The sequence below is a fragment of the Somniosus microcephalus genome, chromosome 1 (assembly GCF_052327205.1).
Source record: "Somniosus microcephalus isolate GS21.2 chromosome 1, FLI_Smic_1.0, whole genome shotgun sequence".
NCBI lineage: Eukaryota > Metazoa > Chordata > Chondrichthyes > Squaliformes > Somniosidae > Somniosus > Somniosus microcephalus.
The window spans coordinates 102,815,813-102,887,901 of NC_140987.1; positions in this window are offsets into that span (position 1 = coordinate 102,815,813).

The following is a 72,089-nucleotide window of genomic DNA, read 5'->3' on the forward strand; positions in this document are numbered from 1 at the left end:
GGGAAGGAGAGAGACAGAGAGGGAAGGAGAGAGAGAGAGGGAAGGAGAGAGAGAGAGGGAAGGAGGGAGACAGAGAGAGGGAAGGAGGGAGAGAGAGAGAGGGAAGGAGAGAGAGAGAGAGGGAAGGAGAGAGAGAGGGAAGGAGAGAGAGAGAGGGAAGGAGAGAGAGACAGAGAGAGAGAGGGAAGGGGAGAGAGAGGGAAGGAGAGAGAGAGGGAAGGAGACAGAGAGAGAGAGGGAAGGAGAGAGAGACAGAGAGGGAAGGAGAGAGAGAGAGGGAAGGAGAGAGAGAGAGAGAGAGGGAAGGAGAGAGAGAGAGAGAGGGAAGGAGGGAGAGAGAGAGAGGGAAGGAGAGAGAGAGAGAGGGAAGGAGAGAGAGAGGGAAGGAGAGAGAGACAGAGACAGAGAGGGAAGGAGAGAGAGAGAGGGAAGGAGAGAGAGACAGAGAGAGAGAGGGAAGGAGAGAGAGAGAGAGGGAAGGAGAGAGAGATGTCTTGCTGCAATTGTACATGGCCTTGGTGAGACCACACCTTGAGTATTGTGTGCAGTTTTGGTCGCCTTATCCTTGCTCCTGTACTCGAATCCTCTCGCTATGAAGGCCAACATACCATTTGCCTTCTTAACCGCCTGCTGCACCTGTATGCTTACCTTCAGTGACAGACAGACAGACAGGCAGACAGACAGACAGACAGACACCACGATCCTTTTATATATATAGATACAGCACAGAAACAGGCCATTCGGTCCAACCAGTCCATGCCGGCATTTATGATCCACTCGAGCCTCCTTCTGTTTTTCCTCATCTATATCTATCAGCATAATCCTCTATTCCCTTCTCCTTCATTTGCTTGTCTAGCCTCCCCTTTAATGCATCTATACTAATCACTTCAACCACTCCCTGTGGTAGCGAGTTACACATTCCCACCACTCTCTGGGTAAATAATTTTCTTCTGAATTCCCAATCGGATTTCTTGGTGACTATCTTATATTGATGGCCTCTAGTTATGCTCTTCCTCACAAGTGGAAACATTAACTCTGTATCCACTTAATCAAAACCTTTCATAATTTTAAAGACATCTATTAGGTCACCCCTCAGCCTTCTTTTTTCAAGAGAAAAGAGACCCAGCCTGTTCATCCTTTCCTGATATGTATATCCTCGCATTTCTGGTATCATCCTTGTAAATCTTCTTTGCACCCTCTCCAGTGCTTCTATATCGTTTTTATAATATGATGACCAGAACTGTTCACAGTACTCTAAGTGTGGTCCAAACCATCGTCAACACCTTCACCGAAGCGTACGAGAGCATGGGCCTTACACTAAACATCCGTAAGACAAAGGTCCTCTACCAACCTGCCCCCGCCACACAGTACTGCCCCCCGATTATCAAAATCCACAACAAGGCCTTGGACAACGTGGACCATTTTCCATACCTCGGGAGCGTACTGTCAACAAGGGCAGACGTCGATGACGAAGTCCAACACCGCCTTCAGTGTGCCAGTGCAGTGAGGAAAAGTGTGTTTGAATACCAGGACCCCAAACCCGGCACTAAGCTCATGGTCTACAGAGCAGCAGTGATACCCGCCCTGCCGTATGTCTCAGAGACATGGACCATGTACAGCAGGCACCTCAAATCACTGGAGAGGTACCACCAACGCTGCATCCGCAAGATCCTACAAATCCATTGGCAAGATAGGCACACCAACGTCAGTGTTCTCGCTCAGGCGAACTTCCCCAGCATCGAAGCTTTGACCACGCTCGATTAACTCCGCTGGACGGGTCATATTGTCTGCATGCCCGATACGAGACTCCCGAAACAAGTGCTCTACTCGGAGCTCCGGCACGGCAAGAGAACCCAGGTGGGTAGAGGAAATGCTTTAAGGACACCCTCAAAGCCTCCTTGAAAAAGTGTAACATCCCCACCGACACCTGGGAATCCCTGGCACAAGACTGCACAAAGTGGAGGAGAAGCATCTGGGAAGGTGCTGAACACCTGGAGTCTCTTCGCCGGGAGCAAGCGGAAGCCAAGCGCAGGCAGCGCAAGGAGCACACGTCAACCCAAGCACCCCACCCACCTGCCCCTTCAACCACCGTCTGCCCCATCTGTGACAGAGACTGTAGGTCCCGCATTGGATTCATCAGTCACGTGCAAACTCATTTTTAAAGTGGATGCAAGTCATCCTTGGTTCCGAGGGACTGCCTAAGAAGAAAAAGAAGAAGAAGAAGAGTGGTCTAACCAAGGTTCGATACAGGTTTAGCACAACTTCCCTACTTTTCAATTCTATACCTCTAGAAATAAACCCTAGTGCTTGGTTTGCTTTTTTTATGGCCTTGCTAATCTGTGTCGCAACTTATAGTGATTTGTGTATTTGTACTCCTAGATCCCTTTGTTCCTCTACCCCACCCAGACTCGCACCCTCCAAGTAATAAGTGACCTCCCTATTCTTCCTACCAAAATGTAATACCTCACATTTATCTGTGTTGAACTTCATTTGCCAATTATATGTCCAATCTGCAAGTTTATTAATATCCTCCTGTAATTTGTTGCAGTCCTTCTCAGTATTGACTATCCCCCCCCCCCGACATTTGGTGTCACCTGCAAATTTAGAAATTGTGTTTTTGATTCCAAAGTCTAAATCGTTAATATAAATTGTGAACAACAGTGGTCCTAGCACTGATCCTTGTTGAACACCTCTACCGACCTTCTGCCACTGTGAATAGCTACCCTTTACCCCTACTCTCTGCTTTCTATCTTGAAGCCAGCTAGCTATCCATTCTGCTACTTGTCCCCTAACTTCGCATTCTCTGACCTTGTTCATCAGTCTATTATGGGGTACCTTATCGAAGGTCTTTTGAAAATCTAGATATATTACATCTACTGCATTACCATTGTCTACTCTCTCTGTTACCTCTTCAAAAACTCAATGAGGTTGGTCAAGCAAGACTTTCCCTTTTGAAATCCATGCTGACTATTCATTACTATGTTTTTGGTTTCTAGATGTTCTTCTATTTTCACCTTTAGTAGGGATTCCATTATTTTTCCTACCACCGATGTTAAGCTGACTGGTCTATAATTCCCTGGACATGTTCTATCCCCTTCTTAAATATAGGTATTACACCAGTCCTCTGGCACTACACCTTTTTCTAACAAATTATTAAATATGCATAGTAATGCCTCTGCTATCTCTTCCCTAGATTCTTTGAAAATGTGTGGATGCAATCCTTCTGGACCAGGGTTTTTTCCCTCTTTGAGTTTGATTAGTTTATTTAATATGTCCCCTCTTTTTATTTTAAATGCACTTATCTCATTACTAATCTCATCATCCAATGTCATGTCCACCTGTTCTATCTCCCTGGTAAATACTGAAGCAAAATAATTATTTAATATTTCTGCCATCTCTCTATCGTTACCTGTGGTATTATCCTGTCTATCTCTTAATGGCCCTATTCCCATCCCGACTTTCTTTTTTTTATTGATGTGCCTGTAAAATACGTTATTATTTTGTTTTATGTTCCTTGATAATTTAATTTCATAGTTCCTCTTTGCCTTCCTAATTGTATTTTTGACTTCTCTCCTAATCTCTTCATATTCTCCATCATCATGCACTCCCCTGCTGTCTATGTACTTAATGTATGCCTCTTTCCTTATCCTGGAGTCTCATTAGTGTTTAGTTTGCTGTTTCCTTTTAGCAGAATATATTGTTCCTGCACTCAGTTGAGCACCGTTTTAAATGTTTCCCATTGCTGTTCTACATTGTTGTTTGCCAATATTGTTGCCCATTTTATTTTCCCAAGCTCTATTCTCAGTCCCTCAAAATCAGCTTTACTCCAATCTATTACCCTGGTTTTCGTCATACTTATGTCCTTCTCAATTATCATCTTAAAGCGTATTATATTATGGTCACTATTACCTAGATGTTCTCCTACTTTTACTTCTCTTACCTGCTTTGGTTCATTCCCCATTACTAGATCCAAGAGCAAATCCTCCCTTGTTGGTCTTTTTACATATTGGGTTAGAAAGGAGTCTTGTACACATTGTAGGAACTCCATTCCCGTATCCCCTTTACCTACCTCTTCTGTCCAATTAATATTGGGGTAGTTGAAATCCCCCATGATTATTATTCTATGTTTTTTTACTAATTTCCCTAATTTGTCTGCATATTTCTTCCTCCACCTTCCTTCCACTATTAGGTGGTCTGTAGACTACACCTATTAGTGTGATTGATTCATTATTATCTTTTATCTCTAGCCATATGGATTCTATTTTTGTCTTGCTGATAGCTGTGTCACTTTTTTCTACTGCTACTACGTTATGCCTAATAAGTACAACTACTCCACCTTCCCTTTTTCCCTCTCTATCTCTTCTAAATATGTTATACCCTGCAATGTTTAATCCCCAGTCCTGATTTTTCTGTAGGCATGTCTCAGTAATCGCTAGTATGTCTGGTTCCTCACAACGCATGATTGCCTCCAGCTCCTGTTTTATTACAGACACTGTGTGCATTGCTGTACAGACAGTTTAACTCATTTTTAATAGGATTTCCTCTCACTTTATGTTTAACCATCTTTTTAGACTCCTGTTCTATAACCCTATTTATTCCCTTGCCATCAATGTCCTCCCTTACTTTATTCTTTCCTATGCTCTCTTTTCCTGTTTTGTTTATAATTAGGTTGGTTATGTTTCTTGTAGATCCCTCCCCCAATCTTACTAGCTTAAAGCCTTTGCCACTTCCCTATTTACCCTTTCCGCTTGGACACGGGTCCTATCCCGGTTCAGGTGGAGCCTGTCCCATCGGTACAGCTCCTTCCTGTCCCAGAACTGATGCCAGTGTCCCATGAAAAGGAACCCCTCTTTCCCACACCAGCCCTTTAGCCACGTGTTAATTCTCCTGATCTGTCTGCTTCTATGCCAATTTGCATGTGGCTTGGGCAATAATCCAGAGATTATTACCCTCGGGGTCCTGCTTTTCAATTTAGAGCCTAACTCCTGATATTCTTTCAGCAGGACCTCCTCCCTGTTTCTAGCTGTCGTTTGTTCCAACATGGACCATGACAACTGGATTTACCCCCTCCCTTTCCAAGTTCCTCTCCAGCCACCATGAGATATCCCTTACCCTGGCACCGGATAGGCAAACCACCCTTCGGGATTCTTGTTCTTGGCTGCAAAGGACGCGATCTATCCCCCTAATTATAGAGTTCCCTATCACTGCCACATTTCTATTCTGCTCTTCCCCCCCTTGGACAGCTTTCTGAGCCACGGTGCCTTGGTCTGCATTGTGGCTGTCCTCCCTGCAGTCTTTCTCCTTGTCCTCACAGGTAGCAAGTACTTTGTACCTGTTGGACAGGACCAGTGTCTGCGGGACCTCCTTCTCAACCTGTGTGGCTCAGTTGGTAGCACACTCGCCTCTGAGTCAGAAGGTTATGGGTTCATAGTCCCTCTCCTGAGACTTGAACACATAAAGCTAGGCTGAGGGAGTGCTGCACTGTCGGAGGTGCCTTCTTTCGGATTAGACGTTAAACCGAGGTGCTGTATGTTCTCTCAGGTGGACGTAAAAGATCCCATGGCACTAGAGTCATAGAGTTATACAGCACAGAAAGAGGCCCTTCAGCCCATCGCGTCCATGCCGGCCATCAAGCATCTAATCTAATCCCATTTTCCAGCATTTGTTCCGTAGCCTTGTATGCTATGGCATTTCAAGTGCTCATCCAAGTGCTTCTTGAATGTTGTGAGGGTTCCTGCCTCTACCACCCTTTCAGGCAGTGAGTTCCAGATTCCAACCACCCTCTGGGTGAAAAAGTTTTTCCTCAAATCCCCTCTAAACCTCCTGCCCCTTACCTTGAATCTATGCCCCCTTGTTATTGACCCCTCTACTAAGGGGAAAAGTTCCTTTCTATCCACCCTATCTATGCCCCTCATAATTATGTACACCTCAATCAGGTCCCCCCTCAGCCTTCTCTGCTCCAAGGAAAACAACCCCAGCCTGTCCAGTCTTTCTTCATAGCTGAAGCGCTCCAGCCCAGGTAACATCCTGGTAAGTCTCCTCTGCACCCTCTCCAAAGCAATCACATCCTTCCTATAGTTTGGCGACCAGAACTGCACACAGTACTCCAGCTGTGGCCTTACCATCGTTTTGTACAGCTCCATCATAACCTCCCTGCTCTTATATTCTATGCCTCGGCTAATGAAGGCAAGTATCCCATATGCCTTTTTAACCACCTTATCCACCTGTTCTGCTGCCTTCAGGGATCTATGTATATGCACACCAAGGTCCCTCTGATCCTCTGTCTTTCCTAGGGTCTTACCATTCATTGTGTATTCCCTTGCCTTGTTAGTCCCTCCAAAATGCATCACCTCACACTTTTCAGGGTTAAATTCCATTTGCCACTGTTCCGCCCATCTAACCAACCCATCTATATCGTCCTGTAGCCTGAGGCTTCCCGCCTCGCTATTTACCACCCCACCAATTTTCGTGTCATCTGCGAACTTACTGATCATACCTTTTACATTCACATCCAAATCATTAATGTAGACCACAAACAGCAAGGGACCCAGCACCGATCCCTGCGGTACCCCACTGGACACAGGCTTCCAGTCACAAAAACAACCTTCCACCATCACCCTCTGCCTTCTGCCACTAAGCCAGTTTTGGATTCAATGTGCCAAGGCACCCTGGATCCCATGGGCTCTTACCTTCCAGACCAGACTCCTCTGCGGGACTTTATCAAAAGCCTTACCGAAATCCATGTAAACCACATCCACTGCACTACCCTCATCCACACACCTAGCCACCCCCTCGAAAAATTCAATCAAATTGGTCAGACATGATCTTCCCTTGACAAAGCCATGCTGGCTATCCCTAATTAATCCCTGCCTCTCCAAGCTGGCCCTTAACATCAAGAAAACCATAGAAATCATTGTGGACTTCAGGAAGTCTAAAGGCGGAAGTCACACCCCCATCCACATCAATGGGGCTGTGGTGGAAAGGGTGGACAGCTTTAAGTTCCTCGGAGTCCACATCATGGAAGACCTCTCCTGGTCCCTCAATACCTCCTCTCTGGTGAAGAAGGCCCAGCAGCGCCTATATTTCCTAAGGAGGCTGAAGGGATGTAATCTGTCACCCCTGATCCTCTCTAACTTTTACCGCTGCACAATAGAGAGCATCCTGACGAACTGTATCACAGTATGGTATGGCAGCTGTAGCTACTATGACTGGAAAGCCCTGCAGCGGGTAGTCAAAACTGCCCAATGCATTACTGGCACCCGGCTACCGACCATAGAGCACATATACCAGAAACGCTGTTTACGGAGGTCACGGTCCATCATCAAAGACCCTACCCACCCCAGCCACAGTCTGTTCGCCCTCCTGCCATCTGGGAGACGCTACAGATGCATTCGCACCCGTACGACCAGATTTAGGAACAGTTTCTTTCCCAGGGCTGTCATCCTACTGAACTCCACAAATAAACTCTAAAGCCTGCACATCTGCCAATGCACTTTATTATGGTTATGTTTATGTTAATGTATTACAAGCCAAATGTATGTTGAATGTTTAAATGTCTTAATCTAAATGTACATTCTCGGGAGCCGCAAGCCGACATTTTGTTGTACTGCACTTGTGCACTAACAATGACAATAAAGTTGATTATGATTATGATTTTATGATCCATTGGAGACCAATTCTGTCCCTCAGAATTTTTTCCAATAATTTCCCTACCACTGATGTTAGGCTCACTGGCCTGTAATTCCCTGGTTTATCCCTACTACCCTTCTTGAATAATGGTACTACGTTAGCTGTTCTCCAGTCCTCTGGCACATCCCCTGTGGCCAGAGAGGTTCTGAAAATTTGTGTCAGAGCCCCTGCAATCTCCTCCTTTGCCTCACATAATAGCCTGGGATACATCTCATCTGGGCCTGGGGATTTATCCACTTATAAGCCTGCTAAAACCGCTAGTACCTCCTCCCTCTCGATGCTAATATGTTCAAGTATATCACAGTCCCCCTGCCCAATTTCTATGTCCACATCGTCCTTCTCCATAGTGAACACAGATGCAAAAAATTCATTTAAAACCCCACCTACATCCTCTGGCTCCACACACAGTTTGCCACTTTGGTCCCTAATGGGCCCTACTCTTTCCCTAGTTATCCTCTTGCCCTTATTATACTTATAAAACACCTTAGGATTTTCCTTTATTTTGCTCGCCAGTGTTATTTCATGGCCCCTCCTTGCTCTCCTAATTTCTTTTTTAAGTATCCCCCTGCACTTTTTATACTCCTCTAGGGCTTCCTCTGTCTTTAGTCCTTTGAATCTGCCAAAAGCCCCCCTTTTTTTCCTAATCCATTCTCGTATATCCCTTGACATCCAAGGTTACCTGGGCTTGTTGGTCCCACCCTTGACCTTTGCGGGAACATGTTGCCATTGTACTCTCTCAATTTCCTTTCTGAAAGACTCCCATTGTTCCGATGTGGATTTTCCTTCAAGTAGCTGATCCCAGTCCACATTGGCCAGATCCTGCCTTATCATATTAAAATCAGCCTTCCCCCAATTTAGAACCTTTATTTCCGGTCCATCCTTGTCCTTTTCCATGACTACCTTAAATCTCACCGAATTATGGTCACTGCCACCAAAGTGCTCACCTACTAACACTTCTACCACTTGCCCGGCCACATTGCCTCGAATTAGGTCCAGTACCGCCCGCTCTCTTGTAGGACTTTCTACATGCTGGCTCAAAAAGCTCTCCTGGGTGCACTTTAAGAATTCTGCACCCTCTAAGCCTTTCACACTCTGACTATCCCAGTTAATATTGGGGAAGTTGAAATCCCCCACTATAATTGCCCTATTATTTGCACACTTCTCTGAGATTTGCCTACATATCTGTTCCTCTATCTCCCCCTGGCTGTTTGGGGGCCTATAGTACACTCCCAGCAAAGTGCTAGCCCCCTTTTTGTTTTTAAGTTCAACCCATATGGCCTCATTAGAGGAACCTGTTAATATATCATCCCTCCTTACAGCAGTAATTGTCTCTTTAATTAATATTGCGACACCCCCTCCTCTTTTAACCCCCCCTCTGTCTCGCCTGAAGATTCTATACCCCGGAATATTGAGCTGCCATTCTTGCCCCTCCCTCAACCATGTCTCCGTGATAGCAACAATATCATACTCCCATGTGTTCATCAACACTTTCAGTTCATCCACCTTATTCGTAAGACTCCTTTCATTAAAATAAATGCCATTTAGCCTTGTCCTACTCCATTGTGCCATTACATATTTACTCTGCCTTCCAGTCTGACTTATTTTTTCCTCTATATTTGGCTGTACATCACCCCCTATTATAGCTCCACTCTGTATCCCATCCCCCTGCCAAGTTAGTTTAAACCCCCCCGAACAGTGCTAGCAAACCTCCCCGCAAGGATATTTGTCCCGTTCTGGTTCAGGTGCAACCCGTCCGACTTGTACAAGTCCCACCTTCCCCAGAAGCAGGCCCAGTGATCCAGGAAACTAAAGCCCTCCCTCCTGCACCAACTCTTTAGCCACGCATTCATCTGCTCTATCCTCCTATTCCTATACTCACCAGCACGTGGCACTGGGGAGTAATCCAGAGATTACAACCTTTGAGGTCCTGCTCTTTAGTCTGCTGCCTAGCTCCCTAAATTCTTGCTGCAGGACCTCTTCCCTCTTCCTACCCATGTCATTGGTCCCAATGTGAACCACGACCTCTGACTGTTCACCCTCCCCCTTCAGAATACCCTGCAGCCGTTCAGTGAGATCCTTGACCCTGGCACCAGGGAGGCAACAAACCATCCTGGAGTCAGGTCTACAGCCACAGAAACGCTTATCTGTTCCCCTTATGATAGAATCCCCTACCACTATTGCTCTCCCACTCTTTTTCCTCCCTTCCTGAGCAGCAGAAGCACCCCTGGAGCCAGGAAGTTGGCTGCTGCTGCCTTCCTCTGGTAAGTCATCCCCCTCAACAGTATCCAAATCGGTATACCTGTTTGAGAGGGGGATGTCCACAGGGGACCCCTGCACTACCTGCCTGCCTCTACTGCTCCGCCTGATGGTCACCCATTTCCCTTCTGCCTGTGCAGCCCTTACCTGCGGTGTGACCAACTCACTAAACGTGCTACTCACGACCCTCTCAACATCATGAATGCTCCAAAACTCATCCATCCGCAGCTCCAGCGCCACAATGCGGCCTACTAGTAGCTGCAGCTGGATACATTTCTGGCACACATGGTCGTCTGGCACACATGGTCATCAGGGACACAGGCAGCATCCCTGAATTCCCACATAGAGCAAGAGGAGCATAACACGGGGCTGGGCTGTCCTGACATGACTTACCCTTTAATTAATTTAAATTAATTCAATACTACCAATTAAAGATATACACTAGGGCGCTTGTATGGTTTACCAACAGTCCCCGCTACAGCAGAAAGACCTTAGCAACTATAAACCAGAGTTAAAGTTTAAAAAATAGAGAAATACTCACCAACCAATCACTTACCTGCTCCCTGGTGACGTAACACTCTGATTACTTTTTACCTCTCTCCCCGCTGCTGAGTTGGTATGCCTCGCTGCTGCCGCCGCTTTTATGCTCCGCCTCGGTCACTGCTCTCCCCCAGGTCCTGCCGCTGTGGTCAGGCCTCGCTGCTGCCGCCGCTTTTAAGCCTCACCTCCGGTCGCTGTTCTCCCCCAGGTCCAGCCGCTGTGGTCGGGCCTCGCTGCTGCCGCCGCTTTTAAGCCTCACCTCCGGTCGCTGTTCTCCCCCAGGTCCAGCCGCTGTGGTCGGGCCTCGCTGCTGCCGCCGCTTTTAAGTCTCACCTCCAGTCGCTGTTCTCCCCCAGGTCCAGCTGCTGTGGTCGGGCCTCGCTGCTGCCGCCGCTTTGAAACCTCACCTCCGGTCGCTGTTCTCCCCCAGGTCCAGCCGCTGTGGTCGGGCCTCGCTGCTGCCGCCGCTTTTAAGCCTCACCTCCGGTCACTGTTCTCCCCCAGGTCCAGCCGCTGTGGTCAGGCCTCGCTGCTGCCGCCGCTTTTAAGCCTCACCTCCGGTCGCTGCTCTCCCCCACTACTTCAAAAGAAGAGCAGGGGAGTTACCCTTGGTGTCCTGGCCAATACTTATCCCTCAACCAACATAACAAAAACAGATTATCTGGTCATTATCACATTGCTGTTTGGCTGCTGCATTTCCCACATTACAACAGTGACTCTACTTCATTGGCTGTAAAGCGCTTTGAGACGTCCAGTGGTCGTGAAAGGTGCTATATAAATGCAAGTCTTTCTTTCTTTCTCCTAAATCCCTGTTACCCAGCTCTCTAGCAGTCACACCCTCCCCTTCCTGAACCTGTGCTTTTCTCTGGGGTGTGACTGCATTCTGGATAAAACTGTCCAGAAATTCCCCCACATCCCTTATGTGTCGGAGTGTCTCCAGCTCAATGACTCTCATGGAGACATCTGCTGCAGACCTGTTCGCTCGGGACAGTCTCGCTGTCCACAAACTCCCACATACTGCAGTACAGACACACAACCTGCCCTGCTTAGTCTAGCCTTATTTTATTTATTTAATTAGTTAAAGTCTTTATTCAATGATTATTTATAGTTATATTAATTAGTTTAACTCGTTAAGCTATAAATTTAATATAGTACTTCGTAGTTTCCTGCACCTAGTTTAAACCACTGTCCTAGGTTAGAGAGAAAAAAAGAGAAAAAAAAACCTTAATACTAACCAACCAATCACCTACCTGCTGTCCTGTGACGCCACTCCTTGTTTTTTTGGAAATTGTCGAAGTTTCAGATGCCGCTGATACCGCCTCCAATTAAGTCTGCGCTGCCTGGTCTCCCGCTGTTTTAAGTACTGCTGCCACTGATACCGCCTCCAATTAGGTCCAATTAGATAAAGTGGTGATGAATCGTTTAAGAAACAACTTGTTGCAGTAATGACGGGCACTGTAGGGTCTTTCTAGATGGATGAATTGAGGTGAAGTAAATGGATTTTCTCATCCGAAAGTATTTTGTGAGCACACCACTCGGTGCGACAGAGTTCTGACAAACTGCACCACTCTGCCACCCCACTGCTTTTAGTTCTCCTGTTTTAGTGATACGTCCAGCAGCAGATTAAAGGAGCAGGGGAAAGAAATGCAATGGGTTTAACAAAGTGCTGGGGATATGAAGGAGATAATCTCTGCCTGGAATCCAAGGAAGCTCACGGTACATCTCCCCTGCCCCTCTTGCTCTCTGACCCTGCATATGCACAGTAATATTAATCTTTCTATGGGAAGAAAAATGAACTAAAAGAATGTGGAGCAGACATGCCAAACATTACACAATGGCTTATTAATGAAGTACCTTACCACTGGACCATTGACTTATATCTGCTTTGGTCCTATCAACTCTAGTAGCTACTTTAAAGAACCAATATGCATGTATTTTATTCCATTCAAACCCACAAAATGTGTTGTAAGACTATTTTAAATAAATTATGATCCCAAACTATTTTTTATGAACATATTTGCAGAGGCTAGGGGGACAGTACAGGGGAGTCGGACTAATTGGATAACTCTTCAAAGAGCCGGCACGGACACGATGGGCCAAATGACCTCCTTCGGTGCTGTATGATTCTATGATATCTTTCTGATTTTTAGGTGAGCTGATGGATTTTAGTTTTAAAACATAATTTTAAAAGCATAGCTATTTGGAATGACAACTTTATATCAATCAATAGCCTGTTAAATAAACAGAAACTTTGTAAAGTTATTCTACAACAAATGTTGCTTGAAGCACTTTAAAGGCAAATTCCAGCCTAGGGCTTATTCCTTAATTTCAAACTCTATGACTACAGCTGTCCATTAAGTTAATCTGAAATGACCTAAATGAACTGTCTGGTTCACTGAACATACCATCAGTTAGAAAGCATTTTCCTTAGCAATCCAGACATTTACTAATTTATCAAAGGAAAAGAAATGTCTCCATGTTGTCAACTGTATGCATTCATTGTTCGTATCTCTGCTTAAGTCATAAATCTGATCATTTTTCTCTTTTATGAAATTTTATGTGACTTTTCAACCATGTACATTCGTAAACCAGTCAGAGGATGTTATTGTTTTGCTGCTACTGGGACTGATCAGGATAGACTTTACTGCCTGATCAGTTAATGGTTGCTGAGTGACTGCCTCAATCAATTACATGCCTCTGATCAGGGTTTCCAGTATTTATTTTTTACAGGGTCATTTTTTATTTTAGCCACTTCTAAGATGATAGTTGTCTAAAAAACAAAAATTGGAACAAAATTGAGTGAAATCCAGGCACAGTTACTGAAGGTTAGTTTGACAGGCATTAAGCATCACCTGGGCGGGAAGGCGGTGAACACCTCAAGCCTCTTCACCGGGAGCAAGCGGAAGCCAAGTGCAAGCAGCGCAAGGAGCGCACATCAACCCAAGCACCCCACCCACCTGTCCCTTCAACCACCGTCTGCCCCACCTGTGACAGAGACTGTCGGTCCCGCATTGGACTCATCAGTCACTTGAGAACTCATTTTTAATGTGGAAGCAAGTCATCCTCAGTTCCGAGGGACTGCCTAAGAAGAAAGAAAGAAAGAATCACCTGGGTGAAGTACAGAGAAGAAAATGTGGCAGGAGGATTGCAGGCCCCTTACAGAAACCATTGGATTGTACTTCCATTCATTTAAATGGAAGGAAAATCCAGCGGGTTGTGTTACGAGTATGCAATCCTCTTGGCCACATTGTCCTTTCTGCGGTTCCCCCAAGTGATGCTTAACACCCAGTTAGTAAAGAAGAAAATGTACCCCACAATGGGGGTGAAATTGGGTATAGCCCCGCTTGGGGCACTAGAAATGGCGGTGCGCAAATTCTATCGCCAGGTGCAACTTATCGCCACCTCGAGCGATATTGGGTTGCATCGCCCCTAAAGGTGATTGCGGTGTAAAATCAGGCGCTGCACGGGACTCATAAGGCGCTAACCTGGCGGCGCTACTCAATATCTGGGCGGCCGGGCACAGCACAGGTGCTGTCAATAATCGATGACCACGAGACATGCTGGTGCCGGCCAGCTCTTAAAGGGGCGGGTCATTTAGGATCAGCAGCCACACTCATCATTGGCGCTGTGCTTTCTGTGGCGTTACAAACTTTGACTAGATGGAGAGGGTGAGGCAGAGAGCGGAGTGCTTTACCGATGGGGCATTGGATGCTTTGCTTGGCGCAGTGGAGCGCCGTCGAGCAGTGCAGTACCCTGACAATGACAGGAGGCCTCATCAGAACGAGTACCGCAGAGCTTGGAGGGAAGTTTTGCAAATAGTCAAATCCAGCAGCATGGCGCCCAGGACTCCTGTGCAATGCAGGAAGAAGTTCAATGATCTCACTCGGGTTGTTAGGGTGAGTGGCTTTTTGGCAATCTTCTTCATCCCTCCATCTGTACCTGACTTTATGGCCAGAGGGTGCGCGATGCCTCAATGGCCATCTGTCAGCCAGCACCCATGGCCCTTTCTGGGAACGCACACGCACATTCAACTCAGGGCATACTGTAAGGGCTGTTCCACCATGGGGGGCAAGAAAGAGTTGGATATATTTCTTAAGGCTAAAGGGATCAAGGGATATGGGGAGAAGGCAGGGACAGGGTACTGAATTTGGATGATCAGCCATGATCTCATTGAATGGCGGAGCAGGCTCGAAGGGCCGAATGGCCTACTCCTGCTCCTATCTTCTATGTTTCTATGTTTCTATGACAACTCAGGGCATACTGTAAGGGCTGTTCCACCATGGGGGGCATGAGATGAAAACTCAGGGCAGCATGTTTCACCACTTCCCGTCCTTTCTCCTGCAGGCCAAGCTGGCCAGGAACCGGAGGGAACAGATTCGTACTGGAGGAGGCCCTCCTCAGCTGCAGACACTGACGGACTTGGAGGAAAGAGTCCACCAGATTGTTGGAGGCCGGATGAGTGGTCCTGTCACCACTGGAGCTGCCGACCCCATTGTGCACAGCGACAGATTTAAACTGTCTCCTTCCACTTGTTCCCCCCACCAGCATGCTTTTTCACTCTGGACCCATGTCAGAGCATTGCAGCACTCTTGCATCCCTTGCTGCCACCCTGTCCTTTCGCTAAAGCCACTCTTCAACCTCCCTGCTTTCAGATGCTGCATCACCAGCTCGGGAGCCGGGCCATCAAGCTGCCCGGGACACTGACTCCGGAGGCAACGAGCAGAAGGAAGCTGGACCATCCGTACCACCCTCAGGCGAGCCAGCCCATCTGCAGACTGGGGATAGTACTTCCCTGGAGGGGAGCGGGGGGGATGGCTCTGAGGAGGAACCAGTTGCAGGAACCAGCGGGCTCCAGCAACGCAAGGGGGGTAGGGAAGCTCGGGAGCCGTCTCCCCGGAGGGCGAGTCAGGCCACGATGACTGCTGCACAGAGCGCAGAAGAGGTGCGTTCCCTCGCAGAAATGAGCGCCCAGGCTCGGCACAGGCACACTGAGCTGATGGCTGCGGTGGCAAGGATGCCTGAATCCATCGAGACACTGGCAAGGAGTGTGCAAGACTTTGGGGCAGCACAGGCGAGGAGCGCGCAGGACCTCGGGGTAGCACAGGAAAGGAGTGCCCAGGGCTTCGGTACATCACTGGAAAGGACTGTCCAGGGCTTCGGTACATCACTGGAAAAGACTGTCCAGGGCTTGACCGAACACTGGAAAGGACTGTCCAGGGCTTCACCGAAGCACTGGCACCTGTCACACAAGTGCTGAGTGCTGCCACGCAGTCACTCGCTGGCCTCATGCAGAGGCAGATTGAGGCCATGCAAGCGCTGACTGCTGCCACCCTCGATGGATCAGGCAGGATTACCCGGGGCCCTTGCAGCACCACAGTAGGCCAGCAATCTGTAGACCAGCCGATTGGTTCACATGCTGCGGTGCTGCCCCGTCAGAGTGCCAGTGTGTCGGCCGACCACGGAGCAGGTGTCCATTCTCAGGATGTCAGCATTCCTGATGCCACCACTGGCACATCTCCACTGCAGCTGCCATCACCTGCAGGACAGACTGCTTCCACCCATGCCCAGTTGGAGCAGTCAGCATCCAGGCCCTCCAAGCCCAGAGTCCGTCCAGGCCATCCCTCAGGGGCATCTGCACTTTCGGACAGTCAGCAGGCATCCCCAGCCTTCATGCAGTCACTGGGGTCCCATTACGGAGGAGCTGCAGGGAGGGAAGGGGCCGTTCTCGCAAGAGAAGTAGATCACCATCAAAGGGGAAAGAGTAGAAAGTGCTGCTGAGACGTCTTATTTCTAGAAATCAAGGCCGTGGATGCTGGTCTGAATGTTTTGGATAGTCTCCCGGGTGTGCGAGTCACTTATGTGTTAGTTTGTTAGTTAAGCTTTCTGGTGCCATTGCTTTGTCATGTTGGAAGGAAGCACACTTTTCAAAATAAACAAATTATTTTATTGACATTGGCCATGTCTGCTATTTACATTCATACTGGCCTTCATAGGCTTTGGGTTATCCGAATGGTTCCATTCCTGGTCTTCGATTGGCACCAAGCATTCCGTGAGAGGGGCCTAGAACCGACTCCTTATCAGCCTCTGACGGACGGCCCTTCCAGTTTCTGGGACCCTCCCATCTTGGTCCTCCTCCTCCTCCTCCTCCTGCTCCTCCTCCTGCTCCTCCTCCTGCTCCTCCTCCTCCTCCTCTGCTGGTCCTTCAATGTCTGCTGGCATTGACTGGGTGCGCAGAGTGGCGAGGTTATGGAGCATGCAGCAGACAATGACGAAGTGGGAGACTCGCTCTGGTGAGTACTGCAAGGCGCCTCCCGAATGGTCCAAACAGCAGAACCGCTGCTTCAGCACGCCGATTGTGTGCTCCACAATGCTCCTCGTCGCCTGATGGCTGACGTTGTAGTGCTCTTCTGCAGGGGTGCTGGGCGAACGGAGCGGGGTCATCAGCCATGGGCACAGAGGATAGCCCTTGTCACCGAGAAGCCAGCCTTCTGGGTGAGCCGGGGCCTCGAAAAGGTCTGCTACTGAAGTCTGGCGCAGGATGAATGCGTCGTGGCTGCTGCCTGGGAACTGAGCATTGACCGCGAGGATCAGCTGCCGGTGGTCACAGACCAGCTGCACATTCAAGGAGTGGACCCCTTGCGGTTGCGGAAGTCCTCAGGATTCAAAACAGGCATCCGCAAAGCCACGTTCATGCAGTCAATGGCGCCCTGCACCATGGGGAAGCCCGCTATTGCCGCGAAGACCTCTGCGCGCTCCCGCTGCTTCTCCGGTGTCGCAGTGAAGGAGATGTACTGCCGCCGCCTTTTAAACAGGGCACCTGTTACTTGCTGGATGCAGCTATGCACCGCAAACTGGGAGATGTTGGCAATGTCCCCAGTTGCTTCCTGAAAGGAGCCGGTCGCATAGAAATTCAGTGCTACTGTAATCTTGACAGCCACCAACAGAGAGGTCCTGCACCTTATCTGCGGCTGAAGATCTGCCTGAAGCAGGTGGCACAGCTCAGTCACCACCTCCTTTCTGAATCGCAGCCTCCTAAGACACTGCTCCTCCGACATGTTGAGGTAAGAGAACTGCTGCCTGAATACCTTGGCAGCGTAAGGTCTGGTGTGGCGACATCTGTTGGCCCTCCTCTGTCTGGCCATTCCTGGCCCTCTCTCCCTCCGTCTCTGTGCCCTTTCCAGATGGTCGAGCAGCAGGACGTTCCCCTCCAAAGCAGCCCCCATAATAATAGGTAACACGAAATTATACAGGGTGTAAAGGCTCACCAGCAGCAGGGTGATGGTCTGAAGGCTGAAGATCCTCTGGCATCGCTGGGTCACTAGTGATATGGCTCAGAGTGCAACTCTGCAACTCTGTGAAAATCTCAAAGAAGTTGTGCTCCCAAAATGGCTGCCGCTTTTATACCAGTGCAGTCCCCTTTAAAGAGCGCCCCCCCTAAGCCCGAGAGTGACTGGGGAACGTTCCAGTAAGCTGTCCTTATTAGCGCCAGGCGGAACGAAGGGGCGCACCACTGAATTTCCGGTCCGGGGTGCCAAAAAGGCATTGTACACTGAAATGACGTCATGATCTGCCTGCGCCCGCGAGCGGGTGCTAAGATTTAGCGCCGGCGCTAAAACCCACGCAATATGGCAAGAGGCGCTGGGTTCACTGCGCCCGGCCAAAAATTGGCTAACGCCCCACTTCTCGGCCTCTTTAGGCACTAATTGCTGGCGCTACCAACCGAATTTCTCCTCCAATGTCTCCACTTTATGATGCAGTTCACAGGTGGTCTGCACAAATTATTGACACAACGATGGAGCTGTTGAAGATATTCTATTAACACAATTGATGTACAGAACATGACAATTTAATTGATATTTGCCAGATGAGGCAGTGATTACAAGTAATGTTGAGCAAAATGTCAGTTTTACTTATTTTTAAGAAGGGAAAGGTAAAACCGAACTCTTGTATTAACAAGAAAGCAAAAGTATTAGAAGTAGTATACAATTCTGAACTAATAATAAGGTCGCTGAGCAGCAGGCACAAGTCATCATGTGGGACTATGGTATCATGGCAATAACAGAGATCTGGCTCAAAGAACATAAGAACACAAGAAATAGGAGCAGGAGTAGGCCATTTGGCCCTTTGAGCCTGCTCTGCCATTCAATAAGATCATGGCTGATCTTCTACCTCATCTCCACTTTCCTTCACTATCCCCATATCCCTTGATTCCCTTAATATTCAAAAATCTATTGATCTGTCTTGAATATACTCAACGACTGAGCCTCCACAGCCCTCTGGGGTAGAGAATTCCAAAGATTCACCACCCTCTGAGTGAAGACATTTCTCCTAAATGGCTGACCCCTTATTCTGAGACTGTGACCCCTGGTTCTAGACTCCCCAGCCAAGAGAAACATCCTCCCTGCATCTACCTTGTCAAGCCCTGTAAGAATTTTGTATGTTTCAATGAGATCACCTCTCATTCTTCTAAACTCTAGAGAATATAGGCCTAGACTACTCAATCTCTCCTCATAGGACGATTGGGGAGGATTGGAAACGTAATATTCCTGGCTACAAGGTTTTCAGGAAAGATAGGCAAGGGAAACAAGGAGGGGGTGGTGGCAGTATTGATCAATAAAACTATTATAGCACTGGGAGGGATGATGTAGTTGAGGGCTCAAAAGCAGATTCTATTTGGTTAAAATTAAGGAACAACAGAGGAATAAGGGGTAAGCCATTTAAGACAGAGATGAGGAGGAATTTCTTCACCCAGAGAGTGGTGAACCTGTGGAATTCTCTACCACAGAAGGCAGTGGAGGCCAATTCATTAAATATATTCAAGAAGGAGTTGGATATATTTCTTAAGGCTAAAGGGATCAAGGGGTATGGGGAGAAGGCAGAGACAGGGTACTGAATTTGGATGATCAGCCATGATCTCGTTGAATGGCGGAGCAGGCTCGAAGGGTGGAATGGCCTACTCCTGCTCCTATCTTCTACGTTTCAATGATTCCAATGCTCTCATAACTGGCTTCCCATATTCCACCCTCCACCTTGAGCTCACCCAAACCTCTGCTGCCCGTATCCTAACCCGCATCACACCTGTACTCGCTGACCTACATTGGCTCCTGGTCCACCACCGCTTGGATTTTAAAATTATCATCCTGATGTTTAATGTCTTAAATCAGTGCAGGTGCCTTCTTTATATATTGAAATGAAGTCTGTGCTCATGTCAGGTAGCCGCCAGGGCCACCTAAAAAAGAACCCCAACTAATTTAGCAATGGCCCAAACTCACGCAGGTTGAGCACAGGCCTCTGCCCTGCTAAATTGGTTATTGTTGTGTCCATTTTAGGCCCTTAAATTGGGCAGATGATAAATTTAAACCTCAATGTACTTTAAAATAATTAATTGTATGTGAAACATGTTGGGGTGTTTCTGTGATACGTGATATAGCATTATTTAAATGCAAAGTTATTTTCTTTTTGCACAAACCTGCTGAGCCATTGGAGAAGGTGGATCAATAAGGTGACCCTAGATTACCCGTGAGCAATGTTACAGGATATCCACTAGTAATGAATGAAGGATTAAGAACAGCATCTCCTTTAGGGATTCCAAAGAATGGAATTCTAATATATGCAATAGGTTGGGCTCGAGAAAGCAGTTGCGTATGATCAGATATGCATATAACAGGACAGCTATGTCATTACTTACTAAGTAAGAAACAAACTTGGTAGTAATTTGCATATATAAGGATATTGTATCAGGAATGTATACATATCCCCCATGTAGTGTACTGCAGCCTGGAGACATCCTGTGTAATGAAGACTCCAATTGAAGAGTGTTAAACAAACTTTTTTTTACTGACCCCTAAATGTACTCTGTAAAATAACAACTACTTTTTCAAATTATTTTCTTCACTGATCTATTTATAGAGCAGGTCACAAAGCTGTGGGAAGTAAGTCTTCCAGCTGAGGTTGTACTGGGGTTTGACGAGTAATACAGACCACTAGTGTTTCACAGGTCAGTGCAATGTTCAACTGCAGCAGGTCAAATCAATTCCAGCCATCAGAAGAAAAGGTTATGTGCATCTGGCTCTTGGCTCACAGACTTTCAGATGTCTCTACTTTTTCTAAGAGTTCTCAACTGTTTAAGAAAGACCAGTGAATGAAAAGGTATTTTTAAAATTCCAGTTAGTTATTCTCTTCTTCCTTTTTCCCGCCACAAAATGACCAAACGCGATATAAATTGCTATTAAAAGTAATAGAACTTTCTGGATTATTGAAAAAAGAAAGACTTGTATTTATATAGCACCTTTCACAACCTCAGGATGTCCCAACATGCTTTACAGCCAATTAAGTACTTATTTTTTGAAGTGCAGTCACTGTTGTAATGTAGGAAACATGGCAACCAATTTGTGCACAGCAAGCTCCTACAAACAGCAATGTGATAATAACCAGATAATCTGTTTTAGTGATGTTGATTGAGAGATAAATATTGGCCAGGATAACTCCCCTGCTCTTCTTCGAAGTAGTGTCATGGGATTTTTTTATGTCCACTTGAGAGAGCAGAGAGGGCCTCAGTTTAATGTCTCATCCGAAAGACGGCACCTCTGACAGTGCAGCATTCCCTCAGTGCTGCACTGGAGTGTCAGCCTAGATTTTTGTACTTAAGTTGCTGGAGTGTGACTCGAACCACAACCTTGTGATTCAGAGGCAAGAGTGCTATGAACTGACCCATGGCTGCTACTGTGGAATGAAAAGTAATGTTTCTCTGCCAGCCAAGTTATATTATATTATTATTATTTATTACTGTATTATCTTTTAATTTACAATTGCCAAATAATCATTCAACTGTAGTTTTTCTTCAAGAGTGAGTGATACAAATGTATGATTATGGTTGCTTCATTTTGATTTATAGTTCAGTCGGTGACAACATTTGAAAAGATAATAATGGCCTGAAATTCCCTGGACCGATGTATTTGGTCCCAAATGCCATAAATTAGGTCGCTGTGCTTCCTGATTCTCCAGTGACGAATGTATGTAATTTGAATAAGCCACAGCAAACATAGCAGCAAATTGAAGCGAAGCAGCCAATGGATATCTCTGCCCCAAAGGGAATCCTGTCTACATGCATGGCTCAAATTGTCAATAATTTATTTTAATGAGGCCCCTGCTGCTTACAGGCGTCACTCGGAATGACTAAAAGTTACCTGAACCAATATGGCGGCCGACGCACTTGCTGGGGAGATCTGGTGCGGGAGATCATGACCCGAAATTCATTCCCCAACGTTCATTTTACACCCAAACAACGGCGCAGCAATGTTGAATTTACCCACCGAAGTCTCTAACCCAGTAGCTTTTCTCCATATTATTATTGTCAGGTTTTGTCAAGGAAAAGCTGAGAAATTCATAAATTTTATCCACATTGCATTTTATAGTAATAAAGAGAATTGACCATATAATAAAACACAAAAAAGGCATATTTTCCTGAAGACCTGGCACACATATTTCCACACAATACATTTTGGCTAAAAGTAATTTGTTGTAAGGCAGATGTGTAAATTTGAAATCCTACTCCTTTGAGTGTGTGCCATGAAGCCTTCTAGGGAATGTTATTTGGCACTGGCCATTATCACTCGTCATAGCAGTTCTTTCAGTGTACATCTCCTTGAGCATAGCTGAGATATTTTACATCTTCACTCTTAGGTTTGCTCAATGCTACAAAAATACATAAAACTTTAGGTGAATGAAATATAACAATATACTATTCTTTACTGACTCCATATACTAAGCTAAGACATTCTTCCTTAGATTTTCCCATCAGGAAATTCTTGTTTATTTGGGCATAAAGTGGATGCACCTGATGGGAAAATTGGTTGGAGATCCACTATGCTGATATCTGCCCATTTTGCCTGTTTCAATTCTCCAATTGGGGTGTAAATTGGTACAGGAAACCCTTGCAGTTTGTGGGCGGTCAGATGTAAATCAATAGACGATAATGTCACACGCTCAATATTTTGTCATTCCGCCCAATTCACTGTTTCCGTTACCTGTTCAAATAAACTGGGTGTTCAGGACTACGAGAGGCTGTGCTCCAAATAGAAATCAGTTTAAAGAGATTCAAAATGAGAATGCAACATTGGCCTTTTTTGGGGTTTTGTTCTGTTGCCGCTGAGGTATTTTGAGAGACTTTTGGGGGGGGTTTCCTCGCCATTTTCAGTCAGTGGTGTATAAACGGCTCAGGATTTTCTTTAGGTGGGAAAATCAGGTGGCAGTTTCTTCTGCTCATTTTGCACCATTGAAATGCTTCCCCCGAGTTCCCGCGCGTTTTCTTGAGCCTCCCTGCGATCCACTCGCTGAGTCCGCACTGTCCTCACTGGCATATCTCGGAGTGAGGGCCAGTGGCGTATCAGCTGCGGGTTTCCTGGGTTTGCACTGCTATTGCACGCTGGGTAAGCTAGTCTGATATTTATGAGGTGCAGCAGCTGCCAGGATCAAAGATCAAGGTGGAAGTGAGAGGTTTTTGAGCCTGAGGAGTGTGGTGTATGTGCCTTTAAGAGCCCCCTGTGCACTGTAATGCCGGTAATGGCCACTCGGGCTATATAAGCCTGTATATTGTCTTGTATCTGTTAGTTCACCTCCAGACTTTGTTCAGTAAACACCTGTGAAACCTACTCCTGCCTTCCGTGTCTCTATTAACACACGGATACAACAAGGAGTGTGCAAAGTATAAACACTAATTTCTACAGCCGGGAAATGCTTTTTAAAGTGATTATTTTTTATTTCTGACAAAAATACCTGCACTTGCTTCTGACTCCTTGCTACAGGGTCAGCCCTCCCCCCATCACCCCTCCACCCCCCCACATCTACAGTCTCAACAGCATGGGCATACTGATGTGCCATCAATAACTCAAAGACAAGAAGTTAAAGGATTCAACTGAAGGCTTTTAATCGCTAAGAACATTGCACGCCATTCCACATCGGATTTGTCTGGCAGAATGACTCATACAGCTCTTGAGACCTTTATATGACAAAAGACAGGGGTGGAGCCAATACACACAATAGGGGAAAAGGGGGCGGTACACACAATACAATGCAGGTAAAACACAGGGGCTGATGAAGACATATATTTCATCACATTCACCCCTTCTACAGATTTAGTCTGTCCGGGGGTGTGATAGTCCTTCCTGAACGTCGCAACAGTACCTCGGGTTCCGACCGGGAGTCCGTGGTGCCCTCCTGGGCATACCCAGGTGCTGGGGGTGTTGCAGGTACTCCTGGGGGTGGTGAGGATACCTCTGGGGATGGTGGAGGTTCTTCTGGGGGTGGTGAGGATGGGTCGTCGTCGCTTCCTGCCGAGGCGAGGTCCTTTATGGACACGGTGTCCTCACGCCCGTCGGCGTGCTTGACGTACGTGTACTGCGGGTTTGCGTGGAGTAGGTGTACTGCCTCCACGAGGAGATCCGTTTTGTGGCCCCTCACATGCTTCTGTAATAGGACTGTCCCTGGGGTGGAGAGCCACGAAGGTAGGGGCACTCCCGAGGTAGATTTGCGGGGAAAAACAAACATCTTCTCGTGAGGAGTGGCGTTAGTAGCAGTACACAGTAGCGACCTTATCGAGTGGAGTACGTCTGGGAGGACCTCTTGCCAGCGGGAGGTAGGGAGGCCTTTAGACCTTAGTGCTAAGGTGACCGCCTTCCACACTGTCGCGTTCTCCCTCTCCACTTGCCCATTAGCCCGGGGGTTATAACTAGTGGTCCAACTCGTGGCTATCCCCTTCGACAGCAGGTATTGGCGCAGTTCGTTGCTCATGAACGACGCCCCCCTGTCAGTGTGGATGTAGTTCGGCATGCCGAACGTGCAAAACAGGCTGCCGAGGCACTTGATGACCGTGGCACTGGTCATGTCTGGGCAGGGGTAGGCGAATGGGAAGCGGGAGTACTCGTCCACAATGTTGAGAAAGTACACATTGCGGTCGGTGGAGGGGAGTGGTCCCTTGAAATCTAAGCTCAGGCGCTCAAATGGCCGTGTAGCTTTGATCAGGTGGGCTCGGTCGGGCCTGTAAAAACGGGGCTTGCATTCCGCACAGGTGCGGCAGTCCCTGGTCATAGACCGGACCTCCTCGATGGAATAGGGCAGGTTACGGGATTTTATAAAGTGAAATAGCCGGGTGACCCCCGGGTGGCAGAGGCCATTGTGGAGGCCCTGTAGCCTGTCCCCCTGGATGCTGGCACACATCCCTCGTGATAGGGCGGCGGGGGATTCGTTGAGGGCCCCCGGCCTATATATTATGTCGTACTCGAACGTGGAGAGTTCGATCCACCACCTGAGAATTTTGTCGTTCTTGATCTTCCCCCTCTGTTTGTTGTTAAACATGAAGGCTACCGACCGCTGGTCGGTAAGCAGGGTGAAGCGTTTGCCGGCTAGGTAGTGCCTCCAGTGCCACACTGCCTCCACTATGGCCTGGGCCTCCTTCTCTACCGAGGAGTGCCTGATCTCGGGCCCTTGGAGGGTTCTTGAGAAAAAGGCTACGGGCCGCCCATCCTGGTTGAGGGTGGCTGCTAAAGCGAAGTCGGACGCATCGCTTTCGACCTGGAAAGGGATGTTTTCGTCCACTGCCCGCAGCGCGGCCTTCTCAATGTCGTGTTTAATGCTGTTGAAGGCGGCGTGGGCCTCGGCCGTGAGTGGGAAGGATGTTGATTTCAGGAGGGGACGGGCCTTGTCGGAATAATTGGGGACTCATTGGGCGTAATAGGAGAAAAACCCCAGGCACCTTTTCAGGGCCTTGGGAGTGTTTGGTAGGGGTAGCTCCCGTAGGGAGTGCAATCGGTCGGGGTCCAGACCGATTTCCCCGTTTTCCACCACGCAGCCCAGGATACAGAGGCGCGTGGTGCTAAAGACACACTTATCCTCGTTGTAGGTGAGATTGAGTCTGAGGGTGGTTTTCAGAAATCTCGCAAGGTTCGAGTCGTGGTCTTGCTGGTCATGGCAGCAGATGGTGACGTTGTCTAGGTATGGATAGGTGGCTGTTAACTGGTTCTCATCGACCATGCGGTCCATCTCCCGCTGGAAGACCGAGACCCCATTCGTTACCCCAAAGGGAACTCTGAGGAAGTGGTAGAGGCGTCCGTTCGCCTCGAAGGCGGTGTATGGACGGTCCTCCGGCCTAATGGGGAGCTGGTGGTATGCCGATTTTAGGTCGATGGTGGAAAACACCCGGTATTGCGCAATTTGGTTAACCATATCCGCTATGCGGGGCAGAGGGTAGGCGTCTAGCTGGGTGTATAGATTAACCGTCTGGCTATAATCTATCACCATCCGCTTCTTTTCGCTACCCTTAACTACTACTACCTGGGCGCGCCACGGGCTGGTACTGCATTCGATGATACCCTCCCGCTTGAGTCTTTCTACTTCAGACGCAATGAACCGTCTGTCCTCCCAGCTGTACCGCCTACTCTTGGTCGCTATGGGTCGACAGTTGGGTGCGAGGTTGGCGAACAGAGAGGGCGGCTTGACCTTCAGGGTAGCCAGACCGCACACTGTGAGGGGCGGCTGGGACCCACCGTAGGTAAGCGTGATACTTTGGTGGTGGCACTGGAAGTCCAGACCCAAGATCACGCTCACACAGAGATCTGGCATTATCAACAGTTTAAAATCTCTGTAATCAGTGCCTTTTACCGACAACATAACCGCGCAGAAACCTGTAATTTTTGAGGTATGAGTCTTATCAGCCATGGTGATTTTGCCCTGTGTAGGGACTATCGTTAGTGAAAGTCGTTTTACCAGGCTAGGATGAATAAAGCTTTCGGTGCTCCCGCAGTCAATCAAGCATTTAACCTTGTTCCTGTTTACCTCTATGTCCATCATCGATCTAGACAATGGATGCGGCCTGGATTGATCCACTGTGATTGAGGCCACCAGTGGGTCCTGGGGGTCCGTGTAGTCGGGACAAGATGGTGGACTCCATGAGGGTGGACAAGATGGCATCCAAGATGGCCGCCCCCACGGCGCGCACGCGGCGGTGGCGGAGTTGGAGGCGGGGTTCCCTCTGCAGACTTTACTGAAATGTCCTTTCTTCCCACATTTAAAACAGGTGGTGCCCTTCGCTGGGCACAGATGCCTGGAGTGTTTGTCCTGGCCGCAGAAGTAGCATTTCAGGCCCCGCTGCATCGCGGCAGTAGTGGGGCTCCTGGGTGGAGGCTGGGGCTCCGACGGTGCTGGGCTGGCCTGAGACCTGGGAGGTGAATATGGCTTCCAAGATGGCGGCCCCCACGGCGCGCACGAGGCGGAGTGGGCCGCGTGGCCTGAGGAACAGGATTCAGAGTTCCTCTGGGCTATATCCAGCGATCGCGCTATGCCCATAGCCTGTTTTAAGTCCAGTCCCTCCTTTTCAAACAGTTTCTGCCGAATGTAGTTTGAACTGAGGCCCGCAATAAAGGAGTCTCGGATCAGCTCCTCCGTGTACACAGTGGCAGACACGGCCTTACAGTTACAGTCTCTGCCCAGTACTTTTAGGCTTAGCATGAAGTCCTCTAGTGACTCACCATGCCGCTGCGTGCGAGTAGTCAGAAGATGCCTGGCGTACACCTCGTTTATTGGCCGCACGTAGTGGGCCTTCAGAATGGTGCAGGCATCCTCGTAGCTGGTGGCATCTCGGATGAGAGGGGAGACCCGATGACTCACCCGGTTTCGCAGGATTCCCAGTTTCACGTCTCCGGTGGCGGTCGCGGCTGCTATGGCGGTGGCTGAGGTTTCGATGAAAAATTCGAAGCATTGGAACCAGTGTCCGAACTGTGTGGCTGCGTCTGTGGTATGGGGGTCCAGATCCAAGCGCTCTGGTTTCAGGAGTCGATCCATCTTGGTGTTTTAGCGATTAAAATTGATGTGCCATCAATAACTCAAAGACAAGAAGTTAAAGGATTCAACTGAAGGCTTTTAATCGCTAAGAACATTGCACGTCATTCCACATCAGATTCGTCTGGCAGAATGACTCATACAGCTCTTGAGACCTTTATATGACAAAAGACAGGGGCAGAGCCAATACACACAATAGGGGGAAAGGGGGCGGTACACACAATACAATGCAGGTAAAACACAGGGGCTGATGAAGACATATATTTCATCACACATACCACTCTATGCCATTATCATGGAGGGGGAAGAGGGGCAGCACAGGACAGAGCTAGGGAGAGTCAGGCACCATTTAATAAGGAAGTAATCCAGCAGGTATTACTCTGCTCATAGATGCAGTTCTGGTTTTATGAGGGCCATTTTGAGGAGCTGTGCATAATTAGGCCTCGATTTTCATTGGGCCGTGAGGCGGGCTTTTAGGCGTGCGGGGGGTTAAAATCGCAAAACCTGGAGGGTCGCGACCCCCCCCCGCCTGGTTTCCACCTCCACGCCATTTTAACCTAGGTGTGTCTGATTGACCTGAATCAGTCCCGCCTGCAACAGGTGGGACTGGTCTTTAGGGCCCTTAAACAGCACTGATTGGCCTTTATAATCCTATTTTAACAGGCCCTTGCCTGTTTAACCCTTTTCCCATGTAAAACGCGCCTGGTGGGGGTGACGCCTGTGAAACCTGGCGTGAACACTATTGGCTTGCTGACTATCAGCTGCAGGTCCAACATTAAAGAGGATATTTGATCAGTCGTCATTTGCAGGTAGCAGGGCTTTGTTGTCTCAGGTCTGGGGGAACTTTTAGAAGGCATAACCACAGCTGTGGAAGTTTGGAGCCTGACACCCATCTCCAGTGTGACCTCCTGCGAGACCCCTCTCGCCACCCTCACTCAGCGCTTCCTCAACTGAGGCACCTACCAGAAGCATGGGAGGCCTTTTTTTCCTTCCCCTCTTGGCATTAGAAGACCTCCAGCCCCATTCGTGAAATGACACATGCCACAACTGCAGAAGTTGCCATCAGAATTTTTATGAAAAACACACAACTGATGGCATTTCCACAAAATACACAGCATTTCACCCAAGTCACTACCCTTGTGACAATTTGTGGTTTATTTTCCTCTTACGCATGCTCCTACGTAGTGGTTCCCCTGTGGCTTCAGCAGATGTGGAGGCCCCTTGCTCACTTTCCTGCTGCTCCTGTCTCGACACCTTTGGCGGGCATCCTCTGGGATGGCGAGCCTGTGAGGGCTCGCCAGCAGTCTGCTGTTCCTGCGGCTGTGCAGGGGTTGAGACCTCTATCTCCATAGGTTGTGGACTCTGGTGGGGCTCTGACCAAGGGCTCTGCAGTGGCATGGAAGTGTTAGCACTTGGAGAGGAGCCCCCACTTCCTTGAGGTCTGCCACCAACCTCCCTCTCATGGGTCAGGTCCCCCTCGGTGCCTGCAAGTGGCTTGAGAGCAGCTTGCTGCACATCAGGGGGGCCATGGGGACCCGTATCTGCAATGGCAGTCCTACTCAGAAGGACTTCCATGAAGGACTGGTTTCTCTGTTCAATAGATGCCCATCACTCCTCAAGAGATGTCATTCTATTCTGAACACTCACCATGTTTTCCATACCCTGGCGACTAACCTCCTCCATGGCCATAGCCCTCCTCTCCTCTACTGTAGCCAGCCTTACCATGGAGGCAGCAATCATTTCCACGTAGGTAGCCATCCTTTCCGTGTTGATGCGTTCATGCGCCAATGACTCCACAAAGGCTCTGCTCATGTTTGCTATGGACTCCTCCATTTGCTCCACACTCGCAGCGACCCTAGAGACAAAACCTGCCAGAGACTCCTGCATCTGTGCCTGGAGTTCCATCTGATCTTACGGATGGACCCAGAGGCAGAGGGTTGACATACAGCTGAGCCAAGCTGGCAGAGTCCTGCGCCCTCCGACGAGGACTCTCCACTGCTGTCCCTGTCTCCACAATCTGCTGATGCTCACTTGTGAGCTGTGATACACCAGGTGACAACTCTACTCTATGTCCCAAAGGTCCCACCGAGGTGTGAGTGTCTGCGCTGGTGCTGGGTGCGCTTATTTCTGATGACGCTGCGCCCTCAGAGGTTGCAGATTCCTTTGAGAAGTCTGGCTGCTCAGGCTCTTCCTCCTGCATCGTGGGGACGGGGGCTCTCGATGGTCCTGTGGGGGAGTCAAGGAAAAAGTTAGAGATGTGATGCCAAGGTTACATGCACATTGCATTTTGCAGATGATCATAAGTCCATATGATGTAGCTTCAGAATCATTATCAGCAACTCATGCAATGCCAATGAGAGAGATGGAAAACTATTCTGTCACCAGCTTGCGGGGATGCTGCTGTCTGTCCTTCCCCAACGTCCACATCTCAGTCAGCCCCGGCAATCTCCAGGATGCCTTCCTCCCAGGGGGTGAGCTGGGCTAATGAGGGCGGCCCTCCTCCTGTCCTGGCTCGCTCTCTCCTGTTGTGAGCTCTCTTTTCCTGCAATGAGGGAGACAAGTGGAGGTTGAGTGAGAATGAAGGAGTGAGTGCAGAGATTGCATAGCATAGATACTTAGAAGGAGGCAAAGATGGAGTGAGGTTGCAATACCAAGGGCCCTCCCTGTGTGTTGTCAGTTGTGTTCAAAGCATCAGAGTGAGAGGGAGTGTGAGGGCTGCATGGTGGCATAGTTCTATGAATGTGAGCATAGAGAGAAAGGGAATGGGTAAGGGTGCATGGATGTGAGTGTCTAGTGGGATGTGCAGGAAGAGATTGCTAAAGCTGAGTGCTGGTGAGGAAAGGCAATGGGGATCAGATTGAGGGTGATGGAAACATCATACAGTACTTACTTTTCCAGTGCGAAGAAGGTCATGGAATCTTTTCCTGCACTGCAACCACGTTCTTCGTGTAAGCCCCAAGGAGTTGACTTGACCTGCCACCTCTAGCCACACAGCCTTGGTCTGGCTGGGAGGCCTCTTCCTCCCTGAAGAAGGGAAGAGGACCTCCCTGTGGGCCCTAGCACCATCCAGTAGTGCCTGGAGTGAAGCCTCATCAAATTTGGGCGCAGATCTGGCCCTCCCGCTGGCCGTTCCTCCTGCAGGCTCCTGTGCCATCTCAATGGTGAAGTTTGGAAGCCTGCAGAGGAATCAAGGCTTGCTGTGGACCTTAAAAGCAGCAGCGATGATGACATCATATTCTGCGACTTTCTGACTGGGAATACTCAATTGCCAAGGCTTCCCACACGCTGGAAATCAATTGGCCAATTGTGTTAAATTTGCATCAATCTCACAGACCCATTTACAATCGTGTCGGAATCACTAAATTCGGGGAAACCGACAATTCCCTGCACTTGAACTAAAATCGACCCCATAGAGTCTGCTTCAAGGTGACCTTAAGCCACACTCGTCTGCCCGCACTGCTCTCTCAATGGCTATGAAGGTGACCACCGACCCCAACTTCTATGGCACAGGATTATTTCAGATAGTCATAAGTGAAGCATGGACATGCATTCATCAGGTGACTGTCGCCCTTTACAGGAGAGTGAGCCAATTCATCACCTTTGCCATTACGGCAAGGCAGCAGATATGGGTAGACAGTTTTATGGGGTTGCTGGCTTCCCAAGATCCAGGTGCAATCGCTGGCACCTACTCGAGGGCGTCCATTCAGTTGTGTCACAGGGCTGGATTTTACCAACCTCAGTGGGTCTGTGGCGGGCGACGTCGGTGGCGGGTCCCAGCCTTGCTGCCGGCTCCAGCCCGCCCAGCGCATTTGCCGGCCAATTGAAGGAAGCGGGTCTGATGACATCATTATGATGATGCGTCATCAGTCGGTTTCCTTAAAGGGACCATGAGCAAATTGATTTTGACAGTTCTGCTCGGTGTTGAACATTGAGGTGCTGCAAACACTGACAAGCACTGCACAAAGGTGCACGGCTGCACCCAGGCTCTCCCATGCACGCAGGGACCATGTGCGGAAGAGACCTCCCCAGGAGACCAACGCAGCCTGGTTGCACATTGCAGAGGAGGACACAACCAGGGATATCGTCAGGAGGACCTGGGTGCAGTGGTGAAAACCTTTCAATTATCTCAGTAGATCACAAAATGCTACTACAATGACACACTCAACCTCATCCTCAAATCAAATCAAAATCAAATCAACTTTTATTGTCATTGTTAGTGCACAAGTGCAGTACAACGAAATGTAGGCTTGCGGCTCCCGAGAGTGTACATTTGGATTAAGACATTTAAACATTCAACATACATTTGGCTTGTAGTATATTAACATAAATATGACCATAATAAAGTGCATTGGCAGATGTGCAGGCTTTAGAGTTTATTTGTGGAGTTCAGTAGGATGACAGCCCTGGGAAAGAAGCTGTTCCTAAATCTGGTCGTACGGGTGCGAATGCATCTGTAGCGTCTCCCAGATGGTAGGAGGGCGAACAGACTGTGGCTGGGGTGGGTAGGGTTTTTGATGATGGACCGTGACCTCCGTAGACAGCGTTTCTGGTATATGTGCTCTATGGTTGGTAGCCGGGTGCCGGTAATGCGTTGGGCAGTTTTGACTACCCGCTGCAGGGCTTTCCGGTCATAGTAGCTACAGCTGCCATACCATACTGTGATACAGTTTGTCAGGATGCTCTCTATAGTGCAGCGGTAAAAGTTAGAGAGGATCAGGGGTGACAGATTACATCCCTTCAGCCTCCTTAAGAAATATAGGTGCTGCTGGGCCTTCTTCACCAGAGAGGAGGTGTTGAGGGACCAGGAGAGGTCTTCCGTGATGTGGACTCCGAGGAACTTAAAGCTGTCCACCCTTTCCACCACAGCCCCATTGATGTGGATGGGGGTGTGACTTCCGCCTTTCGACTTCCTGAAGTCCACAATGATTTCTTTGGTTTTCTTGGTGTTAAGGGCCAGGTTGTTATCGGCGCACCATTTCACGAGATGCTGGACCTCCTCCCTGTAGGCTGACTCATCGTTGTTGGTGATCTGGCCTACTACCGTGGTGTCATCCGCAAACTTGCTGATGGTGTTGGAACCATTAACAGCCACACAGTCGTGGGTGAAGAGGTAGTAGAGGAGGGGGCTCAGCACACATCCTTGTGGGGCCCCCGTGTTCAGGGTCGGGGGGGGAGGTGTGGTTACCTAATTTGACAGACTGGGGTCTGTTTGTTAGGAAGTCCAGGGTCCAGTTGTGGAGGGAAGTGTTCAGGCCAAGAGGTTGGAGTTTGGTGGCCAGCTTGTTGGGGACGATAGTGTTGAATGCTGAGCTGTAGTCTATAAACAGCATTCTGATGTAGGTCTCCTTACCATCTAGGTGATTCAGTGCCGAGTGTAGGGCAGTTGTGATTGCATCCTCCGTTGATCTGTTTGCACGATAGGCAAACTGGTGTTGGTCAAGGGAGGCAGGAACACTGGCTTTGATGTGGGCTAAGACCAGTCTCTCGAAACACTTCATTATGATGGGTGTGAGTGCGACAGGTCGATAGTCGTTCAGGCACGTCACAGCCATTTGTTTTGGCACAGGAATAATGGTAGCGGTCTTGAAGCATGTAGGGACTACTGCCTGGGCCAATGACAGATTGAAGATGGTGGTGAAGACATCAGCCAGCTGATCAGCACATTCCTTGAGTACCCGTCCAAGGATGCGATCCGGTCCAGCAGCCTTTCGTGTGTTCACTCCGCGTAGAACACCCCTTACGTTGGAGGTCGACAGAGTGAGCACCTGGTCTTCCGGGGGTGGCAAGGCTTTGGTAGCTGGCTCTGTTAAGTCTGTGTGTTATAGTAATAATTACTACACAGACTACAAGAGTAAATTCAACAGGTCTTTACTGGTTGGAGGTAGGGACTATACTGAATACAATATTACTACACAGTGCTTATATACCGGTGTGGTCACCACCGGTATTACGTATACAGCAGCCAGAGAAAGTAGTACATCTCTTAAGGTGGAACAGGCTTAAGTTCTCTTAAGGTGGAACAGGTTACATACATCACAATCCTCCCTTTTTAGCTTAACAGTCATATCCCCATTTAACATAACATAATAACATATATACATATATAACTTCAGGTATAACAGTTCAAAGGTTCAGTCTCTCAGGAGGCTTTCTGATGCGGCTTGGATAACGCCTCTCAGTAGTCTATGATTCTTGTTGTTGAGGTGCCTCCTCTATTTGATTTCCAATGTATTGGGTGTCATCATCATCAAGTACATTCCCTGCCGAGGTAGATGCTTCAGGTTCATTAACGTCTTCCACAGTTGTCTCTGTCACAACCATGGGTTCGACCCTTGCTCTCGACTCTACCAGTTGATCCGCATGACGCCTTATCACATTATGACCAATATCTACTGTGTACATCAGAGGTCCTTGTCTGGCCTGAATTGTTCCGGACTGCCATTTTTCGTTTCCATAGCCCCTTGCCAACACTGGTTGTCCTACGTCGAAAGTTCGAGTGGTCTTGTTGTTAATATGCCGAAACTGTTTGTTTTCCACTTCCCTCCGCACATTTGGTTTTAACAAGTCCAACTTGGACCGCAACCTCCTGTTATAAAACATCATGGCAGGACTTTGGTTAGTCACTGCATGATCGGCGTTTCGATAGGACATCAGGAACTTGTCGACCTTGTGTTGCAGCGGAATCTGATCATCGTTCATGGCTTTAATTGCCTTTTTGAATGTCTGGACAAATCTTTCAGCCAACCCGTTTGTCGCCGGATGATATGGGGCAGAGGTATAATGTTTTACTCCATTCTTCTTTAAGAATTGTCGGAATTCTTCCGATACAAACTGTGGTCCGTTGTCCGAACAGATCTGTTCTGGCAATCCGTTCCTTGCAAATATTGTTCTTAACATCGCAATTGTCTTTTCTGAAGTAGTGGTATTCATCTTGATGACTTCTGGCCATTTGGAATGTGCGTCCACCGCGATTAGGAACATGGAGTCCATGAATGGACCAGCAAAGTCAATGTGTACACGTTGCCATGGGGCTGAAGGCCATTCCCATGGGTGTAGCGGTGCTATCGGAGGTGCATTTTGCACTTTTTGGCACCCAGCGCAGCTTTTCGTTAACTCCTCAATCTGTTGGTCAATACCCGGCCACCATACATAAGCCCTAGCAAGACTTTTCATTTTAACTCCCCCCAGATGACCTTCATGCAATTCGTTTAAAACTCTTTCCCTTAACTTGGGAGGAATAATCACTCTTGTCCCGTACATCAAGGTACCATGGCAGACGGACAGCTGGTCTCGCCTTGCCGAAAATGCCGGTAACAGAGGATCACCCCGTGTTGGCCATCCTTTCACAGTCACCTCGTAGACTCTGGACAGTGTCGGGTCGTTCCTGGTTTCTCTTTCAATACTTGCATTGGTGACTGGTAAACACTCGATGATGGTCGAATGAAATAACTCAACAGGGTCAACTTTCGTCGTGTCTTCTTCTTCAGGTAGTGGCAGGCACGACAGCCCATCAGCATTGCCATGCTGTTTCGTACCTTTGAATTGTATTTGATATTGATGTGCCCCTAGGAAAAGAGACCATCTCTGGAGACGCTGCGCTGTCATCACCGAAACACCCTTCTTAGGGTTAAAAATGGATACCAACGGTTGATGGTCTGTCAGAAGTGTGAATTTTTGGCCCTGCAGGTAATGATTAAACTTCTTCACTCCCCATACAAGGCTAAGAGCCTCCCTATCGATCTGCGCATAGTTGCGCTCAGCGGAGGTCAATGATCTGGATGCAAACGCGACTGGCCTTTCCGTGCCATTTGGCAACTTGTGTGAGAGTACTGCCCCAATACCATATGGAGAAGCATCACAAGCCAACCGAATAGGCAGTGTCGGGTTGAAGTGAGCCAACACTTCCTCTGAGGTGATCAATTCTTTGCTTTTGCGAAATGCCTTCTTACAGTTTTCGCCCCATTCCCATGGTACCCCTTTCTGTAAAAGAGCGTTTAACGGGTGCAGTACCGTGGATAGATTTGGCAGAAATTTATGGTAATAGGTAATTAATCCTAGAAACGACCTCAACTGAGAGACATTCTCCGGAGCGGGAGCCTTTACAACTGCCTCAATCTTGTCAGGAGACTTATGAAGCCCCTCCCGGTCAATGACATGGCCACAGTACGAGATCCGCTTCTGGAAGAACTCACATTTCTGCCGATTTACTCTAAGTCCATACTCTTTCAGTCTATTGAGCACCAGTTCCAAGTTTGCGAGATGTTGTTCATCACCATCACCTGTGATCAGAATATCATCCAGGTAACATTGTGTGCCTGGAATTCCCTGTAATACCTGTTCCATGGCCCTCTGCCAAATTGCTGGAGCCGATGCCACTCCAAAAACCAGCCTATTGTACCGGTACAACCCTCGATGCGTGTTGATCGTGAGGTATTGGCGTGACTCTTCCTCAACCTCCATCTGCAAGTACGCCTGCGCCAGGTCTATCTTGGTGAAGTGTTTCCCGCCAGACAATGAAGCGAAAATATCCTCAATCCGTGGAAGCAGATACTGCACCGTGTGAAGCACCGGATTAATGGTGATTTTGAAATCTCCACAGATGCGAACCTTCCCTGGATCTCCTGGCTTGTTGCTCGCAGGACATTTCATAACGGGAACAATGGGCGTAGCCCACTCACTCCAATCTACCTTACACAGTACACCTGAACGTTCTAGTGCTTCCAGTTCCGCTTCAACAGCAGGTCGTATTGCATAGGGTACCGGTCTGGCTTTAAAAATTTTTGGTTGTGCATGTTCATCAATCTTGATGTTTGCCGTAATTCCTCTCAGTGTTCCCAGTCCCTGCTGGAACACCTCTTTAGCATCATCCAATATTCTGGACAATCGTTTAGGTTTGACATCTGTTTCCCCGGAATCTACCGTTAGTGCCTTCAAGGAGTGCCAGTCCATATTCATTTTCCTAATCCACTCCCGTCCTAGTAGTGGTGGACCTCCTTCAGGTAGCACATATAAGTCCATTACTTGGCTTTCTTCACCCTTGTGGACCACTTCTACCTCTATTTTTCCGATGGGGTACACTCTTTGCCCCGTGTATGTTTTCAATATAATCTCCGTATCCTGTAGGGGAATATGTTGGAATAACCTTCTGTAATCTTTCTTATTCATGACCGTCAATGCCGATCCAGTGTCCAATTCCATTTTTACTTGGACTCCTGCTATCTGAAGAGTGACCCAAATTGTCTGGAGATCTGCATCCTTACCAACGTTGTGTACTCTTAAGCTATCCAGTTCATTACTGCTAGCGTCTGAATCTGACTTCTGTTCGGTCAAACTGTTCTTTGTCACCTTGTGTACCTTTGCGTATTTTCCTTGCGGTGACTTTTTGTTGCTGGTCTTCTTTCCTGACCGGCATACTTTAGCTATGTGGCCAAGCCTGCCACACGTTCCGCATTCTTGGTTTTTAAACCAACACTGGTTCTGATCGTGCGTTGTCTTTCCACAACGATAACATTTGACAGAACTCAAACCCAATTTGTTTGTACCGAGTTCCGGTGACTGTAGCTGCATTACTGCCGTGCCTCTCGCTGCGGCTTCGTGTGCTGCTGCCATAGTGACCGCCTTCTCAAGCGTCAGCTCATTCTCCTCGAGCAGTCGCTTTTGTGTATCCTGTTTAAATAAACCACACACAAATTTATCTCGTAGTGCCTCTGTCAGTCCCATTCCAAACTGACAATATTTTGCTAGCTTACGTAATTCCATCAAATATTCAGCATTGCTTTCATTCTGCAGCTGCCTTCTGTCGTAAAATTTAAATTGTTCCACTAGCATCAGCGGCGTGGGGTTTAGATGATTTTTCAGGACAGTAACAATCTCATCGAACGTCTTATCCGCCGGTTCATCTGGTGATAACAGGTGTTTCAATTGCCCGTATGTCTTCGCACCCATTAAATTTAATAAAGTTAGTGCTTTATCTGCATCAGGAATTTTATTTGCCTTACAATAATTTTGTATGCGTTCTACATACATGGCCCAATCTTCGATGTCACTATCAAAGGTATTAATGTTCCCATGTTTCGGCATCGTTGCGATTTATTGTATTTTTATGTTATCCAAGATGGTGGCTTCCCGCTCTTGTCGTTGCCCTCCGCCCACAAAATGGCGGTTTTCCCGCGCTTGGCGGTCTTCAACCGTCTCCCGACGCTGTCTCCGCTTCACCGCGGCTCTCGCGCCTTCAGTTTCCCCAGACGCTGCGCCTTTTAGCCCGAATGCGGCCCTTATCTCCGGTCGCGATCGATGTCCCCGCGCTGCACCTCTCGCTCGAAAGCGGCCCGGCCCTTATCTCCGGTCGCGATCGATCTCACCGCCCTTATTCCTCCGTCTTCCCAGCCCCGTCTGTACAGCCAACGCGGTTGACTTTCTGTCGCGTCGCTGCCCGGCTTACCCACCACCAAGGTAGAAAGAAGAAAGCTGACAGTCGCTGATGGAGGCTTCGAGGTCAGGATGTCTTCTGCACTCCGGTTTCTCGATGCCTGCCGCTCGACGTGTCTTCCAGTAGGGTGATGAGGGTGGAAGCCTCTCTTCGACGCCCTGTCTGTGGACGAAGCCACCGTGGAAATAACTGCCGCAGGGTAAGAATCGGACTCGTCGCCACTGTTAAGTCTATGTGTTATAGTGTTAATTACTACACAGACTACAAGAGTAAATTCAACAGGTCTTTACTGGTTGGAGGTAGGGACTATACTGAATACAATATTACTACACAGTGCTTATATACCGGTGTGGTCACCACCGGTATTACGTATACAGCAGCCAGAGAAAGTAGTACATCTCTTAAGGTGGAACAGGCTTAAGTTCTCTTAAGGTGGAACAGGTTACATACACCACAGGCTCCATGTTGTCCCTGTTGAAGCGAGCGTAGAAGTTGTTAAGCTCCTCTGGAAGGGAGGCGTCGCTAACTGGGGGCCTGGTGTTTTTGCCCTTGTAGTCAGTGATGGACTGGATGCCTTGCCACATGCGCCGGGGGTCCGAGTTGTTGCGGAAGTGATCCTCTATCCGCAGTGTCTGTTTCCTTTTGGCAGTCCTGATACCCTTTTTTAGGTCGGTCCCAGCTGCACTGTAAGCCGCCGCGTCGCCAGATTAAATGCTGCGTCGCGTGCTTTCAACAGTGAGCGGACCTCTCCGTTCATCCAGGGTTTCTGGTTGGGGTATGTCCTGATATTTTTATGGGTCGTGACGACCTCGACGCATCTGTTGATGTAGAATAGCACTGTGGATGCGTATTCCTCGATGTCATTATGGGCAAACATGCCCCAGTCAGTGCATTCGAAGCAGTCCTGAAGCTCCGATACTGCCCCCTCTGGCCATACTTTCACTGCTCTCACTGATGTTCTCCCTCTTTTGATGAGCGGTTTGTATGCCGGGGCTAGAAACAGGGAGAGGTGGTCAGACTTCCCAAGGTGGGGGCAGGGAATGGCCTTATAAGCGTCTACAATGCTCGTGTAGACTTGATCCAGTGTGTTCTCCCCTCTTGTGGGGCAGGAGACATTCTGGTGGAATTTCGGTAGTACAGTTTTTAGGTTTATGTGATTGAAGTCCCCCACAACGATAAAAGCTCCGTCTGGGTGCGCAGTTTGTTGTTCGCTGATGGCCCTGTAGAGGTCCTTCAGTGCTAGTTTGGCATTAGCATGTGGTGGGATGTAGACCGCAGTGATGATAACAGCCGTGAATTCCCAAGGCAGGTAGAAGGGTCTGCACCTTACCATGAGGAATTCCAAATCAGCCGAGCAGGATCTATCAATGATATCAGTGTTAGTGCACCAGGCATTGTTAGTGTAAATGCACAAACCGCCTCCCTTGCTCTTACCGGAGTCTGCAGTTCTGTCAGCGCAGAAGACCATGCGTCCTTCTAGTTGGATGGTGGTGTCAGGGATGCCGTTGTTCAGCCAGGTCTCTGTGAAGATCATGGCGCAGCATTCCTTTGTCCTTTTCTGTGTGGAGAGATCCAGTTTGATCTCATCCATTTTGTTCTCCAATGACCTGACGTTGGCCAGGAAAATACTTGGGAGGGAGGGTTTGTGTGGGGCCCTCTTCAGCCTGTTTTGGATACCTGCTCTCTTACCCCGCTTCTGCTTGCGTTCCCTGCGCGGTCTGCGCTGACTTCCGGCTGGGGAAGGACGCCACGCTGGTCCCGGGGGTCGGGCGATGTCGAGAGGCAGATCGATGTCGCCGAGTGTAAGCCGCACGCAGTCGGCCCCGATGTCTAGGAGCGTCTGCCGGCTGTACGGTAGGTCAGCCTTTAATTCCCGAATCAGCAGAGTCCAGAAGAGACTCAGAAGGAGGGTGAAAACACTCAGTCTCGGGAGAGACAAAGCCGCTGCGTCCGTGCGCGCCGCCATCTTGTCAGCCTTTGTGCCATCCACAGCCATCCTGCTGTGCCACTCATCACATCCCCAGCACTCTGCCTTCTCTACCCTACTCCTGCACATCCTTACTCACACCAACTTACCTTGCACCTTGCACCTCCACCCATCTCTCTCTATCTACTAGCCACCCCTCACACTCGCCCTCATCCTAGTGCAATCATACCAACTAACAACACACAAGGGTAGGCACTTGGGTGTTTTATACAATGTTCATGTAAAGTTTCTGTTAATGTGGTGTCTAACATTGAAACCTTTATTTTCAACACTTTGCGTTCTTGGACAGATTTGTGTGCACCTTTGGAAGTGGCTTAGTGAGTTGCAGTGAATGGTGAGACATAACAGTACCCCCTGCAATGGCAATGAATGTGAAAGGAATGGCTTGGGCATTGTAGGGATGCTTCATGGTGTTGGTGTGGGGTGGTGCCAACCTGGTGCATCATGTGGCAGTCAGGATGTACAGCGTCAAGTGAAGTAAATCTGGACATGGTGAGGCCATCGCTGGCATCCCGGGCAGCAATGTGGTTGGGTGCTGATGCCCTGTGTCCTGTGCGGCATCAGTTGATTGTGGAGAAGGTGTGTGTTGTTGTTGGTGCTGCTGGTGTGCCTGGTGAAGTTGGTGTTGGGGCTGATCGTCGTGGGATTCTGAAGACCAAGGTAAGATAGTTTCAAGGGCACCAATGCTAATGTAATAGATGGCAGATGAACTTGAGATGGCACAAGCGATCTGTCAATGGTGACAGAGGTTGTTACAATGAAGTGACACTGGACAGAGAGTTTGCTCCCATACACTTGCAACCTGCATAAAGCTCAATCTGTTTTCCAAATGCAGTAAGCAACAGCTTCTGAGATTTTGAAAGTGATCAGCTGTGAGATGGGAGCTTTTATAGCACATTTGCAGCGGTCAAGTAGTGAGATGATTCCATGGTCATTCAACTCCCGCCCTGCTTACCTGATGTGATCCCCGAGCAGCGTGGACCCCGTGGGCGACCTGGTAAACTCTGAAGGTGAGCTGAAAATAGTTCTTAATGCCCTGTTAACAAGGTCATAATGACCTTAATTGCCTCCCCCACTGCAGTGTGTCGGATCTGTTCAGCGCCCGACATTTGGGAAAGGCGTGCAGCGGCGGGTTGACCCGCTGTCAAAAAAATAAAATTTTCCCACCCAACTCACCACCGATCATGCCCTCTGAACCCCCCCCGCAGAAAATTCCCCCGAACAAGTCCATCTTGCATGGGATAACAGCCGATATGCAGGAAGTTATCACAATACCTTTATGCTTCATAATTCGACCCTCCAGGATCTCTTCACGGAAGAGAATCAAATCAACAGATGGCTTCTGGGTGATGGAGCCGATCCTCTGCTCCCATAACTAATGATGCCAATAGGAGTGGCCTGAACAGCAGCAGACGAGCCCTACAATGAGACACATGCCTCTATTAGACTAGTCATCGAGAGGATATTGGGCTCTCTAAAACCCCATTTTCACTGCCTGGACAGGTCAGAAGTGGCACTGCAGTATGCTCCAGATTGGGTGTCAAGAATAGTTGTAGCCTGCTGTGCCCTTCGCAGCTTCATACCAGAAGGGCTGGATTTTGACATGACTGAATGTCCAGAACTAAATGGAGCAGGCCATCATGACAATCAGCAGTCAGAGGAGTCCTCAGTGACTGCTGTAAGGGGCATCAGAACACAGTGCAATTTTGACATCATAGTATGACATCCTTCTCCCCCACTTGCAATTAAAGGGCCATTGCCTCAAACCATTATACATCCCACCACATGGCAACGCATCAGCCCTCTTTTGCCCTTACATGACTGTGCCAGTAATCATCACTTGAGTGAATAAGTCAACACCAAATGAGTGCACCCTTTCCTGTATGACTGCAACCTCCATGAATAAAAAAACACCCTGTCAATACACAGTCTATTTTAATCCAATAATTGCAAAGTACAAACAATCACCGTACTCTTTTCTAACTCTGTGCTTTCTCTGAGTGTCTACTTAAGCCTTTATATCACCTATTCTAGTTCACTTTCTAAGTGTCACCTGAGGACCTAGATCACAGAGTCAGTTAGTTCACCATGCTGTACAGAAGGGCCATTGTGACACAGCAGCTTTCCCACTGGGAATTCCACTATTCCTCTGTTTATTGGAGAAAGAAGAGAAGGACCAACAGAGGGATGCCAACCTGGTCAATCTGCACCTGAAGCACTCAGCACCCACCCACTGGTGCCCCTGCATCAGAATAAACAGTTGGAGGCATCCATACCTCCACTTGCTTGCAGAGCCTGTCTGCAGAGGCTTTGAATCGCCAGGGAAGCTATCACAGAGTTAAACCACGTGATACATGCAGACCTGCAACCAAACTTAAGCTTTGTCTGGGGACGTCGCAAATATCAGCCTATCAGCAGGGTATAGATGTGTGAATCAAGTTACAGATGCATTGTTTTCTCAAACATTACAGTTCATCTCCTTCTTCATGGACTATCGACAGCTGTATAAGGGCTTGGTGGCAGGATTTCTGAAAGCATGGGGAGTTATCAACTGTATCCATGAGGTCCTACATGCTCCATTACACAATACCACTGCCTATCTGAATCACAAAAGATTATGCTGTATCATCACCAGCTACTCCTGTTTCCTTACACTGTGCATCACACTCAGTGCACCCCACTTTAGCTCACTTTCTATATCCCCCGGGATGGACTTATCTGAGTTAGTGCTTGGGAGGAAGAAGTGAGTGATGCTGTTAACTGTAAAGTGAATGTACTGGGGCTAGACTCTTTTTCTTCAAGGTAATCTAGAGAAAGAAAAGAGCAAGGTAGGTAATAATGATGTCCTGATGAACAGCCTTCACATCTATTTGCCAGCAGAAGGAGTGACACGGTGGAGAACTTCATGATATGCTTTGCTGACAGCCAGTGAAGGATACAGGATAAGAATGAAGATAAGGAGAAGTTCTTCATGAATCCAGAGCTGGCTCCTGTTCTCTGACTTCTCCATCTCCAGCACTCTTGATAAGCTCCCTCTCTAAGATTCCCAGAGCCTCTTCCTCACTAGGGGTAAGAGATTGCAGGTTAGCGGAGCTGCCCCCGGCCGCTGCTCATTCTTGTTAGTCTGTCTTCTCCTTCAAAAAAAGAAATAGCTACTGTTACAAAGACATGCTGTTTATAATGGGTGTGATGATAGGTGCATACAACTTTATACTTCTTGTGTGCTGAGTCCTGACTGCATTAAGGATATGAGTGAAGGAGCAGCTCCATGTAAAGGCTGGAGGTCTGAAGGGCACCCAGCTGCCTCACGGACATTCATGGTAAGCATTTAAAGTACTTTAAGAGAGTGTGAGTACTGGTAGACTTGTTTTATACAGTGAATTATTGGAAGGTCTGGGTGGTTTTTCTGACCTAGTAAGTTCATTAAACTTCTTCCTGCACTGTTTCCACATGCATGGAGTAGTGGAGTTGGCAGTGTTGGGTGTGACAACCTGCTCCCATTCTGTCTGGGTAACTCTCCTTATCACCTGTATCTGTGTGTACCAAAGATGGCTCCCCCTCCTGTATCTTACTTCTTCCTGCAGGTGTTTTTACAGCCCCATCAGAAAGCCTGACCTGCTCCCTGGCCTGCATTCCTTCCTAACAATGTTGTCATCCCTAAATGCCTTACGGTTAAATTGAAGCAACTCAATGCCTGTCCCTTTAAAGAGTTACAGGGCTTTAAATCTTGCCACTGCACAGGATTTCCTGTGCCCCCCCTCCTCCCCACCACCACCACCACAGTGAGTGAGTTCCTAATTAGAGGTGTTTCTGATGTCTGGCGCTCGCTCATAATATAACAATGCAGTTGAACCTGGACAGCATGTCAGGTCAGCACCCAGCATGTCAGACACGCTCGATCAGGAAAAGAGGTTTCTTTGTCCAAACTATTATTTTCAGCTCTAGCTCTGTATCATGATATTGCTCATTTTAAAGGCTGCTAAAATAAAATGCTTTAAAAATGTGAATAAATTAACTTTTGAACTCAATTAAACAAATTAAATGGTAATCAACAGGTTGTGTTTATATGTATGCTAAAATACAAACCACTAAATTAAAGCCCTTTTTACAGTATTGATGTTCAGTCATCTATAGTTCAGAAAAGCTTGTTAAACAAGCTTGTTCACCTTTAATGAAACACCAAATATCTGACCTTGAATAGAAGGCTGTTTCCACTAACATTCAAATAAGAAATCTCTTACACACATAAAGATCTCTTCCTGAGTATTTACTTCATCTGTGAAAGATCAACTGAAAACTGACTTTCACTGTGACAGAGTTTGGAAAACACTGAGGGTCAATAAATCCTGCAGCTCCCTTCAATTACCCAGGCTGTGCGGAGTGTGTGAATAGTTTGTTGAGTGCCACCCACAAGAATACTCTTTTCCCTTTTTGCAACCCAGATGGTAGATCATTGAGAATTCAAACTGCAGGAAATGTCCACACATCAAATGAACGTGTTTGTGAAGTGGGTGGGCAACAGAGTCCTGGGGAAAGCTTTCCATCTTGTGTAAATCTCACACTAATTCAGAAATATTCTTCCAGAACCTTAACGTAACCCAACCCACAGTTAACTACAATGATATTACTGTACCTGCACAATTAGAATTTTGTCCCAGGTGTAAATATATTTCAAGAAGTTGTAATCTGTTGTTTTGTGTGAGTGAACATTTGTATCAGTTTGTTTTCTGTTTTAAGAAACCTATTAGATCAGTGAGTTTTTCCATGGTTCTTTTTTTGGGTGGAAGTGAATAGGGGAACAAAAAGGATCAGAATGAAGCCATCCTGCAAGCCCCTCTAAATGTTGAGCCACCTACTACTTTGCAAAGACTATTTTAACTGTTTGTAACATCTGGCACCTCCCACAACTCAAATTGTACTCACTAGCACAGCTACTAATTTAAATTAACAATATTAATACAGTGCTACATCTGAAAGAAAAACATTGTGGGCACAGAATATCTTGACTTAGTATGCTGACTCCTTTCATTTTAAATTTCTGCACATGAGCAGTGATGTTATACATTGTTTACCTAATACATTATTCTTTAGTAGAAAAAAAACTTAAAGTATTGAGTGTAAAATGTCTCAGTTGAAGTCAGAGAGATGTATATTGAAACAACTTTAATTAGGAGTGGCATTACCTGCACTAAATAGCATCCCCTGGAAGATGTCATGACACAGACTGAAAAGAATATGGTTCCAAAGTTACACATCCATTTTACAACACAGGTCTCCTCCAGATTAAACTTTTATTGGTGGACATGAATTAGCAGTACCAATTGAGGAATTCTATAAACCTATTAGTGGTCACAAGCAACAACAATAGCTTGCATTTATATGGTGCCTATAATGTAGTAAAACGTCCCAGGACAGTGATCAAACAAAATTTGACACTGAGCCACATAAGGAGATATTAAGACAGGTGACCAAAAGCTTGGTCAAAGAGTTTGGTTTTAAGGAGCGTCTTAAAGGGGGAGAGAGAGGTACAGTGGTGGAGAGGTTTAGGGAGGGAATTCCAGAACTTAGGGCCTAGGCAGCTGAATGCACGGCCGCCAATGGTGGAGCGCTGAAAATCGGGAATGTGCAAGAGGCCAGAGTTGGAGGAGTGCGGAGATCTCAGAAGGTTATAGGGCTGGAGGAGATTACAGAGATAGGGAGGGTCAAGGCCATGGGGGGATTTGAAAACAAGGATGAAAAGTTTTAAATCGAGGTGTTGCTGGACCAGGAGCCATTGCAGGTTAGCGAACACGGGGGTGATGGTTGAACGGGACTTGGTGCGAATTAGGATACAGGCAGCAGAGCTTTGGATGATCTCAAGTTTATGGAGGGTGTAAGGTGGGAGGTTGGCCAGGAGAGCATTGGACAATAGTGGCAAAAGCAAGATAATCTGGATCTGGTTATTGGTATGTGTGCAACTGCACCCATAAAAGGTTGAGGAAATTATCGAGATAACTAAGTATTTAAAACTTGATCAGGACCATTGAAAAGGGCACAATCATTTAACAGAAAGCAGAGAGTAGTGGCAAACAGCTGTTTTTCAGGCTGGTGGGAAGTATACAGTGGTGTTCCACAGGGGTCGGTATTAGGACCACTGCTCTTTTTGATATATGTTAATGGCCTGGACTTAGGTATACAGGGCATAATTTCAAAGTTTGCAGATGACACAAAACTCAAAAATGTAGTAAACAATGAGGAGGATTGTTGTGTATGTACCTTTAAGAGAATAACTGGTCTCAGACTGCAGTACCGGCAGTGACCACCCCTGTATAAAAGGCGCTAGTAAGCCTCTGTAGTTTCAGTTTCCCGATTGACCCCTTTCAGTAAAGACTTGTTTTGTTCAACTCCTGCTGTCCGTGTCTCAATCATACACGGACATAATACTGGTGACGAGCAGATACGAACTTACCTACAGTCTGCACCACCTCCTGGGATCCATTCCTGCAGCAAAGTGAGCAGAGGTCGAGGCCAGAAGGAAGAAAGAAGCAGTAGAAACGGGCGTTGACCGTGGGCATCCGCCCCTGTGTTAGCGGAGTTGAAGATTGCTGGAGAAGCTGTCGAAAGCGGGGCCTGGTTCCTGTCGACGGTGCTTCAGCTAATCGGGCTGGTGGCAGGTAGTACACTGATCCTTCCTGGGCTGCGGCGGTCGCGAACTCGAGCGGGTTGCTTGCAACGGGGCCGAGCAGCGTTGTCGGGAAGAGGAGAGAGAGAGGGTGGAGCACACAGGGCGCGGCCGGTGCTACGAAGCCGGGCTGCGTATAGACCCGAGAAGAGGGAGGCAAGAGTCCCACAGGGTTGTTCCACGACGGGAAAATAATAAAAAAATAAATATTAAACGCGCAGGAAACCGCGAGGAGCTGCAGGTTGCAACGGAAACTGCGGAAAGCAGCGCTAGCAACAGCGGGGAAGAAGGCAAAAGTGCGGGAGGCGCCATCTTAATCAGCGGGGAAGAGGGCAAAGTATGGGAGGCGCCATTTTGTTAAATCGGGGGAGAAGGCAAAGCGTGGGAGGCGCCATTTTAGATTTTCAAGATGCCGAAGACTGGCTGTATCACTGCCTTTGATAATACAATAGAGGACTGGACCACGTATGTGGAAAGAGTCAAGGTATATTGCGAGGCAAACGAAATAGCCGATGAGAAAAAGGCATCGGTATTGCTAAACTTAATGGGCGCTAGAACGTACGGCCTATTGCGGGACCTGATTACTCCAGCCAAACTGAAGGCGAAGAGTTTTAATGAAATTGTTGCTGTCCTACAGGAATACCTAAACCCTGCACCGCTGTTGATAGCCGAAAGATTTAAATTGCACAGGAGAACTCAGCATAAAGATGAGCGCAATGCTGAGTACCTTACGGAACTACGCAAGCTATCAAAGCACTGCCAGTTCGGAGCAGGACTGGCAGATACACTACGGGACAAATTTGTCTGTGGACTCCTGAGTGAAGGAACACAGAAGAAGTTACTCTCAGAGAATGAGCTGACGCTAGATAAGGCTTTCAGCGTGGCAGTATCGTACGAAGCAGCAGCCAGGGGAGCTGCGGAAATTCAACAAAAGCCACAGGAATACGGCACCCATGAAATGACACGGGGATTTGCAAAATGTTATCGCTGCGGCAGAACTAACCATGACCAGAAGGACTGCTGGTCCAAGGACAAAATATGCAGGCAATGCGGAAAGATGGGACACATTGCACGAGTTTGCAGGTCTGGGAAGAAGACCAGTGACAACAAAAAGGCTACTAAGGAACTGTACAAGAAAGTACAAAAGATGACAGACCGTAGTTCTGAAGACCAGATGAGCAATAGTGAATCCAGGAGCAGGAGACCAAGCTGTCTCAAACTTCACAATGTAATCGCAAAAGAGGATCACCGAACCATTTGGGTCACCCTCACGATAGCAGGGTCCCAAGTTAAAATGGAATTGGAAAAAAGGATCAGCGCTAACCGTCATGAATCGACGAGACTACGAGCGGCTATTCTCACACATACCCTTGAGAGAGACATCCATCGCCTTGACGACGTATACGGGGCAAAAAGTATACCCCAGAGGAAAAATAAGGGTGCCTGTCGAATACAACGGCAAGAAAATACGGAAATTGTATCTCTACATACTGCAAAATGGTGGACCACCGTTATTGGGACGTGAATGGATCAGGAAGATAAGCTTAGATTGGCACTCCATTCATGCAATGACGGTGGACGGTAAAAAATATGAAGATGTCACTCCTGGACGATTGTCAACAATCTTAGCTAACGCCAAAGAGGTATTTCAACAAGAACTGGGCACTCTTAAAGGCGTAACCGCCTCGATAAAAATAGAAGAGAATGCAATTCCCAAGTTTTTCACAGCAAGACCGGTACCATATGCAATTCGCCCAGCCGTCGAGGCAGAGCTGGAGAATCTGGAGAATGCAGGTGTGTTATCTAAGGTAGACTGGAGCGAGTGGGCAACACCCATCATTCCTGTCATGAAGAAAACGTTAAACAATAAGTCTGAGGAGTCGAGGAAGGTTCGCATCTGTGGGGATTTCAAGGCGACGGTGAACCCAGTCCTTCACATAGTACAATATCCTCTTCCAAGGATAGAAGACATCTTCGCCTCACTGTCTGGAGGGAAGCGTTTTACAAAAATTGACCTAGCACAAGCATATTTGCGGATGGAGGTTGAAGAATCCTCTAGGAAGTATCTCACGATAAACACTCACAAAGGTCTTTACCAGTATCATCGATTGGTATTCGGAGTAGCATCAGCTCCGGCAATATGGCAAAGAGCGATGGAACAAGTCCTGCAAGGGATTCCGGGGACTCAGTGTTACTTGGACGACATCCTTGTGACAGGTGAAGATGACAGTGAACACCTTAACAACCTAGAACAGGTGCTCACTAGACTGCGGGAACATGGGCTACGAGCCAACCGCCCCAAGTGCGAGTTTTTTAAGAAACAGATATCGTATTGTGGCCACGTGATTGATGAAGAGGGGTTACATAAGTCCCCTGACAAAATTGAAGCGGTTGTTAAGGCCCCAGCGCCTGAAAATGTGTCGCAACTGAGGTCATTCCTCGGATTGGTGAATTACTACCATAAGTTTTTGCCGCATTTGTCGACAATCCTGCACCCACTGAACGCCCTGCTATGAACGGGAGTAGCATGGAAATGGAGCAATGACTGTTAGCGGGCCTTTCAGAAGAGTAAGGACTTAATCACTTCAAGAGAAGTATTGGCTCACTACAACCCAGCACTGCCGATCAGACTGGCATGTGAAGCGTCTCCCTACGGCATTGGGGCGGTACTGTCACATAAATTCCTTGATGGTTTAGAGAGGCCGATAGCTTTTGCGTCACGCTCGTTAACTTCTGTCAAGCGTAACTACGCCCAGATTGACAGAGAGGCCCTCAGCCTAGTGTGGGGGGTGAAGAAGTTCAATCACTACCTGCATGGTCAAAAATTTACTCTACTAACCGATCATCAACCTGTCTCCATTTTCAACCCTCAGAAGGGCGTACCGATAATGACAGCGCAACGGCTGCAGAGGTGGTCCCTTTTCCTAGGGGCACACCAATATGACATCGAGTACAAAGGAACTAAACAGCATGGGAATGCTGATGGATTGTCACGCCTACCGTTGCCGACGGTGGAAGAAGAAGATCTTGCAGTGGATCCAATGGAGTTATTCCACTCGACCATAGTCGAATGTCTCCCTGTGACGAATGCAAACATAGAAAAGGAAACACGGAATGACCCGACACTATCACGGGTCTATGATTTAACGGTGAAGGGATGGCCAGCACATGGCGAACCACTGCTGCCAGCATTCTTGCCGAGAAGAGAACAGCTGTCAGTGTGCAGAGGAACCTTGATGTGTGGATCCAGAGTAGTAATTCCACCTAAGTTGATGGATAGAGTGCTCCATGAGCTTCATGAGGGTCATCTGGGTGGGGTAAAAATGAAGAACTTAGCCAGAGCGTTTGTGTGGTGGCCGGGAATCGATAGAGAAATCGAAGAGATGACCAAGAGCTGTGCAGGATGCCAGAAGGTCCAAAACGCCCCACCACAAGCTCCTCTACATCCATGGGCGTGGCCCTCATCTCCATGGCAAAGGGTGCACATTGATTTTGCTGGTCCCTTCATGGACTCGATGTTTTTAATTGCGGTGGATGCACATTCAAAGTGGCCAGAGGTAATAAAAATGTCCTCAACCACCACGGAAAAAACTATCACAGTTTTACGAACCATATTCGCCAGGAATGGGCTGCCTGAACAGATTTGCTCTGACAATGGACCACAGTTTGTGTCTGAAGAGTTCCGGAAGTTCTTAAAGAACAATGGTGTTAAGCATTACACATCTGCCCCATATCATCCAGCCACTAATGGATTGGCCGAGAGGTTTGTTCAAACATTCAAGAAGGCTATCAAGGCAATGTGTAATGAAGATATACCCCTACAACACAAGGTGGACAACTTCTTGTTTGCCTATCGGAATGCGACACATGCGGTTACCAACCAAACTCCAGCCATGATGTTCTTCAATCGAAGATTACGATGCCGCTTGGATTTGGTTAAGCCAAACGTCAGAAGAGATGTGGAGAACAGGTAGTTTCAGAATATGAATGAAAGGCCGACCAGGAGTTTTAAGATAGGTCAACCAGTTTTGGCCCGGGACTACCGCACTGAGAAATGGCAGCCAGGAACGATTTGTACATGGCAAGGACCTCTCATGTATACCGTGGACGTTGGAGAGAGCATTGTAAGATGCCATGCTGACCAGATTCTAGAGTCACTGGAAAACGTCAACTCCACACCACGATCTGATACACCTTGTAATGAAATCGACGTACCAATTGCAGCTACCGGAGAATCGGTGATATTGGAAGCAGATGAACCAAACAACGACATTGATCCCGACTCAACCTTGCCAGAGGAACCTGATACCCCAAAGAGGCATTATCCAGACAGAATCAGGAAGCCTCCTCAAAGACTGAACTTATAATTGCTTAAACTTAACCAATGTATCTAGCAACCGTAATTGTGATTGTAATTTATTATCATTTAGTTGTTAAGTGAATGTTATGTACTGTTTATCTAAAAGGGGAGGAATTGTTGTGTATGTACCTTTAAGAGAATGACTGGTCTCAGACTGCAGTACCGGCAGTGACCACCCCTGTATAAAAGGTGCTTGTAAGTCTCTGTAGTTTCAGTTTCCCGATTGACTCCTTTCAGTAAAGACTTGTTTTGTTCAACTCCTGCTGTCCGTGTCTCAATCATACACGGACAAATAAGGATAGTAACAGACTTCAGGAGGACGTAGATAGACTGATGAAATGGGAAGACACATGACAGACGAAGTTTAATGCAGAGAAATGTGAAGTGATAGTTTTTTGGTAAGAAGAATGAGGAGCGATATTCCCTTTAGGCTACGCAGGACCTCCAGCGCAGCCAGCTCGTCAGCTTTCCAATGTGAAAAACCGCGCATGCGCGGTATTGTGAATGGGCCATGCAGCCCCTTAAAGGAGCAGTGCACCCCCAAAAAAAGAAGACATTGATGAGGAGAAGCAATGTAAGTTAAATGGTACAATTTTAAAGGGGTGCAGGAACAGAGAGACCTGGGGATGTATGTACACAAATCTATGAAGGTGGCAGGACAAGTTGATAAGGCTGTTAAAAAAGCATATGGGATCCTTGGCTTTATAAACAGAAGCATAAGGGGAAAAATTCAGTTGGTAGCGCCTCCCATTAGCGCCTTAACAGGGCGCTAAGTGGGGCGCAAACCAACTCACGCCCGGGTGCGGCACTCCCCACACCTCCCACAAAATTCAGTGGGAGGTTAGTGGTGGCACTAACCGGTAGTGCCCTGCGGCGCTGCGCCACTGGTGATGACGTCATTGGTGTGCGCAGCACCCCGCTCATGCCCCGGCCACAATCTTTGGGAGCACCCCCTGATTTACCGCCGGACGCTATGTCCGACGGGGTCAGGGGGGGCCTGCCTGCAGCCGGGGCGACGCGATTTAAAGGCGAGGTGCGGGGTGGCCATTTTTGTTGCTGGCCGCCTGCCAGCACCTGCCTGCACTCCCGTCCCCGGCCTCCTGAACCCCCCCCCCACCCCTTGGAGTGCCGGCTGTGCTCCAAGAGCCCGGCACTTCTCTTGAGTGCCGGGCTCTTTTGCCTGCACTCCCGATCCCCGGGGGCCCAGCTGGGTCCCAGGTCGTGCTGCACAAGGCCCCTCCCCTTTAAGAAGGGGAGGAAGGCCTGCAATACCACGGCGCGACCTGCCGCAGTGTGTGGCGCTGCGGCACATAACGCCGCAATTTTGACTCACAGCGCCCCAAGAGGGATGCAGGGCACTTCCAGTAGCGCCCCGCTTCCCTCTTGGGGCGCAACCATTCAATTTCTGGCGCGGGGTGCTAATTTTTCCGGGGCACTACTTTTAGCGCCCCGGAGAAGTTAGCGCCTCAATTGGGGCGCTACTCAATTTTTAGCCCATAGAGTACAAAAGCAAGGAAATTATGCTAAACCTTTATAAAACACTGGTTAGGCCTCTGCTGGAGTATTGTGTTCAATTCTGGGCCCCACACTTTAGGAAGGATGTCAAGGATGTAGACAGGGCACAGAGGAGATTTATGAGATTGGCACCAGGGATGAGGGACTTAAGTTATGTGAAGAGACTGGAGAAGCTGGGGTTGTTCTCTTTAGAGCAGAGAAAGTTAAGAGGATATTTAATAGAGATGTTCAAAATCATGAAGGGTTTTGATAGAGTAAGTAAGGAGAAACTGTTTCCAGTGGTAGAAGGGTTGGTAACCAGAGGTCACAGATTTAAGGTGATTTGGCAAAAGAACCAGAGGCGACATGAGTTTAAAAAAGTTTACGTAGCAAATTGTTGTGATCTGGAATGCACTGCCTGACAGGGTGGCAGAAGAAGATTCAATAGTACCTTTCAAAAGGGAATTGGATAAATACTTGAAGGGAAAACAATAGGGAAAGAGGGAAAGAGAAAACACAGGGCTATGGGGAAAGAGCAGGGGAGTGGGACTAAGTGGATAGCTCTACCAAAGAGCCAGCACAGGCACATGGGGCAAATGGCCACCTTCTCTGCTGCATAATTCTGAGATTCTATAATTCTATTATCAGAGGAGGTATATAATTGACTTTCAGAACTTTTGTTTGGTTACATGTCTTTTGTCATTGGATAGATTGTTATGTTGCTGACTCCTTTGAAATATATAGGAACATAGGAAGAGGAGTAGGCCATTCAGCCCCTTGAGCTTGTTCCGCCTTTCAATGAGATCATGGTTGATCTGCATCCTAACTCCATCCTCACACCTTGGCTCCGTATCCCTTAGTACCCTTGCCTAGTAAAAACCTATCGATCTCAGATTTAAAATTATTAATTGAGCTAGCATCTACTGAAAGAAAGATTTTGATTTTAAACATCTCTATCAAATCTATTGGTTTTTATGGGAGAGAGTGCCACACCTCTACCACCTTATGTGTGAAGAAGTGTTTCCTAGCTTCTCTCCTGAAGGGCCTGGCTCTGATTTTAAGGTTATGTCCCTTGTCTCTATCTACCCTATCAATTCCTTTTAAAATCCTAAAAACCTTAATCAAATCACCCCTTAACCGTCTATATTCCAGGAAATACAAGCCTAGTTTATGTAATCTCTCTTCATATTCTAACCTTTGGAGCCCTGGTAACATTCTGGTGAATCTGCACTGCTGTCCTTCCAAGGCCAATCTATCCTTTCTAAGCTGTGGTGCCCAGAACTGTATTTAGTACTCCAGATGTGGTCTAACCAGGGGTTTGTATAGCTGTAGAAAAACTTCTTCCCTTTATATTCAAGCCCTCGTGTTACAAAGGCTAACAATCCATTAGTCTTTTTGATTACTGCTTGCACTTGACTACTACATTTTAGTGATCTGTATACATGTATACATATATGGCTCTCTATTGTGTTATCTAAGTCATTAACAAATATAGTGAATAGTTGAGGCCTCAGCACAGATCTTTATGGGACACCACTAATCACTTCCTTCTAATTCAATTACATACCCATTATCCCTATTCTCTGTCTTCTACCGCCTAACCAATCTCCTAACCAGGCCAATGATTTGCCTTGAATTCCATGAGTTTTAATTTTAGCTAACAGTCTCTTATGTGCAACCTTATCGAATTCATCAGCCCATATGCCTGGGGATATATAAGTGCCAATTGTCCTGACACTTGTCCCTGGGGAGCACCCAGTTGTTTGGGAGCCAGCAGAGAGTGCTGTGAGTTTGGGTAAGTGTGAGAGTTCTTTAATTGTTATTTCTCTTTAAATCATTCTTGATAAGATTACTTAAGCAGTTTAAGTAAAGGGAAAAAGTTAAATATTTGGGATTCTGTTGGTTTAAGAAGAGTAAAACAAGGTAACACTGCAGTAGGAGTAAATTGGCACAGCAGGCAGTGGAAACCAGTTCTCTAACCAATCAGCAGGGGTGATTCATTTGGCTGTAAACAAACAAACAGTATAAAAAGACCAGTGCTAGTGCGAGCAAGCACCAAGTGCGCGTCAGCAGAGAGTGCTGTGAGTTTGGGTAAGTGTGAGTTAGGGTAAGTGGGGTGTTTGGTGCTCTTTTCAAACTTTAACTCTGTGGGTTGTAGTTAATAAGGACTTTCTGGTGCAGAGTGACTGTTGGTAAACCATTTAACTGGTGTAATTAGAGGGATTGATTTAATTTAAATCCAATTAATTAAAGGGGATACTAGCATCTATAATCGGGCAGAGGGTGTCCATAACTAACAATAACAAATTTAATTAATTACATAGAATGGAGCAGGTGATGTGTTACTGTTGCGAGATGTGGGAGCCGGTGGACCCCATTGAGGCTCACGGTGATTACACCTGTGACAAGTGTCTGCTGCTACAGGAACTCCAGCTCCGTGTTGATGAGCTGGAGTCTGAGCTTCAGACACAGCGACACATCAGGGAGGGGGAGAAGTAACTGGACTCTGTGTTTCAGGAGGTGGTCACACCTATGAAGTTAATTAATTCAGATGTAGCCCATGGTCAGGGACAGGATGGTGTGACTACGAGTGAGGCAGGTACGGGGATCCAGGAGGTAGTGTTGGAGGAGCCGCAGCCCTTGCTCTTGTCCAACAGGTTCAAGGTTCTTAATCCCTGTGGGGACGGGAGCAGGGACTGCAGGGAGGATGAGCAACCTGGCCACAGCACCGTGGAATGGGGGACCATTCAAGAGGGGGGAGTAAATAGAAATGTTGTAGTGGTAGGGGATAATATTATTAGGGGGATAGATAGAGTTCTCTGCAGCCGAGAGCGAGAGTCCCGAAGGCTGTGTTGCCTACCCGGTGCCAGGGTTAAGGACATCTCCTCTGGGCTGGAAAAAAACTTGCAGTGGGAGGGGGTGGATCCAGTTGTCATGGTCCATGTTGGTACAAACGACGTAGATAGGAATAGGAAGCCGGTTCTGCGAAAGGAGTATGAGCAGCTAGGGGTCAAATTAAAAAACAGAACCTCAAGGGTAATAATCTCTGGATTATTACCTGAGCCACGAGCGAATTTGGCTAGGACAAATAAAATTAGAGAGTTAAATGCATGGCTCAAAGACTGGTGTGGGAGAAATGGGTTTTGCTTCCTGGGACACTGGCACCAGTACTGGGGCAGGAGGGAGCTGTTCCTTTGGGACGGGCTTTACTTGGCCAGTGCTGGGACTAGAGTCCTGGCGAATCATATAACTAGGGCTGTAGAGAGGGCTTTAAACTAACTAGTGGGGGGGAGGTTCCTGGACAGCAAATAATAAAAATGACAACAGAGAAGGTCATAGACTTAGGTAGCAGTGGGGAAATTAAAAACCAGAGCGTGTCAGGAAGGGGCAGAAGGTATGGAGTAAAAGGTAAAGTAATAAAAAGGGCAAAAGCAGGAACTAAGTGTCACAAAACATATTTGAAAGTTCTCTATCTGAATGCACGTAGCATTCATAACAAAATAGACGAGTTAATGGCACAAATAACTACATATGGGTATGATCTTGTGGCCATTTCAGAAACATAGCTGCAGGGTGACAATGCCTGGGAATTAAACATACCAGGTTATTTAATGATCAGGAAGGACAGGAAGGAAGGAAGGGGAGGTGGGGTGGCTATGTTAATAAAGGAAGGAATCACTGTAATACAGAGAAATGATATTGGGTCAAAAGATCAGGATAATGAAACAGTTTGGGTGGAGAAAAGGAATAATAAGGGGAAAAAAGTACTAGTGGGCGTAGTCTATAGGCCTCCGAACAGTTGCAACTCTGTTGGACGGAGTATCAATCAGGAAATAGTTGAGGCTTGTAATAAGGGAACATCTATAATTATGGGGGATTTTAACTATCATATTAATTGGACAAATCAAATTGGGCAGGGCTGCCTTGAGGATGAGTTCATTGAGTGTATTAGGGATGGGTTTCTTGAGCAGTATGTAACTGAACCGACCAGGGGGCAAGCAACCTTAGATCTGGTCCTGTGTAACGAGACAGGATTAATTAAAAATGTCCTAGTAAAGGATCCCCTTGGAATGAGTGACCATAACATGGTTGAATTCCATATTCAATTAGAGGGTGAGAAGGTTGGATCTCAAACAAGCGTGCTAAGCTTGAATAAAGGAGACTATGAAGGTATGAGAGCGGAATTGAGTAGAGTGGATTGGGAAAATAGATTAAAGGGTAAGATGATACATGATCAGTGGTGTACATTTAAGGAGTTATTTTACAACTTCCAAAAAAATATATTCCACTGAGAAGAAAAGGGTGTAAAAGAAAAGACAGCCATCCGTGGCTAAGTAAAGAAATTAAGGATAGTATTCGACTAAAAACAAGGGCATATAAGGTAGCCAAATCTAGTGGGAGGATAGAGGATTGGGAAAACTTTAAAAGACAGCAAAAAATAACAAAAAGATTGATTAAGAAAGGGAAGATAGATTATGAAAGTAAATTAGCAAAAATATAAAAACAGATAGTAAGAGTTTTTATAGTTATATAAAAAGAAAAAGGGTGGCTAAAGTAAATGTTGGTCCCTTAGAGGATGAGACCGGGAAATTAATGATGGGAAATATGGAGATGGCAAAAACACTGAATGAATATTTTGTATCAGTCTTTACAGTAGAGGACAATAAGAATATCCCAACACTGGACAAACAGGGGGCTATAGGGGGGGGGAGAAGCTAAACACGATCAAAATCACTAAGGAAGTGGTACTCGGTAGAATAATGGGACTCAAGGCGGATAAATCACCTGGACCTGATGGCTTACATCCTAGGGTCTTGAGGGATGTGGCGGTAGGGATTGTGGATGCATTGGTAATAATTTTCCAAAACTCCCTGGACTCAGCAAAGGTCCCAGCAGACTGGAAAACTGCTAATGTAACACCCTTATTTAAAAAGGGCAGTAGACAGAAGGCTGGAAACTATAGGCCGGTTAGCCTAACATCTGTGGTAGGTAAAATTTTGGAGTCCATTATTAAGGAGACAGTAACAGGACATTTGGATAAACATAATTTAATAGGACAAAGTCAGCATGGTTTTATGAAGGGGAAGTCATGTTTGACAAATTTGCTGGAGTTCTTTGAGGAAGTAACATACAGGGTGGATAAAGGGGAACCAGTGGACGTAGTGTATTTAGACTTCCAAAAGGCATTTGACAAGGTGCCACACAAAAGATTATTGCTTAAGATAAAAAATCACGGGATTGGGGGTAATATTCTGGCATGGATAGAGGATTGGCTATCTAACAGAAGGCAGAGAGTTGGGATAAATGGTTCATTCTCAGACTGGCAATCAGTAACTGGTGGTGTTCCGCAGGGGTCAGTGCTGGGTCCCCAACTCTTTACAATCTATATTAACGATTTGGAGGAGGGGACCGAGTGTAACATATCAAAGTTTGCAGGTGTGGTAAACCACTTTTGTCGTTCACTATCGTTACACTATAGTTATCACTGTTATATCGTTACTCTATGGTTATCACTGTTCACACTGTTGTATCACTATACGAGGTCGCCTCTTGTCACGCTGTTATATCTGGGCTGACCACTGCTGACTCCGCCCATGGCTCCACCTACCTGCCCAGGTATAAAGGTGGTCGACTGGCTGGTATTCCTCCTTGTTGGATCCGATCACCCACGAGGGTGGGCTCTGTTATTTAGCCAATAAAAACCTATAGTTACTTTCTTAACTCGTCGCTTTTCATTGGATGAATTGATAGGTATATCAATTTTATTGGCTAAATTTTAAAATGTCGACACTTGAGCAGTCAAACGACCAGTCAAACGACCAGCCAAGCGACCAGCCAGACGCCCAGCTACAACAGCCACAGCAGCCAGCCTGGCTGCGAGCCCTCCGACCACCGTACCTGGATCTAAACCCACAGGCAGCAAACTCAGCCCTCGACTTCGAACACTGGCTGAGCTGTTTCGAATCCTACCTGGGAGAATCCGGCGTGCCTCAGAAATCCATGCTAAGAGTTCTGACCGCCCAAGTGAGCCCTAAAGTATTCGCACTCATCCGGGACCTTAAAACATATGAAGCCGCCATCAACCTGCTGAAACAACAGTACCGGAGCCCGGTAAACTCCATGTATGCCAGACACCTCCTAAGATCCCGCCCGCAACAGCCAGGAGAGTCGGTAGATGAATTTTTACGGGCGCTACAAGCACTCGGCAGGGACTGTGACTTTAAAGCGGTATCAGCGGCAGAAAATACTGAAGATAATGTCCGCGATGCCTTCGTGAAAGGCCTGCGGTCCGACTACGCACGGCAAAGGCTTCTTGAAGCAAAGGACCTTGACCTGAACACAGCTGCAGCCCTCGCTCGCTCCCTAGAAGTGGCCCATCGGGACCTCGAGGCGTACTCCAGGTACAGTAATTTGCGACCCTGGGACTCGGGACCGACCCCGACCGCGATACCCCTCGCAGCGCCGCCCCTGGGACCTACCTCTGCGTCGGCGTCCCGGACCCGATCGGGACCGCCACCCCCGGTACCGGCTGCGACTTCGGACCCCCGCGATCGGGCCGCCGGCTGATTCTTCTGCGGCCAGGCGAAACATCCTAGGGCGCGCTGCCCAGCGAGAAACGCGACGTGCTCAAGCTGCCTGAAGAAAGGCCACTTTGCTAAGGCCTGCAGAGGCCAACAGAGATCAACAGAGGCCAGCAGTGCCTCATGCGAGTTGTGGGGGCGGCCATCTTCCATCAAGGCCACAGATGCCAGCATCCCCACGTGTGAGTCATGGGGGTGGCCATCTTTGATCCAGGCAACCGACACCAGCAGTGCCTCATGTGAGTTGTGGGGGCAGCCATCTTCTCCGCCATTTTGTCCAACCTCGTGGGCACCGCCATTTTACCCTCCGGACTCGACCACCGCCTCACCCGCAGACTACGGCAGCTCGCTGAGCCATACACTAGCCTCCGTCACACTGGACCAAGCCCGCCCGCACCACCTGTCCAAGTCCATGATGGACATCAAAGTAAACGGCCGCGCCACGACCTGCCTGTTCGACAGCGGAAGCACGGAGAGTTTCATCCACCCAGACACGGTGAGCCACTACTCCCTCACTGTCCGGCCAACGCGCAACCGGATCTCGATGGCATCGAGGTCCCACGCCACAGACATCAGCGGCTATTGTGTCGTGACCCTGTCGGTTAAGGGCACGGAGTATAAAAATTTTAAACTCCTCGTCCTCCCCCAGCTCTGCGCTGCCGTCCTTCTAGGGCTGGACTTCCAATCCCACCTCCAAAGCGTCACTCTAGCATACGGCGGACCCCTCCCCCCACTCACAGTCAACAACCAGCAGCCTTTAAACCGCCCACCGCGTAACGCCTGCAGCCTATCCACCCTCAAGGTCCTGCCACCTTCCCTGTTCGCTAACCTCACCCCCGACTGCAAACCCGTCGCTACCAAGAGCAGGCGGTACAGCGCCGGGGACAGAGCCTTCATTAGCTCAGGTGCAGCGTCTCCTGAAGGAGGGCATCATCGAGGGGAGCAGCAGCACCTGGCGTGCCCAGGTCGTGGCCGTTAAGACCGGCAATAAAAACCGCCTGGTCATCGACTACAGCCAGACCATAAACCGGTACACCCAGCTGGACGCATACCCCCTTCCCCGCATATCTGATATGGTCAATCAGATTGCACAATACCGAGTATTCTCTACCATCGACCTTAAGTCGGCCTACCACCAACTCCCTATCCGCCCTGAGGACCGCCAGTATACCACTTCCTTAGGGTTCCCTTCGGCGTCACCAATGGGGTTTCGGTCTTCCAAAGGGAGATGGACCGGATGGTTGACCAGAACGGGCTGCAGGCCACGTTCCCGTATCTAGATAACGTCACCATCTGCGGCCGCGACCGGCAGGACCACAATGTTAATCTGGAAAGATTCCTCCGTACGGCCCAACGGCTGAACCTCACCTACAATAAGGAGAAATGTGTGTTTAACACCTCGCGCCTTGCCATCCTCGGCTGCGTAGTAGAGAACGGAGTCATCGGCCCCGATCCCGAAAGAATGCGCCCCCTCCTGGAGTTACCCCTCCCCCACTGTCCAAAGGCGCTGAAGAGAACCCTGGGGCTCTTCGCCTACTATGCCCAATGGGTGCCCAATTATGCGGACAAAGCCAGACCCCTCATGAAGTCCACATCCTTCCCCCTTACGGAGGAAGCGTGCGCTGCCTTCTCCCTCATTAAGGGAGACATTGCTAAGGCCACAATGCACGCAGTGGATGAGTCCATCCCCTTCCAAGTGGAGAGCGATGCATCCGACTTCGCCCTAGCCGCTACCCTTAACCAGGAGGGGAGACTGGTGGCCTTTTTCTCAAGGACCCTACAGGGCCCTGAGATCCGACACTCGTCGGTCGAGAAGGAGGCCCAGGCGATTGTGGAGGCTGTATGACGCTGGAGGCACTACCTGGCAGGCAAACGATTTACCCTCCTCACCGACCAGCGTTCGGTCGCTTTTATGTTTAATAACAAGCTGAGGGGTAAAATCAAGAACGACAAGATCTTGAGGTGGAGAATTGAACTCTCCACCTATGATTATGATATCTTGTACCGGCCAGGTAAGCTGAACGAACCCCCTGATGCTCTATCACGAATTACATGCGCCAACGCGCAAATTGATAGACTTCAGACCCTCCACAACGACCTCTGCCACCCCGGACTCACCAGACTTTACCACTTCATTAAGGCCCGCAACCTGCCCTACTCCATCGAGGAGGTCAGGGCCATGACCAGGAACTGCCAGACCTGTGCCGAGTGCAAACCGCATTTCTTTAGGCCGGACAGAGCAAGCCTGATCAAGGCCACCCGCCCCTTCGAGCGCTTGAGCATCGATTTTAAGGGGCCCCTCCCGTCCTCTGACCGTAATGTGTACTTCCTCAACATTGTTGATGAGTACTCCCGTTTCCCCTTCGCCTTCCCCTGCCCAGACATGACCAGTACCACGGTCATTAAATGCCTGAACGACCTCTTCGCCTTGTTCGGGTTCCCAAACTATATACGTAGTGACCGGGGCTCCTCCATCATGAGCGAGGAACTCCGCCAGTTCCTACTAGCAAGAGGTATTGCTGCAAGCAGGACCACCAGCTACAACCCTCGAGGGAACGGCCAGGTGGAAAGAGAGAACGCGACTGTATGGAAGGCCGTCCTCTTAGCCTTAAAGTCTAAGGGCCTCCCAACCTCCCGCTGGCAGGAAGTCCTCCCGGCAGCACTGCATTCCATCCGGTCACTACTTTGCACTGCCATTAACGCCACCCCCCATGAACAAATGTTTGTTTTCCCCAGGAAGTCGACTACGGGAACCACACTACCAACCTGGCTGACCTCTCCGGGGCCCGTCCTGCTGCGAAAGCACATGAGGGCCCATAAAACGGACCCCCTGGTCAAGAGGGTGAACCTCCTGCACGCCAACCCTCAGTACGCCTATGTGGCATACCCAGACGGGCGGGAGGACACAGTCTCCTTGCGAGACCTCGCACCCTCGGGCATTCCGGAGACACCACCTTCACCCCCCCCACCCCCCCCCGATTCCAGCTCAGGTAGACGGCATGCCGGAACCCCACGAGCCCTCGCCGACCACGCAGACACCAGCATCACCACCGGAGAATGCAACACCGCCGCTGCGACGATCGGAAAGGCTTACGAGGCCTCCGGACAGACTGACATACCAGAACTGGTAGTACACATCACCCCGCCGGACTCAAATCTAAACAAGGGGTGAATGCGGTAAACCACTTTTGTTGTTCACTATCGTTACACTATAGTTATCACTGTTATATCGTTACTCTGTGGTTATCACTGTTCACACTGTTGTATCACTATACGAGGTCGCCTCTTGTCACGCTGTTATACCTGGGCTGACCACTGCTGACTCCGCCCATGGCTCCACCTACCTGCCCAGGTATAAAGGTGGTCGACTGGCCGGTATTCCTCCTTGTTGGATCCGATCACCCACGAGGGTGGGCTCTGTTATTTAGCCAATAAAAACCTATAGTTACTTTCTTAACTCGTCGCTTTTCATTGGATGAATTGATAGGTATATCAGCAGGTGATACTAAGATGGGAGGGAAAGTAGTGAGTGAGGAGGACATAAAAAACCTGCAAGGGGACATCGACAGGCTAAGTAAGTGGGCAGAGATTTGGCAGATGGAATACAATACTGGAAAGTGTGAGGTTATGCACTTTGGCAGGAAAAATCATAGAGCAAGTTATTATCTTAATGGCAAGAAACTGGAAAGTACTGAAGTACAAAGGGATCTGGGGGTCCTGGTGCACGAAACTCAAAAGGTTAGTATGCAGGTGCAGCAAGTGATTAAGAAGGCCAATGGAATGTTGGCTTTCATTGCTAGGGGCATAGAATATAAAAATAGGGAGGTATTGCTTCAGTTGTACAAGGTATTGGTGAGACCGCACCTGGAATACTGCATACAGTTTTGGTGTCCATACTTAAGAAAAGACATACTTGCTCTCGAGTCAGTACAAAGAAGGTTTACTCGGTTAATCCTGGGGATGAGGGGATGGACATATGAGGAGAGGTTGAGTAGATTGGGACTCTACTCATTGGAGTTCAGAAGAATGAGAGGCGATCTTATTGAAACATATAAGATTGTGAAGGGGTTGGATCAGGTGGATGCGGGGAGGATGTTCCCGATGATGGGTGAAACTAGAACTAGGGGGCATAGTCTTAGAATAAGGGGCTGCTCTTTCAAAACTGAGATGAGGAGGAACTACTTCACTCAGAGGGTGGTAGGTCCATGGAATATGCTGCCCCAAAAAGCTGTAGAAGCTACATCATTACATAAATTTAAAACAGAAATAGACAGTTTCCTAGAAGTAAAGGGAATTAAGGGTTACGGGGAGCGGGCAGGAATTTGGACATGAGTCTAGGTTCGGATCGGACATGGCCCTGTGGGTAGCAGAGCGGGCCCAGGGGCCGTGTAGCCTGATCCTGCTCCTATTTCGTGTGTCTAATTCTGTTAGATTCAGGAGATGGTTCTGTGATAGTAGATTGGCGGTTAGGATCAGATCAGCCATGATCTTATTGAATGGCGGAGCAGGCTCGAGGGGCCGATTGGCCTACTCCTGCTCCTATTTCTTATGTTCTTATGTTCTTATGTAAAGGGCAGGGGAAAGGAGCTGAAACCTGGCTCGCTTGGTCTCCACCACTTTTATGTTTCCCTGGATTTCCAGGGCTTTTCCAAAGGTCGTGGTTAGAAGTTGGCCCACACCTATAGTACATATGTAAATGGGGCAGAGATGCATTCCTGACCTCCCATCTAATTTTTTTAATCACCTGAGAGGTCTGCAGCTGCCTAGCTTTCCTGCCCCCTCCCCTGATACTTGGCCCTGCTAGGGGGAGGGCCAGCACCCGAGGTGCCCCTGGATTCCAGAGATCCTGGGACTGAACAGGAGTGGGGGTGGGCTAGGAAAATCTTTTTTCGTTACTACCAACTAAAAATAGCATTTTTTACATAGGTCATCCAGGTACCTCTGCTTAAGAATCTAGTTTGAATAAAATGAATATCAAAAACCATGATCCTCATTGTATTTGTCCCTTTAATATGAAAGCAATTTAACACTGCTTGTTTGGGAGGATGTCCTGGCTACACACAGCCATTTTAATGAATGTTGCTTTTGTACAGCCACTCAACAATTACCACAAACACTGCTGTGCTCAACCCAAATGAGTGGAAACTGGCCGTACTGTGCACCAACAACAGAAAATGCTGGAAACACTCAGCAGGTCAGGCAGCATTTTCTGTTGTTTCAGATTTCCTTAATTTGCAGTATTTTGCTATTGTCTTACTGTGCACCATATTAGTTAACTCAGCCGCCTTTAGTGTGAACTGTCCTAGACTGATCCTTTTGAAAAACTGGGCATTTTGACAAGTCTCTGCTACTCAGGCTGTCCGTCCCAACATGCTGTTCAGCCTTTTAAAGTGCCAGTGAGATAAGCGCGTGTTGTTGACAGACAGATTAGAGAAACCATGTGGCGTTACATTCCTCAAGACAGGCTTCCCTCAACGGCACTTCAAACAGCTGAGCAATGCATCGTAGCTTCAGAGGCTGCGTCTTTTAAAATCAACCAGGGAACCCACCAATAAGAACATAAGAAATAGGAGCAGGAATAGGCCACGTGGCCCCTCGAGTCTGCTCTGCCATTCAATAAGATCATGGCTGATCTTGGGCTCAAAGTCACTTCCCTGCCTGCTCCCCATAACCCTTCACTCCCTTATCTTGCATAAATCTGTGTATCTCCAACTTAAATGTATTTAATGACCCACCCCCCACAGCTCTTTGCGGCAGAGAATTCCACAGATTTACGACCCTCTGAGAGAATAAATTCCTCCTCATCTCAGTTCTAAAAGAGCAACCCTTTATTCTGAAACTATGCCCCCGAGTTCTAGATTTCCCCACGAAAGGAAACATCCTCTCTGCATCTACCCTGTCGAGCCCCCTCAGTATCTCTTATATGTTTCAATAAAATCACCTCTCATTCTTCTAAATTCCAGTGAGTAAAGGCCGAACCTGCTCAACCTTTCCTCATAAGTCAACCCCCTCATCTCTGGAATTAACCTAGTGAATCGTCTCTGAACTGCCTCCAATGCAAGTATATCCTTCCTTAAATAAGGAGACCAAAACTGTACACAGTACTGAAGGTGTGGTCTCACCAATACCTTGTACAGTTGTAGCAGGACTTCCCTGCTTTTATACTCCAACCCCCTTGAAATAAAGGCCAACATTCCATTTGCCTTTTTGATTACTTGCTGTACCTGCATGCTAACTTTTTGTGTTTCATGCACAAGGACCCCCAGGTCCTTCTGAACTGTAGCAATTTGTAATCTCTCCCCATTTGAATAATAATTTGCTTTTTTATTTTTCCTGCCAAAGTGGATAGCCTTGCGCTTTCCCACATTATACTCCATCTGCCAAATGTTTGCCAACTCACTTAGGCTGTCTATATCCCTTTGCAGATTCTTTGAGTCCTCTGCACAACTTGCTTTCACACCCATCTTTGTATCATCCGCAAACTTGGCTATATTACACTCGGTCCTTTCATCAAAATCATTAATGTAGATTGTAAATAGTTGAGGCCCCAGCACCGATCCCTGTGGCACCCCATTAGTTACCGTTTGCCAACCGGAAAATGACCCATTTATCCCGACTCTCTGCTTTCTGTTAATTAGCCAATTCTCTATCCATGCTAATATATTATCCCCAACTCCGTGAGCTCTTATCTTATGCAGTAACCTTTTATGTGGCACCTTATCAAATGCCTTCTGGAAATCCAAATACACCACATCCACTGGCTTACCTTTGTCCACCCTATTTGTTACATCCTCAAAGAACTCCAGCAAATTTGTTAAACATGATTTCCCTTTCCTAAAACCAAGCTGACTCTGCTTGACTGCATTATGATTTTCCAAATGCCCTGCTACTGCTTCCTTAATGAAGGACTCCAGCATTTTCCTAACGACATATGTTAGGCTAACTGGTCTATAGTTTCCTGCTTTCTGTCTCCCTCCTTTCTTAAATAGGGCTGTTACATTAGCGGTTTTCCAATCCGCTGGGACCTCTCCAGAGTCCTAAGGGAATTTTGGTATATTGCAACCAATGCATCCACTATCTGTGCAGCCACTTCTTTTAAGACCCTGGGCTGCAGGCCATCTGGTCCAGGGGACTTGTCGTCTATTAGTTCCATTATTTTACCAAGTGCTATTTCCTTAGTGATAGCGATTGTCTTTAGTTCCCCCCTCCCTGTGGCCCCTTGATTATCCATTGTTGTTAGTGTCTTCTCCCGTGAAGACAGATACAAAATATTTGTTCAGGGTCTCTGCCATTTCCCCGTCCCCTATTATTAATTCCCCAGTCTCTAAGGGACCAACGTTTACTTTTGCTACATTCTTCCTTTTTATATACCTGTAGAAGCTCTTACTATCTGTTTTAATATTTCTTGCCAGTTTTCTCTCATAATTCATCTTCTCTCTCTTTATTATTTTTTTAGTCATCCTTTGCTGGTTTTAAAAAATTCCCAATCCTCTGGCCTCTCACCAATCTTGGCAACATTGTATGCCTTCATTTTCAATATGATACCATCCTTTACTTCTTTAGTTAGATAGTGCTCTCTTCTCTTAAAATCTTTCTGTCTCACTGGTATATATTTCTGTTGAGAGTTATGAAATATCTCCTTAAATGTCCGCCACTGCATTTAAACTGTCTTACTTTTTAATTTATTTTTCCAGTCCACCTTTTCCAGTTCTGCCCTCATGCCATTGTAATTGCTTTTGTTTAAGATCAGGACACTGGTTTGAAATACAACTTTCTCACCCTCCAACTGAATTTGAAATCCAACCATGCTATGATCACTCTTTCCTAGAGGATCCTTTACTATGAGATCATTTATTAATTCTGTCTCATTACACAATACCAGATCCAAGATAGCCTGCTCCCTGGTTGGTTCCATTACATACTGTTCGAGGAAACCATCCCGGATGCAGTCTATGAACTCCTCCTCCAATCAATATGGAGATTAAAATCACCCATGATTATTTCCGTACCTTTTTTATGGGCCTCCATTATTTGTTGATTTTTACTCTGTCCAACAGTATTACTACTGTTCGGGGGCTGTAGACTACGCCCACCAGAGACTTTTTCCCCTTATTATTTTTTATCTCCACCCAAACCAATTCTACATCTTGATCTTCTGAGCCAATATCACTTCTCACTGAGAACATTGTATGCCTTTGTTTTCAATTTGATACCATCCTTTACTTCCTTAGTTATCTCCACCCAAACCGATTCTACATCTTGATCTTCTGAGCCAATATCACTGATTTAGTCTATTACCTCTGTGCTGGATTTCTGAAAGAGCTCAACCAACAAATAAAACAAATGATCTGGTCAGTGTCAGCTGTGGCTCAGTTGGTAGTGTTGTAGGAAAAATGATTCCTCGGAAACTAGACTTTGAGTAAAAGAGACAACTTTATTAAATGACAGAGCTCTGGGAGAAGAGTCTGCAACCACGCGGTCTGCGAGAGCACCTTCTCCCTGATTGTAGTACGTGCCGAGCTTCTATACAATTCCAAGAAGTTGGTTTTAGATCATTTACATTCATCCAATCAATTCGTTTATTAGCGCATATCGTTATTTTCCTCCAGTCAGGAGTTTACACACTTGTGTTGCCAATTCTGCCTCTTCAGGTCTTCGTTCCGTTTTGTTCCCCGGCGGAATGTGATTAGTTCGATAATAGGATACAAGTGATTAGTTCGATGATAGGATACCAGTGAACCTTGTTAGTCCTCAGTGATCCAATTAGTCCCAGTCAGGACACGAGACAAACTTTGTTCCAGCCATGCGTAAGCGTGGCATGTCTCACTGTGCAGTGATTCAATTAGTCCCAGTCAGCGAATTTGTTGTTTGTGTCTTTTCCAGCAAAATCTTGTCCAGCAATCTTGTCCAGCAAAATTTTATTCTAACAATCCCTCCTCTTGGTCCTGGAGCACGATTCATTTGCTCCCAGATGACCATCCTCGGTCCCCCTTTCGTCGGTGCTTACAGCCACTGGCTTATGTCCGGGGGTTCGGTTGTTCCTTCGACAGTGTCGTATTGGTGTTCTTCGTCCCTTGGTAGCAGGTTGGTGTGTTCCTCCTCAATAGAGGCGATCGGCATCACGGTTTTCATAGCAGTTTGGCAACACAACTTTATAAGGCTCAGCGCACAACACATCAACATACAAATTACAACTATTATTATTATCTCTTGCATCATCCACGCTCCCCACCCGGTTTTCCCTAGCAACCAATCAAGCCACCCTGTGCTTGTGGGTTGATGGATCTTCTTTATTTCTTCTTGGATATGATTTGCTAGGCTCGTGATATTCTCGGAGCTATCTGGGACATATGTACAGCAGTCTGTCCCGATCAGGGCACAGGTGCCTCCTTGCGCCGCCAACAGATAATCTAGGGCTATCCTATTCTGTAAGGCGGTGGTCCGGATCGCCACCATTTCGGCACTCATTTCTCTCAGGGACTCGGCCGTATCGTTGGCTATTTGTTCGAGCACTGCTGCCATGTTTATGGATTCCCTTGCTATTTTTCCTGTTCCGTACCAGGGGAATGCTATAGCCCAGAATCTTTCAGTTTCCGTAATAGCTCTCTTAACACGCTTGGCTGGTTGCCATAACGACTGGTACCCGTAGTGGTGGGTTAGGGAGGATAAATAATGGATGTATGGTACTACGTATCCTATATAGCATGACCCAGTCCAGGTTCGTGGAAGCCATGGATACGCCTTATATCCACAAATGAAATAGGTATTATTATAGGCCTCAAATTTGTTCCAAAGTTGGTACATGATCCCAGGTATTCCTTCCAGGGTAGATTGCTAGTCCGGTTTAGCACTTCGGATAAATTAAACGTTCCCACGTAGGGCCATTCTAGGGCACCTGGTGGTTTAGTACTGGTTTTGGTTAAAGTGTAATTATACTTGCACTTACTCCGTCCAACCACTAACCCTGTCTCGTCATAGTTTACCAAGCAGACTTCCCCCTCTGCATTGTTTAGTTTTCCCCCTGTGCTGACTAATAGCTCTTCTAGATACCTTCGATTATCGTACTGGGGATGAAACCATCCTTTAAAGTTCGTGGGGTTATACCCTGCCTGTTTCCACTCATGTTCCAGCTGATCTGGATTCAAGCTATTTTGGGTTTGTATGGTATCCTCCTTATTCCAGGTGGTATTAGAGTATAATAACCACCCTACCATCTCCTCTACCTTAAAGGGGATAGGCCTTAATGGGATTCCTCCCCCCGTATGGGTGGGCACATGGGCGCACACCCAGCAGGAGCTTTGGCCCATTTTTTTCACATAGACATATGACATATACAGAAAGGTATTTACATGCAATCCTCTCTCTTTACGTAAATGGGGTACCGCGTTTCCCGTGACAATATGAAATAATGCCATTACCCATAATACTCTAAACATGATTAATATATCACTACAGTCCAGTCTTTACAGGAATTTTATGACAAAGGGTATGCAGATCACCTGTAAAACAGATTCAGAAAATAGCCAGTCAGTTGTCTTTATATACTTTCAATTGTGTCCAATGCTTCCATACTCCTTTACCCCTTATGTCTAGACAGGCACAGGTATCCCCACTGATTATGATTTCATATGGCCCACTCCATTTTGGGGCGAACCCTGATTTGCTGGGCAGAGTTTTCACCATGACTTTACTACCCGCTGAGGGAACATAAGCCGTCATTGTGAGCTCTTGTGCCCGATCCTTGTCCTCCTGATTATCGTGGACATTCTTTCGCATCTCCTTTAATTGAGTGCTAAGTTCCAGAACGTATCATTTTAGTCTATCTTTTAAAGGGCCTACATCGGCCCCACCTGTTATGATGCCTTCTGGCAATTGCATCGCCCTTTCTGTCATCAATTCATAAGGGGTCAAGCCTGTCGTTCGGTTTTCAGTGGCTCGCAGCTTCATTAGGATAATGGGCAATACTTCAGTCCAGGTTTTCCCCGACGTCTGCATTGCCTTTGCCAATGCATTTTTAAGGGTTCGGTTCATTCGTTCCACCATGCCCGAACTTTGAGGGTGGTATGGGATGTGGAATTTTTGTTTAATTCCCATTAATTGGCATACCGTTTTTATGACACTCCCGGTAAAGTGGGTACCTTGATCAGAGTCCATTTGAATTGGTATTCCCCACCTGGGGATTACTTCTTCAGCTAAGACTCTGGCAACCGTCAAAGCGGTGCAATTTCGCGTGGGGAAAGCCTCTACCCAGCGGGTGACTTGGTCTATGACCACGAGGCAGTATGTTTTGCCGTGTGACGGTGGAAGGGGACCTGTGAAGTCTATTTGTATATGCTCCCAGGGCCCTCGTGGCCTTGGTTGATGTCCCATTTTGACCTTTATGGGTCGCCCGGGGTTATACTGCGCACAGGTGATACATCGATGGCAGTATCTCGCGATATCTCTTCCCATCCCCTTCCACCACCATTCTTTGCTGAGGCTTCCCATCATCGCTTCTCTCCCTGAGTGTACAAGCCCATGGTGGAGTTCTAATAGCGTATTTTGAATGCACTTGGGGGCCATTACCCTGTTATCCTTTCGCCAGACATTATCGCTTCCCCGCTTTGCGCCTTGTTCTTCCCACGTACCTTTTTCAACGTCGGGGGTGTCCTCATGGAATTCGTCAATACTTATCTCGTCCTTGGAGCTGCTCACAGCGGCTATTGGTACTTCTTCGATCCTTTCTTGCTCTAGCGCCCTTTGTGCTGCTTGGTCCGCAGCCTGGTTCCCCTGGTGATTTAGCCAGTCCAGGCTAGTCCGGTCCGGTTCCCTCTGATGTGCCTTAATCTTAATTACTGCTACCTGCTGGGGTTTGTCGCTAGCTTCTAGGAGGGCTTCTATCCTCAGCTGGTGTTTTATGGGATTGCCTCCCGTAGTAATTAATCCCCTCCTACCCCATGCAGTCATATAATCATGGACCACCCCAAAGGCATACCTACTATCTGTGTAAATGTTCACGATTTTATTCTCTGACAACTCTAGTGCCCTGGTGAGAGCCACTAGCTCTGCTACTTGGGCCGATAGGCCTCCATCAATCCGTCCTGACTCTACGGTTTTTAATTCGCCATTAACCACCGCCCACCCCGTTCGGGGCAGCCCATCTATATACTTGCGTGAACCATCTACGTACAACGTCTCTTCCGCTGTCGCTAAAGGGGTGTCTTTTATCCTATCTTCTTCCAGGTTCATATCTACGTCCCCACAGTTGTGGGGCTCCCCAGTTCCCAGTATTCCTTCTGCCGGGTTCTCCCCTGTGTCTCTAACAATGGTTACTGCTTTACTCGGAGGGAGGAGGACGGCCTCCCACTTGGCACGTCTCATGTTCGAGACGGATCTTAATTTCCCGGTATTCAGCATCTCTACCAGAGTGTGTTTAGTGTGCAATATAATGTTTCCTGTCATTACTATCGGCTCACTAACCTTTACTGCCCAAGCCGCACAATCCAATGCAGCTATGCACCGGGAGAGCCCTGTGACTACCGGTCCCTCCGCTGTGGAATAGTAGGCGACGGGCCTTCTTTTATCCCCATGATCCTGTGTAACTACTGCTGTGTAAAACCCTTCCTCATTGTTGCAATGTATGTGGAAGTCCTTACTCATATCTGGCAGTCCTAGCCCTGGGGCTGATACTAGCTCAGACTTTAGTTGAGTATAAGCTTCCTCTTGCTCCGGTCCCCAATCTATCGGTTCCAACGCGGGTTTACCCCCTTTCACTAATTTTTGTATAGGTTCTGCTAATTTAGCGAACCCCGGGATAAAATTTCGACTGTAATTAAAGAGCACCAGTACCTTCCTGACTCCGCGTACTGTTACGGGTCTCGGCATGCCCTGGACAGCGTGTTTCCTGTCCTGTGGCATTTCTTTAAGTCCTTGGGAGATTAGATGTCCCAGGTATAGGACCTGAGTTTTTCCTATCTGTGCTTTTTTTAGGGCTTACCTTGAGGCCAGCCGTCTCTAGGGCCCTTAGTACTAAATATAGGGTTGCCAGATGGTCTGCCTTCGTTTCCGAGGCTATTAGTATGTCGTCGACGTACTGCAAAATAGTGCTTCCTTTAGGTACTTCTATCTGTTTTAGGATATCACTCATGACGCGGTGAAAAATAGCTGGGCTATTGTGGAATCCCTGTGGCAATCGGGTCTGCGTATATTGTTTATCCCCTACTGTGAATGCAAATTTCTCTTGTGATTCCGGATCTAATGGGAGTGCCCAGAATCCGTTAGCT